The sequence below is a fragment of the Glossina fuscipes genome, unplaced genomic scaffold (assembly GCF_014805625.2).
Source record: "Glossina fuscipes isolate IAEA_lab_2018 unplaced genomic scaffold, Yale_Gfus_2 60, whole genome shotgun sequence".
In the NCBI taxonomy this organism is placed as follows: Eukaryota; Metazoa; Arthropoda; class Insecta; order Diptera; family Glossinidae; genus Glossina; species Glossina fuscipes.
Genome location: NW_023998432.1, coordinates 3,625,286 through 3,697,374, shown reverse-complemented (window position 1 = coordinate 3,697,374; position 72,089 = coordinate 3,625,286). Strand labels below are relative to the sequence as shown.

Below are 72,089 nucleotides of genomic sequence, written 5' to 3'. Positions count from 1 at the left end.
CATTCAAAATAACAAAAAAATAAAAATAAATAAAAAAAAATAAAATATAAACAGAAACATTTCTGCTTTTTTTACCTATGCATCATAGCAATAAAATTGACACGAATGTTTTATACGCGAAAATTAACAGGTAAGTTGGCTTGGTCGTGAACAAAAATTAACTATTAGACACGTGATCCCCCTGCAGGTGTTCGTTAACGGGCGACGGCAGAACTTTGTGCCGCTCATTCCCTTTCAAAAAAAAAAGAAAGAATTTCGTAAAACAGAACTACCAAATAAATGCTTGATTGTGGATGAAATTTCCCGAATAGTGTTATATAACTATGGTAAAATTTTAGACCCGTGGGTCAGAGCAATGCTACCGCTTATTATTCTGGGAACGAGCACATAGGGTGATGTGTTTTGGATAAAACATGTACTCAAATTATCGAAACTCGTACAAACGAGTACAAGGAATACTTCAGTGTAACCTTAACTACATACCAAACTCTATTCCTTCTTTTCTACCTCCGTCACACATCATCCTTCCTAATCGCTACCCTACTCACATCATAAATGGCCCTTTATCTTGAGCTAAGAAATATAAATATTAACGCAGCAAAATTCTGGAGGTGAACAAAATCTTATTTTACATGCAAATAGTTTATAGATAATCGTATTGCAATCGACAGAGCTGTGGCACAATGTGGCCGCATCTCAAATTTTAAAAATTTTTTAATTGTGTTTGCCCAGACCTGGAAATATAAGGTCGCCCCATGGATAATCGTAATATAAAGTTGGAAATAAGCATTGGCAACCCAGTCTTATGAATTCGCTGTAATTTTGACATTTATAAATAATAGAATTTCGTTTAATAAATTTTGGTATATCGCGGCTGGCCATCAGTTAGATCATTAGCTTGAACCGCTCCGCATCAATTTGGGTCTACTTATAAACTCACACTTTTATTTTATGAATTATATTTAATAAGCAATTGGTCTTCAACATAATTAAATAAAAATAAAAGCGATAATGTCTAAAGCTTCATATAAAGTTGGTAAGAATTCAATGATTTTTTTCGCTTTGTGTAGTATTGGGAGAAAAAGCACGTTTTTATTTTTTACATTATAACAGCTGATATCAAATTGGCTGATTGGGGACGGAAGGCTATTCTTATTGCGGAAAATGAAATGCCTGGTTTAATGGCTTGTCGTAAGAAATATGGTCCTTTAAAAGTTTTGAGTGGAGCTAGGATAGCTGGTTGCTTACATATGACTGTACAAACTGCTGTCCTTATCGAGACATTAGTTGAGTTAGGTGCTGAGGTAAGTACTGCAACTAATAAATGAAAAACCGACCATATACTCTATCCCGGCATAAATATATATTGTTAAGAATTTAGTCTTTACACGTTTATTCACTTATCTGTGATTGCAGCCAATGCTAATGACGATTTTTTTTTTTTTTTTTATTGAAGTAAACAAGATGATAATCTTATGAAAGAGGTCAAACGTTATTGAATAGTATTAAGTTTTCAATGTTACGCAAATTGCTCTTTTCTTGCTTCTGTAAAGGTTCAGTGGTCCAGTTGCAATATATTTAGTACTCAGGATCATGCTGCAGCTGCAATTGCAGCTGGCGGAGTTCCCGTCTACGCCTGGAAAGGCGAAACGGAGGAAGAATATAACTGGTGCATTGAACAGACCATACTTTTCCGGGATGGCAAACCATTAAATATGATATTGGATGACGGCGGCGATTTAACAAATTTGGTTCATGAAAAATTTCCACAGTACTTGCCTGGAATCAAGGGCATATCTGAAGAGACTACGACGGGTGTTCACAATCTGTATAGAATGTTTAGAGAAGGGAAGTTAGCTGTGCCTGCTATTAATGTCAATGATTCCGTAACTAAGGTATGTTTTGAATGCACACAGGCGGGTCCTAATAGCTTGAAAACCCATATAATAGATCAACTTTAACAGATGTTTTTGCCATTACTTTAGAGCAAATTCGATAATTTATATGGTTGCCGGGAATCTTTAATCGATGGCATTAAACGCGCTACAGACGTTATGATTGCTGGCAAGGTATGTGTGGTCGCCGGCTATGGGGACGTGGGCAAAGGCTGTGCTCAAGCGCTAAAAGGTTTTGGTGGACGCGTTGTTATAACAGAAATCGATCCAATCAATGCTTTGCAGGCAGCCATGGAAGGCTATGAAGTAACGACTATGGAAGAAGCTAGCAAAGAAGGCACTATTTTCGTTACCGCCACTGGCTGTGTCGATGTTATTACCGGCGAGCACTTCAAAAACATGAAGGACGATGCTGTTGTTTGCAATATAGGCCACTTCGATTGCGAGATCGATGTAAATTGGTTAAACGTTAATGCCATTGAAAAGGTAAACATTAAGCCGCAGGTTGATCGTTATACCCTACCTAATGCGCGTCATATAATTGTGTTGGCTGAAGGTCGTCTGGTCAATTTGGGTTGCGCTCATGGTCATTCCAGTTTTGTGATGTCCAATTCTTTCACAAATCAAGTAATGGCGCAAATCGAACTTTTCACTAAAGTGGGTCAATATGCAATCGGTGTTCATATGTTGCCTAAAATATTGGATGAAGAAGTTGCCCAATTGCATTTGGAGAAATTGGATGTAAAGCTCACCAAGTTGACTGAAAAGCAATCAAAATATTTGGGAATACCACAAAATGGGCCGTTTAAACCAGACCATTATAGATACTAAATGTATTTTTAAATTTTTTTCGAATTTTGCATTGAACATTTTACCTTATACTGCTTTTAATAAGGAATTAGGGAAAGCTACCGAAATAAAATTTATATTTTTCTTAACTTGGCCAATGGCAACACAATTTGTTCTTTCTGTTATGGAACAACTTTGATAACCAGCATGTAAAAACATTTTTTTCCATTTTACACAAGCTTTGCAATTTCATTTGAAGTGCTATAAACATATGTATACGCGGAAAAAAAATATTTCAGAGATATATGGAAACGTACTGACGTCTAATGAATACATTGCTTTGAAAATTTCGAAAATGCCCTTTATGTACGCGATTCCCGACCTGAAATAAGAGATAGAAGTTCTAAAATAGAAATAACCTATTGCTGAATACTTCTGAATGTTGAAGACTAGGTTTAGTATAGTATATTTTGCCATATGTACGAAATAGAAAATTTGATCAGATTCCCTTCAGAGTACTTCCTCAGTATGTAAATCTGAAAACGAGCGTAAAGCACAACAAAAACCTAAAAGCATCTCAACTCGATCGTCATAGCAACCGCGTTTGTTCCGCTGACTATTTTTTTTTTTTTGATAAAAACTTCAATTTATTTTCTCTTGCTATCATTTGTTTGTGAGATATTTTGCTTACAATTTGTTACCGTTGTTCCTAATCAATTTGTTTAGGCGTAAGTTATGTGAGTAGAAAAAGCAAAGGAAAACGATAATAAGTTGCAAAATCGCATCCACTTTTTATTATGCCGACCGATTCGGGATTATTTTCTGAATTGATGTAACCTTGTCTGTTCTAATGGCCCTTTATGTATACTTGCGTTGAATCCATAGGGCGTTATTTTCGAGATAATTTCATGAAATTTGGTAGATCGATGTGTTTTGGCTCAAAGGTAAAAGTTAATGGAAATGGTTCGAGTCGAACCACTTTTTCGATCACTCCCATATTTTGATAAGTCGTTATAGGAAAAAAAAGGTGTAATTTTCACAACTTCATGAAAAAAATCGCTTAGTAGTGTTTCGGTGTCCCTTGGATCGGCGTAGTTTTTTGGACCACTTGCGATACCAAAGTTCTTGTAGAAACGAACTCTTTATATAATAAAAAGATTTTCAATACTTCTTAAAGAGAATTCGACCATAGTAATAATTTGGAATTAAAGTTAATTTTACCCAATTTGGAAAACGTAGATGTATTTCTTGAATGCTAACCCATATAAGAACTCTAATGAAATATGAGATTTTACATGTCAAATTTTTATTATTTAATGATGAAAATTTGTCGTTAATAAATTAACCATACAGAGTTTAAGACCACACTATAAATAAGGTCTCTCATGAAAGCAAATCCTTTTATGGCAACAAAGTCTACTTTGTGATTTGTTATTACGGCAGCAACTGGAAAATAAATTAAGTTTCTCCCGTTTGCACCACGTTAACGTTTGAATATCCTCCAAATGAAAGTTGTGCATTTATATAAAAATAGTGTATAATTTTTGGTGCATTATTAAGGAAATGAGTAAATGACTATATTAGGCGGTCTCTTATAGTAATCCCTGAACAACCATAAGATTCTTATATGCGTAAATAAAAAAAATTATTTACATTCACTCGTGCCTCCATATATTTAATAAGTTGGTACACAGAATTGTCCAAGACTGTGATTGATCGCCCTTGACTTCTATTGGTGAAAATGACGGTTAAATTCGATGATTTTGATCTTTCTCTATATAAAATGACGGTTTTCCATTTTGGGCTATTGAGTTATTCAGTGCACACAGACGCTAATCATGGAACACTCAAAATTGCATCTTCGACATTCGTCACTTTTCCTATTTGATGTGAAGAAATGAGAAGTCCTGCCGCATCCAGCGTACTCACCAGTCGTAGCACCTTGTGATTGCCACTTGTTCAGGGCGGCATAACCAGTAATGATACGAATAAAATGTTCTGACTGGAAAGTAAACAAGGTTTAAACAGCTGAAAAAATAAAAATTTCATGTAACTTTGAAAATATTGACAAAAACTACTAAAAAATATAAGCTTCCATATAGCTGAAACCAAGAATATGGTGAGATTGTTCAAATGGTAGTTGTCTTGATTGCAGCATTTGTGAGATTAAATAAAATTTGCTTTTGTTTTCTGAAATAATGTCGTTTTTCCTTTGTTATTAAAAATAAATTTGCGCTTCAATGAATATATACCTGAAAGCTTTTATTCAAATAATTTATATTTCAAATATCTATACACTTTTTTCTATTTTGCCTTTTAATAAATTCAAGAAACAATTGTGTGCTTAAAATATGGAAATTAAAACCAGGTATGTATTTTTATGATCGGGTTGAATTGTTTTCTTTTTTAGTATTTGATTATCTAAGCAGAATCCAACTTCAACTGGTTCGGCTAAGTTAAACAATATTTAACAATAAAGGCTAATACTATGGTTATTATAAAGCAGCATACGTAACAACGACGAAAGTCAACTGTAGGATAAATTGTTCGCTATATTTTAGAGTTAAACTACTAAAAATCGAATTAATTCTAAGTAACTATACATTCAACTTGTATAGTTCCCACTTCAACATCTGATCCAGCCAGTGCGTTAACGGCGGACTCTTTACTTCGTCAATTTTCCTTTAGTTATAGTTCATTATTTACTTGAGGATCTGTCTCACTCAGCACTTTGTTTATCTTTTCATAGCAAACAATATGGGTTGTTGAATCATTTCAGCATGTTAAATTTCTCACTTGCAACTTGCTCACATACACATAATTTAACAAAGCCAATATTTTATTGTTTAAAACGCGTCCTTGGTGCATAACGCCTTAATTTTTTTGTTGTGAATATTGAAACCCTAATCACCGCGTACTACTACCGTAATTATGATGTTAAACCTAGCAATTTCCGCATTCGTTTTTATTTTACAACCTTTCTTTGGAACCACTTGCCTACGGTGTTCCAACAAAACAGTTAACCGCTGTAAAAGAACGAAAGAACGAAAACATATATAGAAAGTGTTCTTATGTAAGGCCATTCCAACGGCCCGGTGCTTCTGGCCATACATTTAATTACCCGAACTCCCAAACTTATTGCACATAACTACTAATAATAATATCTTTACTTCTTGTTAATGCCAAGTGTTTTAATAAATTTTTAAACTATTCGAAGAAGAATCTATATATGTCCCTTGACGCTATTTGGCGAATACTTCCAACGAAATTTTCGTGCCGCTGGCTCCTGTTGAACTGATAGTAAAGAATAAATTTTATTTTCATTCCGAATTTGGTCATTTCTGAAAATAATAGGTTTTAAAATCAATAAAATTTATACTCAAATCATGCTTTTATGAACATGACAAATATTTTTAATCCTTCTCTGAAAACAGGTGTTCCCTCTTCGTATTGGAAAAGTAGCTTCCGTATTCACTTTCTAAGTGTGGAGGGAGATATCGTTTGGAGAACTATGGAGGCCTTGCCAAGCTATGTATTTTACCTAAACTGCTTGAAAGAATCGACACTCAACAATTAGCTTTCACTACCATATCTTCTAGTTCTCCATTTTGGCACGGCGTTCTAAAAGGGAGACTTGTTGCAAACTTTTTTTGTGGCTCACAAACCGATGTTGTATATAAAGACTTTAGTAAAGCATTGCGACTACGTTAATTACACCTTGCTGATTTTTAAACTTTTGTCTTCCGGTTTCGCTTCGTACTTGTTGAAATGGATAAACTCTTGTCTTCATAATGTCATTGAGACTTGTTTTCAACACGATTACTTCTGATGAATACCACGTGATATCAGGTGTCTCTCAAGGTAACCGATTGAGACCCTTGTTATTTCTCTTGTACATCAATCATCTCCCTTTGGTGCTACCTTATGCCTTAATGCACTTTGATGATGTTCGACTCCCTTTACTTCAAGATCTTCTTCAATGTGATCTAAATAGTTAGGTTACATTGTACTTATATAATTTTTGACATTAAACACAAAAAATGCAAGAAATTCTTGTTCTCAAGGAAGAATTCATTTGTCACGGAATGTTTCACCGATTTAGAGATGTTATTTGTCCAAAGATTACACTTTCATCTGCAATCCCAATAAATAAAGCTGGGTCAGCTTTAACTGACTTTATTAAACTCTGGAGAGTTCGACGACATATATGTACGTGTATATGTCCTTGGTAAGACCTATACTTATATACTTATATAGATTGCTGTTGCTAACCCTTTCGTTTACTAGATATTTATATTTAATATATTCTAACGAGCGTATCTGATTGAACCATTGCTTTACTTTCTTTCGGGGTCTCGCGTTAGACGCCGTTTTTATATAACAAACCCAAATCGCACATGTCTTTGATAAGGTAACTAGTTCGGGAGATATGCAGACTTCAAATTGAATCCCATAGACGCATCACAAACGGTTACACCGAAGAAATATCCCATATGAGAACAAACGGACGGATGAAACTTACTTACCAGGCGGGTTAATCTTATGCCTCGGTCTAATTTATGTCCTATGGTCTTCACCGGTCCATGATTTTATATGGGACAAGTTCGGTCATGACGGCCCGTCCAATGCACTTTTCTTTAAGAAAAGGCAAATTTAATTCATTTTTTTTTGTTTACATTAACAAAACCATTCCTAAAAGAGTATTGAATAATAAACAAAGGGAGAACCTACTGAACATTCAGAAACGAAAAATTATGACATATAAATTTAAAATGGTATGTGTATTATAATGTTTCTTTTATATCATTTATAATGTTAATACTTTCCATTATTTTTCTTATTTAATAACAATATGGTGCGCTAATACGTAAGAAATAAATAATAAAGAAAAACCTGGAGAAAAGGTGAAGAGGAGATAGCGATGGCGGTTTTGTTTATGATATCAGTAACAGTAACTACAGTTGATTTTCTTATATATATTATTATTATTATTAATTATTAATTTCGCCAGGGAAATAAATTCTAAGAATAAACTCTTAAAAGCACTAGCATCTAAGGCTATCGCCTTTTATTAAAAACTCTACCGCACTTGAGATTCGAACCCACGACCATTGATTTGCTAGTCGAGACTCCTCGCCTTCGGCTACTCGGCGGATCTGATTTTCTTATAATACAGGCTGCTATTATTACTATAACTTTATGAAGACCATATGATCGCGTAATATGATGATGTATTATTAATTCGCATAGCTACTACACGCGCTCCAATATTTTGTAGTTTAAGTTAGCGACGAAATGTTTAGTAATATCATTGCCGGTATGCACACGATCATGTATAATTACTATTGATTTTTTTTAGACTGTGCGCGGTATTTTACAAACACGAGTAATGAAAATTTTCCAATAATGTATGAAGTGCTATCAAAGTTTATAAACATTTCATTTGGAGGACACATGTTGCGTACGAATTCTTCAATATGCTTCCAATCATGGTGATTGAGCATAGGAAATTCTAAGGCAACTATAATTTATTTAATCGTTTTTATGTAGTTTGTTCCGGCTGTGAACAATTCGCTAATCTCATAAATCTTTTGATTAATAGATGGCGCTTGTAATATAATTAAGTACGTTTTATACATAATTACATTTTGATAAAACTATTTAAATTGTGACACCATGCACATAGCTTGCATTATATTGCTACTGACAAATTCATTCTTATAAATTTTCTTTTATACGTATCCGAGTATGTGGGAGTTATGGATTTTTTTTCAGATATTTCTTTTATCATTTTATATATTTAGTTGTATCACATAAACAATTTTTTTAAAATATACACTCATTTCGACATATATCTTCATGTTCCATGCATCGAAACTTATCTAGAATAGTAAACTTTACATCGAAGGGAGTCTTTGTGTTATAAATAGTAATTTGTACATGTTTTTGTTAACGTTTATATTTTATTCTCATTGACTGGCATCTCGTTTTTATAAAGCAGTGGTTAATAATTTCTTTTTCTTTTTTATTATTCGCAAATATTATGTTGGCAAAATATTTCTTTAACCATGAACGTTAAAAATGGTGTCTCTAAAAGTTTTTTTTATTTTTTTGCATAATCGGCAAATAAAATACACACCGACTTTGTAGAGGTGTTTTCATCTCAAGCACGTTGACATTTCTCCCAGAACTCCACTTTTCTCTTTTTATCTTTCTGCTATGCCTTCCATATTTACAGCTTGTCATTCCTCTTCGTTGAATTTAACAATCCTACATGCTATAATGCTGCATTTGTAACAAATGTTAAAACCAAAAAGTGAAATGTTGCAGTATCCTTTGTAACGTCCACGAACAAAGCCAGGGAGGGGGTCTGTCGGTCTGCTTTTGCCACGAGTGTAGTAATAACGGCATCCAGTTATGCAAAATCGTGTGATCACAAGAATAGCGGCTTGCCGCTATGCGAGAAGAAGAAAAAAAAGGAGAAAAAAGAAGGAAAGAAGAGTTTGGCATTCAGTCAGTTTATGATCTTGAGGAGAGAAAGTCGAGTGGTAGCTGCCGAAGTAAATTTGTTTTAGAAGGGGATTTTGCTAAGGAATACTAATTCGTTAACATTGCAAAATAAAAAGAAATCAAGGCCTGCTAGTTAAACATACACAAATATTGCTATGGATATGAACAAATTTTTATATAAATAATCGCGTTAAATACCAAAATATTGATAAGGAAAATCTAACTAAAAAGTAGAATCAACAACGATCAGAAGGCTAAAGAAACGCGTTAAGGTGACGTTAAAAAGTAGTGGCGTGCACTAAAGAAAACTTTTAAAAACAAAGAAAAATTTAAAGATTTCCTATCTTTTTTTGTTTGAATAAAAAAATAAACGAATGAAAACTAGTAAATGTTAGGATTGTGAATCTAACATGGTGCGTTTAGTTTCGCAATCGATAAGCGGTTGGCACGCATACCAGTTCAGTTGAAAATACCGTTTTTGGTTGGAATATTTTGTAAGAAGTATAAAAACAAAACGATATGTGTAGATGTGTGGATGTAATTGCAAATATTAGATGGCCTTTGTACCATTAATCAGCCATCAAAAGGATTACCTGTGTACGTGATGAAAGAAGTAAATAATACATATATATATATATATATATATATAGGCATATAAATAAGTTAAATATACATACACTTATGTACAACTAACAGCAATAAGTGAATCTTTTGTTCTACATATAGAGGCTCTTACAGCATTAACGAGAAACAAAACAAAATTGTAACAAAACAAACACCAAATAAATGCAAAGACAGTAATTTTATTTCTCTAAATAAATGAAAGAGGTTTTCTTAGCACCTAATGTTGGGAAATGTGAAAAAGTTGCTTTGTAAAATTGCCAAAATTTATAATAAACCAAAAAACAGTGAAAGTAAAATATTTGCAGTTTTTATTACTACGGTTTGCCAGAAGTACGTATATAAAAAGGAAAACAAACGTATCAGTAAAACTGCCTATGAAGTACATCAAGAAATGCCGAAGTGAAAGATTCCCGAGACATTAATCTACTTAACGTGATGTAGACTAGAAAATTTACGACGTTTGAGCAAACTGTTATTGAATTAATTTTTGAGCAAACGTGTAAAGAAAAAAAAAACAATTCGGTTCAACTAAACAGTAGCTTTAAAGGAAAGGTTGGAAAACGTTGTTAAGAGATTTAATGAAACAATTGCTTACGACCACACCATTTGTCGTCACTATCACTGTAAAAATTGCTGATCGGAGAGAGGATAAGGAAGGTGTGGCGTTTCTTTGCGTTAGGATAAAAGGCGTTAAGGGCTGGGGTTGCTACAAAATAAGGAAAGCTCAATTGGCGTCTGCATCTCATCATGGGACAGCCAATGGGCTGGACCTGCTGCTTCACACAACGGTCAGGTATTTATTTTGTTTTGTTTTCTATTTATAGATGAGCCGCGATGAGGTGAACGTGTCACCGCAGTAGCTTGAATGCTATGAGGGTGAGCGCGTGAGGAAAAGTAGGGGGATACTAGACAGATACATATGGACGAAGAAAAGACCGACGGATGACATACAGGACAGACGACATAATTGTATACTGTGAGTAGAAGACCTTTTTCATTTATTTTTTATCAGTATTTTAGTTTTATTAGTAGTTAATGTTTTTTTTTTGCGATGCGGAATCACGGGTCGAGTGCAACCGCTCTACCGATCAAGAGCTAGGTCGCGTACACAAAGAAATTCATTACACCTTTTTAGTCAAGTAAATAAAAGGTAGAATTGACTTGCCGGTATTTTTCGTAAGATAATCTACAATGTTTCTAAATGCTCTTCTAGAAACTTTATTTTCATAAAACTTAGCCAATGCAAATACAACTGCGGGCTTCCTAACCCATTTACTGTCCTTTGCAAAAATCCAAATAATATCTATAATATAACCTCTATATCGTATTCTTATTGCACGCGTTTTGTTTAGATCGCGCGTAGATCCTCCGTATGATTTGCCAATTGAACTAAATATGTTCACTATTATCGGTTGTCAAACTATACTAGCTCCGCTTCTGTGGGTTCCCTTCTTCTTGTTTTCTTTCTCTTCTTTATTTGTACACGAATTTACTTCTTTTTATTTTCCTTCATTGTTGTTTTCTTTGTTTTTCGTTATATGTTTTGTAATTGTCTAGTCGTAATATTTAGCATAGACTTAAATCGTTGAAGGGGCCCAATTCATCTTTTTTAAATAAAGAGAAACTTGTTATACTTTTGATATTTTTATTCCCAACGATTACTATGATAACGGTACAAATTAGAATAGTTATGTCGCTGATGTTGGTTGTAAACCAACTAAATAATGTTTTATGTACACTTAATTCTAATAAAATATGCTTACATAAATTTTTCATAAAATAAGAGCACTAGTTATGTATCTTTTAGTTAACTAGCTCTCATTTGAAAACCGTACTTCGAGAACTATTTGATTGATGAGCACTTTTTTTGTTTTAACTTGAAACAAAAGAATTTTTTTTTTTAAACAAAATGCAAATTAGTGAAATTTTTTCACGTTTCTGTTATTAATAACAGAAGTAGCGTTGTACACTGTATCAACCATTTGCAACGCAAAAGCATAGATTTTTGTATTTTTAAGTGAATATGCGTTATTGTGTACAACATATGCTTCTAGGTTTCCTACGAAATATTGGAGCAACATCAGAAGCTAGACTTAATTTTGTTATTATGTCTATGGAAATGATACGGCAGGACTGTGCACGTTACCACAAATATAAAAAAGGATTCTGAAGTACAAGGCGAGCGAAGAAGTCGATTGTATGCACAGATTATAGAGCACCATGTAATAGGCGCTGTAGTATAAAAAAAATTAATAAATAAATAAAAAACAAACTGTACCTATTTGTCAGAGGAAAAAAAAAAGAAAACTTGAGTTTTCCTGGGGGATAGAGAAAGAAAAGTTAGGAGTTGAGGGATTGTGTTTTTCGAACGAAGAGCTATGTTCTCACTTGAAGTGATTATAAACTCAGTTTTGATTTGTCAGATTTTGGTGACTTTGAAATTTGGTTTTTCCTTACATTTTTTAAGAGAACTATCATTTTATTGACATTTTTTTCAAAAGGAAAAATAACAGAAACTTCTTGCTAAAAAAACTACAAAATGTGAAAATTCATATAGCTATATTGTGAATAAATCTATATTACGAATTTCGACCCTAACAACATGCAAGTTATAATTCAAAAGCAGAAAATACACAAAAAATTCCAATTCTGTCCAGCTGGTCCACTCACACGTTAGTAATTGAAATAATTGCGTGGCTCTAAGGACCAATTTTTTACCAATCATCCCTAAGGCGTTGAAAATATCCATCTTCCAAGCGGTTACGTGTCTCATCGAATCAATAAACGACAATTTTTTTTTATTATTAATCAAAATTCTTTAAAATTTATAGTCTGATGAAAAATCATTTAGCTGCGGACATACGTATCGACGTGGTTTTTCGATCTGGTAAGTTTTCTTTTGATTTGTTAAATTAAATTAATCTAAATTTGCGAATAACCTTTTCTATTATAAATCTGAGTAAACTTAATTAAAAATAATTTTTATATTCTATAAATTGTAAATGATTTACTTTTTCTAAAAAAAAGAAAAAAAATATAGGAGTCCTTGAATTGTGATACTTTTTTTTAGATTTTAAATTAGTTTAATTATATTTAACTTAAATAATTTCATTTTGTTATTTTTTCTTTTATTTCTTTTTTTGGAAAAGTAGAAAAAATATATTATTATTAAAAGTATTGAATAGCTGGTGAGTCTTCCTGGGGGTGACTGAGGGGTGAGGGAAAGGCAGTATTGATAAGGCATAGCATTGTATTTATGCGGGAAAAAATTTCAAATTAAAAGTAAGCATGTTTTTTTGAAATAATGAAACATTTGTAGCCTAACAAATAAATTATCATGAAACTAATTACATTTTTTTAACCATTCCATCCGACGAGCCAGGTCGGAAAACATGCGATAGGTTCATGATATAAATAAAAACTACTTACATCCTTGCAAAGCTAAAATAAAAGAGACGTTACAACCACTACGGAAAATAAGAAGGTTTGTAAATGTTTATTTATTTATTTATTTAACGTTTGCTACAAATAAAATATTCCAAGCAACATTAGTTTATAAAGAAAGTGAGCGAACACTAATACAAAGTTAACAACAATATACCCCCAATACTTTAAATTTTAAATATAATCTGATTAACTAACCAACAATTTAACCCAGATACAATGAATCTCAGTATAAAAGCTGAAAATAAGATATTAGTGTCTTAAAGTGATTTTTACTACGTCAAAAGAATCTATGGTAGCATCAAGCAAAACACAGTTATCAGTGTATATTCAGTATAGCGTCCGAAATGGATTATGGAGCTCATAATTCGCCCTGCAATGCGATAATCGGATGGCCACGTAATGCCGAGTATACCTTCTAAGCACATTGAAGGCAATAGTACTTAACAATTCCCCTTATTAACTGTATAATGAAAAGAATACCAAGAAAATCACTTCTTATCCCTAACATGGGAAGGGTAATTAATTTTAAACTGTTTTCAGCAGCCCATCGCACCACGAACTTTTCACAATTTTGATGTTTTAATAACATCCCCTTGTAGCAACACCAAGAAGTGATGCCATTCAGATCAGACTATAATTTGCACGTCTGCACTGGAATTTATTGCCTTAAGTCATTTGGTGTTACAGTGGTAGTTCTGGCTGTTTGATTCCTACCTCAACATCTGATAGAGCCGTTGTGTTCTTTAATGAATTATTTGACTATTATTTAGTTCAATATAATGGTACCCCTAATTGCAATGGTAGATTGCTTGACCCTTGCTTTGTCAATTTGAGATTTGCGTTAATCGTCTTCCGTTTAGTTTATCTGAGGATCCATATCATCCAGCATTGGGTATTTCCTTTCATTACAAGCATGTTGGTTCGTTGAATTTTTATAACGTTCCAAATTCAAATTTTTCATATAAATTTTATGATTTCCATAAAATCAATGTTTCCATGCTAAAATCACATCTTTCTCATATTGTGCTTGATTTCTCAGTAGGAAGTATTGATAGCTTACTATCGTCGTTCTACAATATATTAAATCAAGCTATTTCTGCATCCGTTCCGATCAAGCAGTCCCGTCCTCGAAGCAAGTGCCCCCCGTGGTTTAATAAAACAATTAAATATTACAAGAATAGGAAAAACAAGCTTTTCAAAAAATTTTCGAAAAGCGGTTCTTCTATCGACTATTTCGCTTACTCAGTGGCAAGGCATAAATTTAATTCCCTCAACCGTCAATACTATTGCAGATACCTTCAGTTTGTTAAATCCTTCTTGTTTGCTAATCCTAAATACTTTTTTTAAGTTTGTTAAATCCAAAAGAAAAATCTCCATAAATCCCTCGCATGTGTCTTTTAATGGCTTCGAGTCCTCGGATGAAAAGTTATTATGAGTCGAAAGTTAATTGTTGTTAACTATTATCGGTTGCCAAGCTTTGCGATGGCTTAGATGTTTACTTGCAATTTGGTCCTGTACCGGTTGTGGGTGTGGCTCTATGCTAGTTGTGTACATGCTTTTTTTCTCTTTTTTTCCATCTTATTTATTTTATTGTACTAAATTTTAATATTAATTAATTTAAGATTTACTTTAAAAGTCAATTGAACTCGACTGCCATATTGTTTTAGTTGAGTTTCTTGTATAAGTGGAATAAATAAATAAATAAATAAATAAGTTAGAAGTCAAACATTACGAACTAGGAAGGTCATTTATAAATAAAACAAACAAAGTGCCAAGGTGACCCTCATGGGGAAACCTCGACGTTCGGATAATGTCACGCAAAAACTTTGAGTTAAATAACACTTTTTGCTTTCGCTTATATAGATGAACCATGGCACCATGTTTTCTAAGAAACCTATGGATTTCAATTTATAGGTTAATAAGCTCTGACCGTCTTTAGCGAATGTTTGGAAAAAGGTTTAGATAAATCACATCCACTTGTTTCCGTTGAGAAAAAGTATGATGTCAATTCTAATAAATAGTGAACGTCGATCGCCCACTTGAAAAGCCATACTAACAATAAGACAAAACAGATTTGATTACTCAGCATAGTCTCTTAGTCAATAACGATTCATACAGCATCGCCAAAAAACTTAGTTGAGCAATTCCCCTTTAGTTTTCGATATCCTCTCTATGGCAACTTGTATACAATCGTCGAAGAAGCGAAGACGGTATATCATCAGGTCCAGTAACAAACGAGAATTTGCATCGCAAAGGAGCAGAAAAAACTTCTTCAGAAGGAATCGATCGGATACGGATGATTATTCGGCAAAAAGTCATCTTTAGAATAGGATATTTCAAAGAACGATGCTAACAAACTACTTGTTTTGGACGCGTTCGAAGATTCATATTTGTCGTAGTACATGAACGATGGGTAGCAATTAATTTCACGCTTCGAATTTATAAACTTGCAAAATTTCTTTAGATCACTAAGCAATTGACCTTTAATATTACGAAAATAGCAGGCGAAACTTTTGTTTTTTAATGAATTAAATTCACGCCCCTTTTTGGAGTATGCTATGCAATTATCTGTCGATTCAATGAGTTGCTATTTTTGAAATAGTCTATTTTTTTTTATTTCTTATCGACCGTGACTGTGTAGTAAACCAAGTCGGACAATCATGTGGCCCAAATTCGGAAACAATAGGCACAGATGCAGAAATAGTCAAAAAGAGAGCGGCGCACAAACGATCCACTACATCGTCAAGCTTTTTATTTTCAAAGTCCCATTGCGTCAAGGATAGCATTTCTTTCAGTATGACATTATCAGTAAATACTCCATATACCTGTACCAAACTAAGATTGCAAATTGTGTCAAAGAACTCATTAAATATACGAGAGTAAAAGGATGGAATAAAATATCAAAGTTTCTCACTGAAACTTCAAGAGACTTGGAAAGGTTAAATCACCTAGGACAAAAATTCTGTCACTCGATCTCAAATAACTGACAGCCAGCTAGATTAGTTCCACATGCAATTTATCAACCGAGATATCTGAAGCTAGAGAAACATATGCGCATGTTGTATAAACCGATAAACCCTTTAGATATACATGTACACAAATAAACTCAATATCACTACTAATCGGTAGAAACAACCGGGACGACGCTAAGGAATACTTAGCAGCTATTAAAAAACCACCACGCGGTTTAAATACACTATCATTTGTGAATATTCGCTATTCAAGATATAAAATTTCACAGTCATTAACATAAGACTTTAGCCATGTCACGGTAAATACAAGAACTCAAAGCAAGTTCCATCAAAGTTCAAAAAGGTCTTACACAATTTGGGACGGTATTGATTTTTTTGCTTTACCAGAGGACGAGTTTTTACGTAACGCTGACAAAAAACATATTCTTTTACGAACACACCAGGCGGAAAAATTCTTTACTCAAGATATGATTAAATAATCGTGAAGGGACAGAGATTTTAAAGGAAGTTATAACTCTGGGCATAGGCGCTGTAAATTTCAACAGCCTTATATTGGCAAGATTATCATCATGCAGCTTACTCTGGATGAAAGTTTTTATGTTGTCGATGGTTGTATTGGTAGCAAGAAGAAATAAAAAAGATTGTCTTGTGAGAAGGAATAACCACTATAGCCAGTCGAAATATTCTAAATACTCTGAGGTGGCGTCTTATCAAGTGCACCTATATTAAAATTATTGATAACATTACTGTTCATCACATTGCCAGCTTCCAGTTTATGCGCCCCAAGATTCTTATGCTTTCCACTAGAAGTGCCTTCCTTTGATGACGTTACCTCTAAGCCCTTCACTTGCAATACCGTCTGCGTGAAGCCAGAAAGGTTAGTACTTGGCTTGAGAGAATGTCCTGTACCTGATAGCATCTCGACACTCAGCTTGCAAAACGGGCTCGAGCTTGTTTTACTATCATGACCCACTCTTTTCAAAGTTTCCGTCCTATGGTGGAGATGGCGTGATATCATCCGTAACGTAACGGATATTGGAAACGCCTTTATCATGGACCCCAGAAGAATAACTCCTTCGCCCTTTTAAGACAGAGCAGAAACAGAAGATGATTATAGAGACATTGAATTCGAATCACGGACATTTGGCAACAAATATCCTCCCGGGATCATTCAGTGTATTAAATTTGTTCACCATGCCCGTGAGGTCTCTGTCTAAATTTATGAACCCTTCCGGGTTGGCTTTAATAATTTGTATAAGTCCAGGTCTAACTGTGTGCGCTGTAAACACGACTGACGGGGGCCATAACTCAATGACAAACTAATAGTCAGCAAAAATATAGCACCGAATATATTGTTATGAAATTCGCTTTTTACTAAGATACAGTCCGTATCACTAGATCGTGAATATTTTGATCAAGAGAAATACACTTCAAAGTTTTTTTATTTTACTACTTTGTCTTTCACAACAATAGGAATATTTATTTACAATTTATTTTGGCCGTACTCTCACCTTCTACGTTCTTGCCAGACTCACTCTACTTTTCACAAATATTCGATTTGTATACAATTTTACAAGAATGTTACTATACCTAAATTTATGGTTATGGTCTAATCCCAGCCTGGTTTTTCCTCTAATCGTTTCCATCGGCCTGCACCTGCATGACAAGCCTGCGAATATGCACTTAGCTTTTACCTGTTTGCTTTTCCACTAATCGTTTTCATTGGCCTGCAGCTGCATGAGGCGCCTGCGAATGTTCATTTGGTTTTCCCTTCTTTAGGGAATTTATTCTTACGAAAATTACTTAGCTGACATTTAACTGAATTTGGGATTTTCGTAACAATATGTTTCCAGTCACTTAACTAAAAATACAACTAACACCGGTAAAAAAAGTACAAAGAAATTGAGACAATTTCGCAAAAAAGCAACAAGGAAATTTTTAAGGAAACAAAAAGCATGCAAAAGTGCTTCCAACTGTGTGATATTATAAAAAATTATAATATTATGTCTACAGGAGTTTGGAGGATTGCGCACGCCCACATACACATGCACAGTTTTTGACTTGATCGTCATCCTACTTTTCTTCCAATTCAATTGTTTTTTCATTATATCGTACATTTAATATTACTTCGAAACATTCCTTTTCTTCAACCTTTCGTTTGGAAAAGTCAGATCTCCTTCTAGAATTAGCTGCGCTACTTTCAGAAAAGTCCTCCATAGGAAGTGTTGGACTTTTTACCAATTCGACTATCAATTCAAAGTCAAAATTTATTTCATTTCTATAAAGCACGAAGTCTTTATAATGCCGCGAGGCTATAAAATCTAAACAAGGGTGTAAAGTTATACAGTAAAAGCTCCTTATTCGCGCTTCCTTTATTCGCGATTTCACTATTCGCGGACTAAAAAAATGCGACCGAATTCCCATATTCGCGGTTATAAATTACCATTACGTATTCACGGTTTCTTTTTTTATTTTGTCACCTAGGAACGTATCCCCTATAATTCCATATAAATTACCATTACGCATTCACGGTTTACCCGGCGAGTAAGGAGCTTTTACTGTATTTAACTATAAGTAGCAAAGACACAACCCATTTTTTTTTTGCACAGTTTTGTTAAGCCGTCACAGAATTTTGTTAAACGAAGTCTCGGAGGGATTTAACCCAAAATACAATTAAAATAAAACTTTTCGAGAATTTTTTACAAAATATTATAAACAAAACCTGACTTTATGTAAATTAATTAATATTCGAAAGGACAACATTTTTACACTATGTCATAAATGAGGTTGATAAAGCGAAAGTTTGCGTAGGTACTATGGCCAAACCATGCCCTGTAAAAAAAAAAAACTAGTACGTTCTATTAATAGCATTTCCAACGATGTGCGGGATTTATTAAGTTTTGCTCGGAAAATTTTTTTATGGGACTTTGAAAATGATGTAGTCTAACATATAAGCAAATTTTGAAAGGTCACTGTGGACCACTCTGTCCTATGAAAAATGAAACTAACACATAGTGAATCCTCTATTAATAGCCTTTCCAACGATGTGCAGGCTATATTAAGTTTTGCTAGGAGAATTTTTTATTAGACTTTGAAAATTGCTTTTCGCAACATAGGTTGCTGTAGAAGTAATGGTCACCATTTAAGTCGAGAATTTCGACATGTTTCTCTCTCATTGCTCAGTGCCATGTACTCATACATGAATTTCTGCGTAAACGAATGTAAACAGCAGGATTTATTGCTCTTGCTGAATCTAAGCAACCATTTTATAGTTCGAACCCACATGACTTTTGTTTTCAGAAATATATCTTTCTTTTCAGAAACGGCGCACGCAGAAATTTCAAATATTTTGCTAAAAATTTGCGTCAACGCAAAGTGCAACGCCAACTACATGTTCAATTGCACATAAAAATACACATAATCAATTTTATTGCGACAATTCGTGCGTCGCGGGCAACTTATAACACAATTAATGTGTAGCGGGTTAATTATACCACCACAGCAGCAATGAGGTAGTCGACAGTTCATAACCAGCAGTAATGTAACTGAAATGTTTATTTGATAGTCAACAACAGCCAAGCACAAAGGTGGGCTTCGAGATATTACCCTAGCATTCCATCCTTTCCCCTTCCTATCACTTCTGCATGATTGACGATAAGGCGTTAAAAAGCTTATTATCCATTTTGAAGAAGTGATATATATAGTTCCTGCAGGATGATTGATGAGATGGCATTGGAAATCTACAACTGGTGCGTATTTGATCTTTAACCGGTCTCGAGGAAGACCTCGTTCTGTTCCTTTTTGATGAACTGTCCGAATATACTGCTAAAGGTCGACAGTCTTGAATTCACGCGACAACTACTTTCTTTTCGGCCACCTTTTCACCTGTGGTTGTCTTTGCGAGTAAGTCTGTCAGTCACAAACAAGTTTTTTCTTACGAGCTCTTTTTGTTACATCGCTCATTATCTGGTAAAATTGCTAATTTCGTAACAGTAAAGGTTATACATGAATCAAATTTAATTTTTCTTACAAATATGTTAGAACGAGGCTGCCCTGAATCTGAAGCATCGCTATAAACTTAGCAACAACATTTCAGCGTTACAATAATAAAATAATAAGGATATAAATTAATTGCGGTGCTAAACTTCTTGATAAATCTTAAAGGAACATCAATGCGTACGGAGCTGAAACTGAAGAGCTTGATGGTGCATATATGATCTATATACGAACACGGTATATGGTGTAAACATAACAATATGTCAATTAGCTTGAAAATAATGCAAAAAATTAACTTTCGTGGGGGAATTCCTATTGCTGTTGGCTAGTTTATTAATTTGTACGGCGGTCTAGTGGTGGATCAAATTGAGTTGGTGTCGGAATGCATATAAAGCTAAGATTTAAGCGGGTTATTATTTGTTGTTTAACTGTCCTTTGTCTTATGCATTTATGTTATAATTAGTCGTAATACTATGTAATGTAACTAATTTACTTTGTTTTAATAAATAATAATAATAATAATAAAAAAACAAGTAAAGAGCTTATATTTGCTCACGACCGAGTTTTTTATACACATCACCATTATCCGAAAAAAGTAAAAGATTTAATTTTTATGCTCTACAATATGGAGCGGGCGCGGCTGATTTTTTCTATTTTCAAAAAAAAGTTTTTGTCGCATAGGCCTATGGGCGTTGTAGGTATGTTCTGAGAAAAGTGTAGGTCAACTCCAACGGGAGAATGTTTACCACAAATACTACACAATTGCGCGGGCAGACAGATGGGCAGACGAACTGGCGAAGAATTTATATACGTTACGGGGTTTTTGAAGTTTGTTTCTTTGCGTTGCGAAGGTATAAAAAAAAATTATATTTTGATACACTATAATATTGTATAGGCGTGATCAATTTTTAAAATTTTTTTGTAGGTACAGCACAATCGCCCATAAAAAATGCGTTTACAATTTCGTACATTCATCCGCCCTAGTTTATAAGCACGGATAAAAAAACAATTTTTTTACTGCTTTTGAAAAACAGAGGTCCCCTCAGTTTACGTAGTATTGTAGGGGTGTCCTCCAACCGAGTTAGCCCATTTTCAATTCCAACCTGCTATAGTGGCTCACAATCTAGCCTCCATATTGCGAACAGTAAGAAGTACAGATGTACGGATTCTACAGACTCGAAGCGTACCTTGTTACAAGGGGACCATATGACACAGCTATGTTTAGATGCAGGACGAACCAGACCATTTTAAAGCCGTTTAAAAATATACGGATCATCAAACTCTTTGGCTTACCTTTTCAGGAATCTCAATAGCGCTTTTGCTTAATCAATACACGTGTAAAAGTGAAGATGAAATTGTTATTTTGAATTCAGTAAAACACCTAGGTCAAGGAACGAAACGACGTTTTCGACTTCAAATTTATCAACGTAGAAATAGTTGGTTATCGGAGTAATTTCACACAGACTTAGTGTTTAAATTTGCCAATGTTGGAAACAATCAAATTTAGCCTACCACACTTATTAATATCATAAATCAGGTTGAAGAGTAGCACCAGAATTATTGAATTTTAACGATGAAAATAGTCTAACTACATCTGCGTACAACAAAAGTTTTGAAGTGAAACAGTTTGGCAAGGCTAATAATATACAGTACGAATAACAGAGCATCATGACTAACACTATCAAACGTCTCACTAAGGTCCATATAGATTACGTCAGCATGCAGACCAATGGAAATCGCAAAACCCACAAAAATTTGAGGCTGTCCATAGGAATAGTAGTAAGTAGCGTAGTAGTAATAGTAAGAAGCAATAGACCTAGCTAATTGTTCTGCCATCAAACTTAAAACTACTTTGGGAAGCTTCGCAATGTCTCTATAATTTTCAAACCGTCGATTATCACTTTTAAATATTGGAACAATAAGTCTTTGCTTCCACTTAAGAAGAAAACGTCTATTCTTCCATGAAATATTGAATAATTTAGTTAAAGGCTTACAAAATACTTTTGCACAACTCCTAATGATAATATACAAATGGATATTCTATCAGAATGTAGAAATACAAAGCACTTTAAAAACTCTAACGTGTTAAGTACATCTAACTTGTGTAAGCCCGGTGATGTTTGCTTCAAAAGAAGTCATTGAGCTAGGCTGGCCAAGCTGACGTGTTACAACAAAAAGTAATATATGTAAAAAGAAAATATAACTTATGTCAATGATGCTATGTCCGCCCTGTCTGTCTGTTCACTTGTCGTATTGATTGTGTCCGTTCGTCCAAATTTATGTACCAGTTTCTCCGGTATTGTTATGTTCCCTAGTATTTGTTTAATGCACACACACACACACACACACACACGTGCGCACACTCTCTCAAAAAAAAAAAAAAAACACTCTACATTTCCGTCAAGAAATCACCGCACTTGCCTGTTTAATATATTATTTTTATTTTATAATATAATAAAGGAGTACTTACGGCCCTGATGACCTTTCTTTTACACTGTCTGTAATAAGTTGCCGTTATCCTCCATTCTACACCACCTTCCTCCACTACCCGGCTACCGCCGAAAAAGCTCTATCCAATGTTGTTTCATCTTCATAAGTTTAAAACGTAGGTACCAGGCGACCATTATCATCCTATTGTAAACCACATCCTCCATATTATAAATAAATTTGTTCATTTCATTGTATTTTTCAATTCATTGTAAATTTAATAACAAAACAATAAATGATACAGTTTCCACATAAAGCAATGATGCACATATAGTTTCATATTTTTAAGTTTTTTTTTTCATAATTCTTTTTTTGGCATTAATTTTTGGATCATTTTCACCATAGAGTTAACATAACTTTTTCTAAAAATTTCACCAAACAGGTTATAAATTAATGCAGTGTTTTAAGAGATATGCTTTTAACGAAGGTAGTTTTAAAGAAAGGCGTATTTACAATTAGGTTTATTTTTGTGTGTATTCCAACACAAATTTGCACAGATGTTATTGATTAGCGTTAATATAATAACATAGTTTTGGTCCGATTTTTAACACATTTTTAGCCACATTTTTATAATTTATCGCGGTATTAGCTACTTTTGTTGCCGGTAGAGTATATATATTTTCCTGACAAAGAATAAAAAAACGAAAAGGTCCCGTCGGTTGTCTACCGTCCGTCTATCCACCGTAAGTCAGTCTGTAACCGTCTGGCATCTGCCCTACATATGCACACCCCCTTTTCTTCCCCCAGCTACAGCGGTGGCAGCTGTAACGCTTAGCCACTCATCGTGAACAAAACAACAAAAAGATTACATGAATGAAGATACCTGATACTGCTGGTGCTGGTGTAGAGCCTGCGGTGGTGACTGTTTCCTCCGGCGGTCCCTGTTCCCAGCAAAGGGGATGCTGCCTGCCTCAAATCCTCACACCGTACGAAAGGGAACTGGGGCTTATTTATTCATGCCAAACACTAGCACACGATCAAGCGGCCACCATCGATGCGAGCGAAAGAAATCTCGTAACCTTGATTAGCTTATGTTTTTCAACGTAAATAATTTAGTACACCAACATGGAGAAATTTACTCCCCTTTTTTTTTTCTCTGTGCCTTCTGCTTTAATTAAAAACTGAAACATTCGTGTTTGATATTAGTTCGCGATTTCAATTTATTTTGCTTGATCCGCACATGTCTTGGTTTACAATTTTCAAGTCTAGTACTTTTTGTACTTCATTTTTATTACAAAATACACAATAAGCTGATTTCTTAAATTGCTGTTTTTTTTTTTCTGGTTTACAGTCTCCAGGTTTAGTAATTTTTGTACTTCATTTTTGTTACAAAATACACAATAAACTGATTTCTTAAATTGCTGCGACGAACATATTATCAGCAGGATTACAACATACAGATTTGGAATTTAGTTCACCAAGTTTACAAGAAAGAACTATTCGCACTTTTATTAGCTCTAGGCTTTACCAATCTTTCTCCTCACTCTATCCTTTTTGTTTCACTACTGTTTGCTAGTTTGATTCTCTGCTGGGTTGTCTTCGTAATTTAATTTTAGTTAATTTCAACTTAGTTTATGTTAGTCCTTTTTATTACCCTTGAAGGATAATCTTAAAAATTATTTTTACTTTTCCGTTTTATATTAAGCTCGGAAACTCGTCCGAACTTCACCAGATGCCAAATAGTTCTCCCCTCTAACTTGAAATTAAAACGCAGACAGACTTCTCGTTCTTAGTCAATTTCTTCTTCCTGTTGCTCTCTCTATAGCGGCAAACCGCAAAATCATACGATTCTGCCTGTACTTGCAAAAACAAGCAAAAACACCGCAAAATCATACGATGTCTTGCCTATGCTTGCAAGAGCAAAAGGAAAAAAAAGGAGTACCGCAAAATCATACGATTCTGCCTGTACTTGCAAACATGGAAATCAGAAAAGAATAAAACAAACATATCCCGCAAGATCACGTGTTATATAAGCAGTAGCAAAAAATCGCATGATTTTGTCTAACGGCATGCCGTTATTCCGCTGCTTGCGGTTGATACAGACCGACAGACACCCTACCCGAGGTTTGTTCGCGGCCGTTACGCTGGTCTTAGCATAACTTTAAAGAGAGAGTTTTTCTTAAGGAAATGTCCGTTTAGTGCTATCAAAAAACTTTTTTTTATATCTTCTCATTTATCTGAAAAGGTCTTTATTTAATTGGAGTTAAATAACAATTGAAATCAGTGCACTGTACTAAGCGAGTGCTTAAAGAAGAGTGAGTTTCTTATTCATTTCTGAACATCTTACTAGAAACGTTCAGTTTCCAAAATGAAATATATTTTGGATATCGATTTAGGGATTGTATCAATAGGTTTATCAGTAGATTCATTAAACCGCCCATAGGCAACGTATGTAAGGTGAGGGATAGAAACCTAACAATCAGACACGGATGGGATAAATGGAATTAGATAATCACAACCGACCGACTTTTGTAGAATTTTGAAATTCTTTAAAAGAGTCTCAAATGCCGAATTATTATTTACAACGTTTTTTTTTTTAATAATACTTTCGATAGTATTTGTAGCATTCAGGAAAAACGTTATGAATGGAATATAATAAGTTACCATTGTTCGACTTTTTAGAAATGAAAAATTCTTAAGGAAAGCACAGGGTGTGGTAAAAGTCGAAGCAAATGTCGAAGAAAATTAAGAATCGCTTAGATTCTGAATTACTGTATTTTTACAATCAACCACGACCAGATTTGAATTATACGTATTTCTTTTTTTAACAAACTCCAAATAATCAAGCTTATTAATGGAAATGCGAAACCTCTTTTATTCTGAAACTTTCTTTAGTCTGTTTGAATGGCTTATAAAGATCAATATCCAAGTTTCTGCAACTGCGGCTTAGTCCTTAAAACCTACCACTTATGATATCATTAACTTTTCACTTTTCAATACATAATTCACGTTTTTGTTTGTTGTTGATACTATTTTTGTAGTTGCTGTAGCTTTTATTCTTGTTACTGTTTTTTATTGTTTTTGCTTCTTTTATATAAATTAACAAAGTCTAAATATTGCTTTCAATGAGTTATTCTTAACGAACTTAAATCTATAGCTTAAAAACCACCTCAACGTATTCGTCAGCCCAGCATTACCTGCATTTATGTCGCAGCATCTGCTAGCTTTTTAAGCTAGTTAGTGTTAACTTCAATTTAAATCTGTTAAGGGTGTGCCCGCATACATCCATATGATTAAATGATTTTTCATAACAAAAACAAAATTAAAATAAAAAATTTGCTACAACAATCAGAACAACATGCAATACTGACAATGCCAGTCTACAAATAAAATATCGCTATTTTAAAAAGATTTTGTGCGGCATACATACAAAAAATACAAACAATTCCATCCCCTCAGGCAAATATTACGTCATTATTTGCGAACCCGATTTCACAAATTGTAACGTCCGCGAGTAAAATTCAGAGGAGGGGGATGGTCAGTCTATTTTTACCGCAAGAGTCACAATAACGGCATGCCGTTATATGACATCGCGTGATTTTGGGGTTTGTTCCTTTTTTTTTTTTGCAAGGATAGCGGCTAGCCGCTAGGTAGTAACACAAAAGAAAAAGAAAAAAAAAGAAAAAATAAATCATACGAAGAGATTAGGCTTTGCCTTGATTGATTTGTCTGCTAAGGAGAGTCGCGTAAGAACAGCCAAACGCGCAGCATCGTCGCTGATCTTTCTCAAATCGCGTCTCAAGTTATAACTCTAAAGTAAAAACTTTGTAAAGAATATGTTTAATCAAAATATAAAAAGAAAAAATATACAGTATATTGTAAGTTATAGACGGTTTTACACATAACAAAAACAAAGTTAGTGGCACCTAAGAAGTGTTGTGTCGTAAACGCGCATACGAACAAAAATGTTTTGATACAATACATACATGAACAGTTTGTTTTATTTTCAATATGAGGCATTGAGCGAGATAAGAGCTGAGAAAATTTCGAAATAAAATATTAAAGAAAAGCTTGCAAGGAAAAAAATGTTTTAAATAACTCAGCTGAAAAGAGTAAGGATGTACTTTTGTAATGTAAGGAAGCATTTTGCTTCCTTCCGGAATACAGGTCCGTCCGCTTAAATGTCTATCCTTAGACCCTAGTAACATTCAGTCCGGTTTCTCCGTCGCGCGAAAAACTAAATAGTTCTGAGTAGGGCACACGATCATTTACGTCTGACCCTCACGTAATGTAAGTAACCATTGTAACTGAATAAACCTCACACAAATGTATTACAGACACATGTAACATAAACCTCACACAATATATTACAAACACTTGTAGCATAAACCTTATAGCAATATATTGCAAATACATGTAGTAAAGACCTCACACAATTATATTACAAACACCTAAGCACATTGTGCACATGCACCTAACGGTAACCAAATCATACGATTTGGTACCTGGGTTAACATTGTACATATGCATGCTGAGCAGAGCAATCGAATAAGCAGAAGGTTAGGCATGGGAACAAGCAGAGCATTAGGAAAAAAAAAGCAAAATAGCGGTAGACATCATGCGTAAGCACATGAAGTCATAATCAACACAATAGAAGCATGGCCATAGGATAGACATAAGTTGGCACGTAAAATAGTATTAGTGCTAAGATATGTATAAGTAATTTCATACGAGTCGGAGCTGAAGTTGCGGCAGAAAGTCTGTCAAACACGTCGGAGCCATCCTAAGCCAAGCTTACGTATAAGCACATTATCTCAATACAATTGTGTCATAGCCGCCTGAGGCAAGTGTTCACGGACTACTTGACAAGCTGACTTTTATTAATAGTTTTTTTCCGACTTTACCGATAGAGGATGAGCTGGCTTAGCTGTTAGTCGCCATCCCTGAAGGACTTATAGGACCACTGACTTTACGGATAGGGGATGAGCTGGCTTAGCTGTTAGTCGCCATCCATGAAGGACTTATAGGACTACTTACTTTACGGATAGGGGATGAGCTGGCTTAGGTGTTAGTCGTCATCCCTGAAGGACTTATAAGACTACTGACTTTACGGATAGGGGATGAGGTGGCTTAGCTTTTAGTCGCCATCCCTGAAAGACTGAGGAATATATATTTTTTTTTAGACATCAGCCAACTAGGGACAAACCGGTGGCCCAGAGGGGCGAGGCTGCTATGACACTTGCAACGTATCCGTTTTGTTTTTTTTGTAGTAATCCGCGATATCGGAAGGGAAAAATCTCTAACCACGTGTGCGGAAAATCGTTAATAAAAACTACAACAGAAAGTCGGGTCACTTCGCTGGTTTCCTCCTATCCCTCTACAAATCGCTTCTAATCTCTTATACAAAAATAAAAGCAAAATAAGGTCACACCCGAAGGTCCGAAACATTTTGTTTTGTTAAATCATAAACTGTCTTGGAAAGAGTCCTGGAGTGGCTGAGTATACCCTGCCCAAGAAGACTCGTTACAGTAAAAAGAAAAAATGTATAAGAAAAAATGCATAAGAAAAAAGGTACACGGAATTGGTGGTATTACAAAACTACAACGAAAAAGATAAGCATAATACGGCATTGAGTATTTGTTAATAACATTCTTGAAAAGAAAAAGGAAAAAAGAAACTTTTAAGAGAAGAAAATTTCAAAATTTTTCTAATGCTTTACTTTTCTTTCTCTTATGGTTTAAACGACGAAATAAACAAATGAAATCTAACAAATATTAAGATTAGCACTTTGTAAGAAATATAAAAAGAAACGATATGTGTATATGTGAATATAATTGCAAATATTAGATGACCTTTTTACCATTATTCAGTCATTAAATAAACCACTTGTACATGTTGAAAGAAATAAATAACATATATATTTATATAGGTATATAAATGAATTAAATACACATACCCTTAGTTACAACTGACAGCATTAAGTGATCAATTTGTTTTACACGTATTAATGCCTTCATATCATTAACGAGAAACAAAACGATTCAGAAACGAAACAGAAGAAAACACAAATAATAAATTTTGTTCTACTAGAGAAATGAAAGAGTTTTTAAGCACCTAATGTTCAGACATGTGAAAAAGTTGCTTTGCAAAATTGTCAAAATTTGTAATAAACCAACAAACAATGAAAATAAAATACTTGCAGTTTTATTACTACGGTTTGCATAGAAGCACGTTTGCGAAACGGAAAACAAACCTATCAGTGAAATCGCTTATGAAATGAATGAAGATATGAAGAAGTAAAACATTCCAAAGAAGCTAACTTACTTAAGATGAAAAGCTAGAAACATTCGCAACGTTTAAGAAGAATTGCTAATGAATTGATTCTCGAGCAAACGTTTAAAAACTCGGTTTAACCAAAGAATAGTTGTAAGAGGAAAGCTAGAGGGTGTTTTAAAAATATTTGATAAAACCACTGCTCATGACCACACCATGTGCCGATGCTTCCACTGAAGAAGGTGCTTACTGGAGGAAGGGTAAGGAAGCGCAGCAGTTCTTTTCGTTTGGACAAAATGCGGTAAGGGCCGGGGCTGCTACTGAATAAGGAAAGCGCAGGTATTTACCCCCTTTTTGTTTGTTTTGTTTATGAACCGCGATGAGCGGCTAAAGTGAGCGTGCTACCGCAGTGGCTGGAATGCGTTGAGGGAGAGCGCGTGAGAAAAGATAGGGGGACATTAGACGGATGCAGACGGACGAAGAAAAGACCAACAGATGACGCACCGGACAGACGACTTAAATGTATAATGGGAGTAGAAGACCTTTTGTTTTATTTTTTTTATTTATTTTTACCAGTTATTTTGGTTTTATTAGTAGTTAATGTTTCTTTTTGTGATGCGGAATTACGGGCCGGGTGCAGCTGCACTACCGATCAAGAGTTAGGTCGCGCTACCAAATAAATTGCGTTACAAATGGCGACCAACGTGGGACCAGTTAAACGGTTTTTTTTTCCAAACTATACCATACAGCTGCACACGTCTGCACCGCCCGCGTTCCCAAAAATTAAAACATTACAAAATACAGAAGAAAGTGACGATTGATAGGCATAGGAAAAGTTGTACAACAAAAATAAACTATACCAACAAAGAAAATGAATGTTAATGTCGACTGCATTTGACATTGAAAGTTTTCAGATGCGGCCCGACAAATAATTATATGTGCAAATATAGTTTTGTTTATTCCGATCAAAAATCAATTTTAGTTAATGTTAAGAAGATTGGCGGGAGAGCAGTTGCGATAAATTGGCGCCGCAATACTGTCTCAAATTATTTAAAGGAGCCTCATAATTGTCATTGCATTAAGCGTGACCACATGCCAACCGTAGATCAGAGGACGAAACGGCTTACGCGGCAATTAGCAACTAACGAAGATGTTGTTACGGCTAAGTAATAAAATCCCTAAAGAGGGAAAAACTAAATGCACATTCGCAGCATGCAGTTGCCGGCCGAGTAATATGATGGTAAAAATGTATATAAATAGAATATTTGTGGAAGGGAGAATGAGTAGAAAAAGAATATTTAAGTTGAGCAGTTGAAAGAATTGCAAAAAAAATTGTGAATAATCCTGCATTTAAGGAATATGATAAAGAATAAAGGAACTTTGAAATATCCGCGGTTCAGTGATACGTACTGTATCTTAAAAAAGCGAATTTTATAACAATATAAATTGCATGGAAATAAATGTAGAATTAGGCCTAAATGTAACGAGATAGCATAACATCTTCTTAAGGACGATATAGGTCTTAGATATGAACACCAAACAAACCATGGTTAGCCCAACGTCACGAAAATGAACGAATTGCGTATGCTGACAAATACAAATTTTGAAGGGAAGAAGTTGGACATATTATACTTAATGCTGAGGAAGAGTTCAATTTGGACGGATCTGTTGCTCACCATAAATATTGGGTGGATGTATGACGTCCTCGAATAACATATTCTAAACATAATCATGGCGGTGGATCGGCTATATGGGCTGCGTTTGACGCACTAGGCAAATTAAAAATATGCTCTGTATACAACAAAATGAGAGCGAAGGCATATATTAACTTGATAGAGAACAATTTAATAGATTCTGCTTGAAAGTTATATAATTGGATGTTCCGGAAAGACAACGCTCTCATTCACGTCGCACGGTTTACGAAGGGAATTTACCGTCCCTGTAGTAGCCAGCCACCAGGCCCGATCTGAACCCTCTTTACGACCTCTGCGCCCACATTCCACCAAAATATTCTCCAAGTCTATGCAGTATTCTACACTTAATGGACTTAAACTTGAAATATTGTCGAAATGGGAGAGGATTAATGTGACCACTGTGACAAACTTAGCGGGTTCTATGCCATCCAGACTACAACAAATCCTTAATCATAAGGGGAGCACAATATCATAATTAGACAATAGTATTGTTTAACAATATTATCGAGTTAATATTAAGTTAAATTTTTGCACACATTCACATTTCATTCAAACTTTATACGACACGTCATCTCTGCAAACGGCAGCTGGATAATTTTTGTGTTTTACCAGTGTTAGTAGGAAAAAAAAAAGAGAATTTAAATATTTGAAAAAAGGAAAAGAGGTTTAATAAAGTAATAAAATAACCAAAGAAAACAATTTTAAAGGAAGAAAAGGAGGGAAGAAAGAGGAATCTCTCGGGAGAGAAAAATGAAGACGCAATACATATATTAAATTTTTATCTTTTTTCGTTGTGATTTTTTTTTTTTGTTTTGTGTTCCACGTGGTAACAACCAAAAGAACATCAGCCCGTCTCCCTACGGAGGCTGGGTCTGATATTATAACTACTGATAGAGACTGTTTTGAAGATTTTTACATGAACGCCACTGGGCACACCAAGAGATAGAGAATGGGTGAAAATAATATTCTTTTATCTGCTAACGGAGAAGCTAACACAAACGTTTTTATTGCGCCTAGTAAACAGGCTACCGACAAGCCCTCTGATTTGGGTGCCACAGCCGCCCAAATCTTGAGATCAATTTTTACGGTTGCCTTTCGAAATGCAATTTCGTCGTTTTTGTCGAAATGTGCGCAGATGCAGAAGGAAATCGCATCAATATTAACTCCAATCTCTATTTTTGTGATTAGTTGAAGGATTTCAATATGTACGGCTTACAAGAATTAAAAGTTGTCAGCAGAGGCAGAGCCAAACTGCTTTTCAGCTCTGCTGCCAATGCCAACAATTTTGTTACGAATAATGAACTTACTAAAAAGAATTTAAAGGCGTACACACCGAGGTCTTTCACTGCGGGATTTGGATATAAAGAGGTAAAAAAAAATTTTTCCGCAAATTATTTCGAATGTCTCGATGAGATCACTTACGACGACAATTTTCCTCCACTGGGGAACACGTCTGCATCATCAACTATTTTATCTTTCAACTCGAACACGCCCAACGTTTCCATTAGCAAAAGTCAGCACTCTCCCATTTTATTCCACATTTGTAACAATTCCGTTAAGAAAATAGAAAATTTCATTTCACGCAACTTCCTTATGAACCGTTTGTCTAAAGTTGACCTTCCTTCTGATTTATCATCAATTCAAAGCGCCTTTCAGTCTGTGATCAGGTCTGCTAGAACCAACTTTCCTGACATTGAGTCCTTCTCACCTAAACCTTGGTGGAACTCTTCCCTGTCAACACTTTTTCGCAAATACCAAGCTGCAAGGAAAAAAATAAGTAAATATGCCAATCCAGCCAACTACATTGAATACATGAAAACGCTAAAAGAATGGAGGTCTGCAGTTAGAAAGGCCACATAGAGCTATCGCGATTCAAGACTTATGTGGTAACGGCAACCCTCGTTCTTTCTGGAATTATATCAATATTCATCGGCATCCTAGTCGTAAATTAAGCGGTTGTGCTGCATGGAATGACCATAATAATAAAAAATACTTGGATATGCTTAAGAGCTACATTCCAAGTGTCAATCCGATTACAATACCTTCAATTCCTTTTAGTAGTCTCAGCAACACACCCTTTTCATTGCATGAGCTAACGTATGTTTTACATTCCAGAAAGATTGCTACTGCTGCAGGTTGTGATGGAGTCAAGTATGACATGCTCAGAGCGTTGTCTGGAGGAAGCCTTAGCATTCTCTTGCATGCGATTAACAACTGTTGGTCCATCAACTTTATACCCTTAGATTTGCGATGCATCAAAATAGTTCCCATTCCTAAGGCAGGTAAAGCCTTAAATGATTTAAGTAGCTTCAGACCAATTTCACTGATATCTGTATTCATAAAGACTATCAACCTCATGGTTAAGGAGAGACTAACTGATTCCCTGAAAACTGAGAACATTATTCCAGCTTGTTCTTACGCCTATCAAAAAAGGAAATCTACGAATATGTGCGTTAATAAACTATGTTTTTTCATAGCTAGCTTAAAAAAAGAAGGGAAAATGGTTGTCATGCTTTCCCTGGACATCAGCAAAGCCTACGACTGTGTCAACTTGATTAAGCTTGGTAGAATTCTCTTAAACTTTTCGATTCCTCTTCAAATTCGGCTGTGGATACTTAATTTTTTATCCAAGCGTGTGTTGGTGATGGGTACTGAAAAAGGTGAAATACACGGTGGTATCCCACAAGGCAGTTGTTTAAGCCCCACACTCTTCAATCTATACACAGCTGCTTTGCATGATGTTCAAGATGACAAAACTCATATTTTTCAATATGCAGATGATTTCCTAACTGTATCTGCGGACTTATGAAAAGGCATTCAAAGTCTGTCAATCTGGATGCAACATCATCAAACTCATGACAAACAATCAGGCAGGCTTGCCTCCCAAAAATGCTTTGACCGTTTACAAATCTCTAGTCAGGTCCAAAATTGAATTTGGACATTCCACATGTTGCAATTTTCCAAAATATATTGAGAAACGTATGCAAGCATTTGAAAACCGAATGTTGAAGCGGTGTGCTGCACTGACCCCCTCAACTCCTCAACATACTCTCAATGTCATATCCGCTGAGTGGCCCGTTTCCGAAAGAGCCCTTTTTTGCACTGCCAAGGAGGTGATTAAAGTCAAGATCATAAATCCTTCCTTTTTTCAGGAAATTATGTCTCTCAGTGATACTGTCACTTGCAGCTATACTTTTTCAAAAACTTCGTCATATTTTTGATAAATTAGATTCAATTCCTCCCTTGAATTTCATTACCAGCAAATGCAAAATCTTCATGAACATTCTCGAATCGATCTCTACCTCAAAACAAAATGCCAACTTCTCTTGTATGAGGATGTTATGCCAAGAAAAGTCGTTTTTTATTACAACAATGGCTACGATCTATATGCCACCGACGGTTCCGTCGCACGTAATGTATCTGGCTTCTCGGTTGTGAAACATCTATCTAAAATAGCACATCGAGTCAAAGTGGCGGAGGAACTTTCCTCAACTTTTATTGAGTTGCTCGCCATACGACATGCTATTAAAGTTGCTATCTCCTATGGTATCAGAAGGTTTGTTATTTTTTCTGACAGCAGGTCAGCTCTCCTTCTAATAAATAGAAGAGATGCAAAGAATCAATATGTGTTTAATATTCATAAGATGTTGCATGAATCTCAAGTGGATGCCTGTCACCTCGTTTGGGTACCCGGCCACTGCGGCTTTTTTTTTAATGTAAAAGCCGATCTTCATGCAGGGAGAGCTCGTGTTGAAGGGACAATTTTATCCATCAAATACACTCCCAATGAAGCAATTCGCAGCCACATCCTTCAACAACTAAACGACGAATTTAAAGAGATCGCGCGCGTTAAATCCAATCGTCTTTTCTATAAATTAAATCCCACATTTCAATTCAAACCCTTTTCTGTATCCTCTTTTAATTCCTGGGAAATGAAAATTCTTTATAGACTCATGAGTGGTCATACTTATGACAAAGTTTATTTAAAAATGATTCGTGCTAAACCATGTGATGGTTGTGAAGTTTGCAATGTTGTTGAGTCTGCTGAGCATCTAATCTTCAGATGTCACAGGCTTGATGGCATTACAGATTCCTTTAGCTTCTTCAAGTTATATGGCTGTCTCCTCGATCTCTTTACAGCAAAAAATGTACGTCATCTCGGGGAACTAATTTGTTTTATTAGAAAAGCTAATTTATCTTTTTAGATAAGCTAATTTATCCTTTTAGAATTTTTTTTTTCTCCTCTTCTTCCTTTTTTTTTCTTTTGTTTTTGCTTTCAATCATCTTCTATTACCATAGCATTCCTTTTTCGCTTTCAGCCAAAGTTTGCAACACTGTTTGACTTTCAAGAACGCAACAAGCACAATTACACACAGGCACACAATTACACTTAACATGCTGGCTCCAGTTATTACGGCCGCTCTCTTTTTTGTTACGTTATAACGTCCGCAAACGAACTTAGGGTAGGATGTCAGTCGGTCTATTTTTGCCGAAAATGTAGCAATAACGGCATCCCGTTAAGCAAAATCGCGTGATTTTGCGGTTTGGTCCTTTTTTTTGCAAGAATAGCGGCTAGCCGCTAGGTAGCAACGCAAAGAAAAAGGTAAAAAAAAGGATAAAGAAGAAATCATGCGAAAAGGGTAGGTTTTGGGTTTTTTTTGATTCGTGAGCAAAAAAAGTCTGTTTTCGGCAGTGCAACCGAAAGGTTCTGGTTCATCGTGAAAAATTTATAGTTGATAGAAATCAAAATAAATATGTGTCATGATGTTGTGTTAGTAAAACAGATTAGTTTCAAAACAGAACAGTAGAATATGCATTAAAGCATTGGGGTGCAAACGAAAAGAAAAAAAAGCAGAAAAACAAAAATTGTGCAGTAAATATTTTAAAGAAAAATTTGTAAAATTCTTGTAAGATGGATTTTCTGAATAAAATAGTCCAACTTGAAAAAAAAAAGACAAAAGGAGAAAAATTAAATGTATCAACAAACTTGGAAAAGAGAAAAAACTAGTTACGGTTCAAGCCAAAGTGTAGCTTAAACTTTTTTACGAATATTAAGAAGAAAAAAAAAAAGGAATCAAGGTCTGCTAGTTACACATACACAAATATTACTATGGATAGGAACAAATTTTTATATAAATAATCGCGTTAAATACCAAAATATTGATAAGGAAAATCTAACTAAAAAGTAGAATCAACAACGATCAGAAGGCTAAAGAAACGCGTTAAGGTGACGTTAAAAGGTAGTGGCGTGTATTAAAGAAAACTTTCAAAAAGAAAGAAAAACTTAAAGATTTCCTACCTTTTTTTTCCAAATAAATTACCGATGTACATGATGGTAGAAATAAATAACTAATATATGTGTGTCGATATTCGTTCTACTAAGTAAAATAAGAGAGGTTTCCTAAGGTCTAATGTCGAGAATTCTGAGAAAGTTGCTTTGTAAAATTGTCAAAAATTTATAATAAAACAATGAACAACATGAAATTTATAATAAGTCAATAAACAGTGAAAATAAAATATTTGTAGTTTTTATTGCTACGGTTCGCTAGAAACACGTGTGCAAAACGGAAGTCAAAGCTACCTGTGAAATTGCCCATGAACCGAATCGAGATATGAAGCAGTGAAACATCTCAAAGAAGCTAACTTGCTCCAGGTGAAAACTAGGAACATAAAACTCGGTTTAACCAAAGGATAGTCTTAAAAGCAGGTGCTTATTGGAGAAAGGAGGAAAGCGCAGCGGTTCTTTTCATTGGGACGAAAATGCGGTGAGGGCTGGCGCTGCCACGAGATAAGAAGGATCGTTTTGCTACTCCATCCTGCCTCAGGTATTCTTAGGTAAGAAGTAGGTTAAGTCCAAATGTGCGGCTAGGCGGCACCCGCTACTGCGGGAGCAGGAGTGCGATGAGGGGGTGTACGTGAGAGAAACTGTAGGGAGACATGGGACAGATACCGACGGATAAGGAGAGAACAACGGACGACGTACAGGACCGACGACGTAATTAGCTAGCGTAAGTGCAAGTTTTTTCTAGTTATTACCTTATTACAGCTAATGTTTCTTTCTGTGGTGCGCAATGGCGGGCCAAGAGTAACCGCTCTACCTTAGAAGAGCTAGGGCGCATCACCGTAGAAACATTAAAACGTTTTGTACATAATTGTGACCAAAAATTACGATAGTTTATTGTTTGGACATGTAAGCCACAAATTTATTGGCTTGGTCCAACTCCATTCAACATACCAAAAAAAAAAAAAAAATTTTTTTGCACACATAATTATTGTCTATGAAGTACATATAGAATGTTTTTTTTTGGTATAAAAGATAAATCAAGAATATGTAATTTTTGTATTCTTAAAACACACATAAATACAAAACAAATATTAAAAAAAAAAATTTTTTTTATTATTTCTTCTAGTTAATACTCAGAATAATGCATTGCGTATATAAGTATTTGACGGGAGTATGCTTTTGGGTGTACAGGGATGTGAGAAAAATAAAGTTCAAAAAGTCAAGTCTCCTCAAATGAAAATATTCGCATATTTTACAAAAATTAAAAATAAGATGAAACGATTACTAAAGTTCCCTAAATAAAGAAATAACGACAGAATAATAAAAGTGAACTTCATCTAGAAAGAGCTATAGAAAGTGTTTCATCAAAACCTGCAGAAAAATTAGCAAGCCACCTTGCAGATGCTCTTCAGGGGTGGTGTGGAAAATTGGACAATAACAATGTAAACGCGTATTCAACAATAAAGGCATCAAAAGACTTCTCCGCGCTCGCGTGTTTAAGGAGAGAGATAAAGAGAGAGAGAGAGAGTAATCTATAACCATTTTGTGCAAATGCATTCTCTGTCTTGTTCGTTTCGAAAATAACGTGGATTACGTTAATATAAATCTCACAAAAATACATGTTTTGTTGCTTTGTCCCTAAAAAAATTATCTATTCTAGCAAATGCTATAAATGTATTTAATTGATTATTAAAATTAAGAGATAAAGTGACACCAGAATAATATCGCTGAACAAATGGATTGAAGCATAATACAGTACAAAATTATGCATCGACGAACGGTGTTTCCAATAGCGCTGTTGCGCGTAGTAGCGGCGGTGGGTGCAAATGCAATTATTGGCAATTTGCAACAAGTGATCGCCGTTAAATCTGAAAACTTTGTGTGTAGCACGGTATTTTCACCAAATGAATCTACGGTTCCTATGGACACTGTTCTAAAACAACTAGTAAAAGTAGAAAGTAAGCAAAAGTATTAAATAGATACACGTAGGTTTAAATCATTTAAAAGAGTATGACTAAGTGTTCACATATAAGGGAGAGAAAATTGTGTTGTACTTTTCTTACCGCAACAGGTTTATAATAGAAGTAAATTGATCGTTCAATATTTTCTAAAATATGAGCGAGTCAACGATTTTGTTATATTATATTCTGACGAATACATTTTAAAAGGTTGGAGGGTAAGTTCTGTCGTATTTTAAATAAAATTTTTGCGATATATGTCGGTAAATAATCCTCATTTTACAAGTCGAGAAATTGCAGAAGAATCAGACATTCATCATACAACGGTTGGAGATCACATTAAATCTCTTGGGTTTGTGTTAAAGCAAAGTGTTTAGGTTCCACATGAATTAACGGAAAAGAATTTGTCTGATCGTATAAGAGTGTGTTCATCACATCTGATTAGACACAATGTAGAGCCGTTTTTGGACAAGCTGGCTACTGGAGGTGAAAAGTGGATTCTTTACGAGACTATTGCGAGAAAAAAATCTTGCCGCATCAGCAACAGTTCTAAAACCAAGTATTCATCAACGAAAAGTACTGCTTTGTTTGTGGTGGGACGGGAAACGTCCAGTGTACTACGAATTGCTGAAACGGGGAAAAACCATTGACGCGTATCTGTACTGCAATCAGTTGGATTAATTGAATGCAGCTATCAGAGAAAAAAGACATGCATTAACATGTAGAAAAGGAATAGTATTATACCACGATAATGCTCGACCGCATACTGCAATGGTGACACAAAAAAAAACTGAAAGCGTTAGGATGGGCAGTCCTCAGTCACACACCGTATTCACCCGCCATTGCACCATCTGATTATTACCTGTTCAGATCTGTGCAAAATGGGAAGAAAAACTCAAGTCTTTTGAAAGTGTCTTTAACGCAGTTGCTGACAATTTTAACTCCAAGGACGAGAGCTTCTACAAAACAGGAATTCACAGGTTACCTGAAAGATGGCAACAGGTTGCAACAAATAACGGAGCATATATAATTGATTGATATAAAACACCTACTTTTATAAATAAATTCAAATATTTTCTTTAAAATACGACAGAAATTTCCCTCCAACCTATTATTCTTGGATCGTAGGCAGCGGCTTACCTGAAGCGTATAGATAGCGAGCTGCTATTGCTATATTTAAGGTATGCAGGAACGTAAAAAATTATAAAGTTAATAGAGAATAAGTAAGAAAATTGTATTCGGGCGGGGCGGAATCTTTTATGTCGACCACGTTTGTCTAAAAAAGAGCAAAAAAAAAAAATAAAATGTGCGCAGTTTATATTATTAAATGTCTGCGGTCATTGCTCCAATTTGTGTACACCAATGGGCGTTTAATTTTAAATTAATATAAAATGGTTTCTATTTAATTTTGAAGTTTGTAATCACTCTATTTAAATGTTAGCCTTTTGCGTTGAAATGATTCGGTAAATACAGGTTAGCAATCGAAACTTTAGGTAGTCGAGGAAGGCAATTTAAGAAAAGTATGAACGAAGTAGGAAATGTATTTTCCGAAATTATAAGCAAGGAGTGTAAGACAGTTAACTATAAGTTAAAGCTGATCCAATAATGGATTTAGTGTATGGGAATCTGTCGAATACTTTTGTTAACTCAAAATAGACAAGCACACAACTGCTGCTATCATTCAGATATCTAATCGCCGTTGTGAAAGAAACCAAAACTTTCGAGGTACTACATCCTAAGCCGAAGCCAAACTGGACACCATATAAGGCATTACCGTTATTAAAACATGGATCAACTTGTTCCATAATTATCCGCTCATTTATATTGGAAAGCCAGAGTAAAATGCTAATCGGTCGAATATTGTTATGTGTAAAGAACGAGTTCCGTTTAAAATAGCTTTTATTCGAGCTATTTTCCACTTCTCAGAAAATGTAGAGATCATTACTATAGCGTTAACAAGAAGTGGTTTGATATGTAAGGAAGGAATAAAATGACAAGTTTGATTGGTATTCCGTCAATACCAATCGAAACAGGTGGTACTTTGCGAACGACAGCATAGAGGATGTCTTTGTCCACATTTTAAAATAAAAAATGCGCTCCATTCCTGAAATTTTTGAAAATTGATTGTTAATATCGGACAATAGACTGATTTAGGATAAAGAGTACGTTTACGTCTACCTCGCTATCCTATTCACTACCAATTTAAAGTAGACTAAATTCTTTTATTTCCTCACCAAATATTTCTCTCAAGCTCTTGGAAGTACCTAATAAATACGTTAGTGATAGTATTCTTAAAGTTTGTATAATAAATTCATCTGTTCAAGCCTAATAACATTGACAAAAAGTGATTGAAAAATTCACGGATGACATGAAATTCCAGGAGCAACGGCTTGACTATATTGTCCCGGCGTAAGATTCGCGCTTATGAGATAAGCGAAATAGATTGTTTGAACATTAAAATGTGTCAGTAAGCAACTGTGTTTGCAACAGGGGCTTAAATACATGGCACGTACATTAAAAAATTTACTGTGTGGAAATACATCGCACACAATTGAAAGATTCTATTATCATTATAGCTTTGTGACACATAAAAAGTAAGTCGGCGTATGTTATTTCAAAAGAAGACATGTTATCTTCAGGCAAGCGGACTACGTCGACACGCGGTTTGTTATGGGAGCTCAGTTCAACACAGAGAGATTTACATATCCCTTCTTTCATGAGTCGAAAAACCATCCTCTAATAAGGTTTAGAGGAAATGTCCTTTCGACACTGGTTGATAATTTTTAGACGATCTGTACCATGGATGCAAAACAGCAGAATTAGAATTAATAATATGATGTATTGTATTGTAATATTATGCGCGATCCACGAGGGAGATCTAAAAATTTTGTTGTACTCCAATATCTGAATGTAAAGTAGGTGAATATTTAAATTTTATTACACCTGTTACGAACGTATCATAATCATATGAAACAACAGCACCCTCGTCGACCGTGAGATTCACTCCCTTCACCATCAATGATGTCCTAAAGAATCACCGCACATACGTATCCCTAATCAGCAGTACTGTTACGTTACACCAAAATGTTATCACTGTTATTTAATCGGGTGCCATCCATTTTCGATAGATTTACCTTATAGTAAAGATGGACTTTAATCACATGCTCCGATTGATATGCGAATTTCTCGATTGATATGATGACATTCGTACGATTATAATGCCGAACAAGTTTGTTATCAATTCCAATGAATGGTTTTTCTTTACTATGTCACCCTCCATTACACTCATGGCAGCTTGCACATCATTAATACGTGAGCTACATTTTGCCGCAAATTTGGTTTCTATGTTTTAAGTTTTTTCCTCAATAGTATCACGGAGCACTTGAAATTTAAGGTTACGGTCTGGATAATTTTATTGACAACGTCTTGAAGTTGCTGAAGTAGAATAGTTTCGTGCGGTATTTTTATGGAATCAGAGGAGTTACAGAAGTATTTCCGATTCCCAATTAACATTGCATACTCATCATGTGAAATCTTGACACAATCGATACGAGATCATTTACTACATTAGAGGAGATAGACGGTTGCGCTTTTCTAAATGCCCTTTTACACAAACCAAAATACATGATAAGTAAATCTGGAGCAATACTCGAATATAACCAAAACAAATAGCTGGAGCAAAAAAAAAGCGAATCAAGCAGGAGCAACGCAAATTTGTGTATGCGATTACTTGAAAGGCTAAAAATGCTACACCGAAATAACAGCTAGTTTCAAGAATTCTTTAAAGTGGGATTATCCGAGTGCAAAGTTAGGAAAAAAATAAGACTATCTTCCATACAGTATCTCCAGTATTTTTTTCACAGGTTTCTTTATGAAGCGCTCCCCTCGCTGGGTTTCATAAGATCCGATACTTTCGGTGTTGACAGGCGTCGTCTTTTTCAAAAAGGGTTATTAGTTTCTATAAAATTTGAAAACCATATAGTTCAGAGACTTCCAGACTTTACGCAAAATACGCCGCTGGCAAAGTTGACTTGAGCGTGCAACGCCCAATTTAAGTCAGCAATAGCAATTTACAATGCCGCCACATTCTATTCGCTCCTAGCAATTAATATAAAATTGACAAAAGGATTCTAATATTTTCACCAAACGTTCAGTTGATTATTAATCCGAAGGATCATGGCGACCGTAAAGTTAACGTTTAGCGAATTTTGTATTTACTTGATGTTGTTTTCAAGACGTAATGTTTAGGTTATATAAGGCGAGTGGTAAAAGTACTGGACCAATCTTACATTTATATTATAATTATAATCCCTGTACTACGATTTTCTTCAATATTCTCCACTTGTTTAAAATATTGAAAACCCCATAGAATTTTTTTTCCTGGCAAAGAGATATATTTCAGGATTTTTTAATATCCCTTTTCGAGGCACCAGACAATAGAATGTCTAAGAGAATTTATCACTTTTTATGCGCCAAACTTCCATACTGGCATGTAGTGAATTTTTTAGAAGAGGTATTGCAATTTTTGGTAGCAATGGGTATAGCTGCATGATACTATATTGCATATTGACGTGGTTTCCTGGAAGAACGAAAGGCTTGTAACCTTGACAGTAACCAATTTTCCGGTCATCAAAAGGAGGTTCCTTTTTCAAGATAGGCGTTTGACACGAATAGGTATCGGAGCTAAGGGTGTTAATAGCATATTTTATTTTTGAGCGGACTAGACCTGTGGTAGACCTGTTCGGTTATTTATCAAGAACTTGATTAGATTGCGTCTCAATTTACAGTCTTTGAAAGCATTTTCATAATGACCTGGTAAAACTTGGCTAGCATTAATAATTATTCACAGAAAATGAAATGCTCTTTTTTTCTCCAACTCTGATCACATTAATAGATAGATTCATGATTTTCTTCTGATCCTTTCGCAAAATACATAGCCCTAGTTTTGCCAGAATTGAAGTGTACCTTGACGTCAGCAGCAGTATATATAGAAAACATTGGGCTGTAGCAGAAAAGTATTCACGGTTGTATCAAATCCAATTAAAACAATTTAAAAATGATCAGCGTACTGAAAAATGTGAATTTTGTCATGTTGAATTTTATGTAACTTAGCAGTTTACAGGTTAAAAAGGATTGGACTTCAATAACTACCCTGGGATAAACTTCCAAACTCTCCCGCTGCAGCACTGCCAATGACCAGGACATGACAAGGCAGTTCTAGGAGTAGTAATTTTGGACTGAACGGTTTCTCATAGAGGCACGACATCTAAATTTGATTTAATTTTACGCAGTTTGTTCAACAATCGTTTGCGGGAGATAAAATTATCAAAAACTATGTTGGCAACCAAGACTTACTTCGAAAATAATAGGAGTATTGCAGCTTTTGCCTGGCGGGGTATTTAAAGTTTTCCATTAAAAACATAAGGTAGTGGAATTGGTAAAAGTAAGGCCAAAAACACTGTTACAAACAATACCCCGTCTTTTACAATTAACGGTTAGATTATCCTTGTTCAGTTTATCGAACCTTGTGCACGTCATAATATTCGCAAAAACTTTTATTCTGCTGGAAAAGACGAAGTCACCCTACAAGCGGCGTCTAGCGTCCCAATTGCCTGCTAAGTAAGATCACGTTACGTATGTTAAGACCTTATTAACTTCCTCCATTGGGTTCTTAGAAAAAGTAGTGGATACCGGCTTTGATAATGGCGGAAGCGCACTATTAATGCTATCGTTGTTAAGACACTCAGAACGATTTATTCCTTGTAGGAGACATTTTCAGTACAAGATGTCTGGGCCGCAGTTTCACCTTTGTCCTTCCAAAATTTCGCAAATGCCCAAATATACAATACTTGAAACATTGTTCAATGTTAGAAATCAAAAGCGAACTATTATGCTTGTAGTTGGAATACACTCCTCCTTATCCGTTAAATCTCTTTGATTGGGTCTGATAGCCGATCTGATTGTGATATCAGACTTGGGGAACATAATAATATCGTTCATTTGCTAAGGGAAATTTCGATATTGCCTAATTGATCAACAAAACTTTCAAGAATATAAGCTTCCATCTTCTTACCGCTGAAATTATTGTTTTTCACAAATTTGTTAGCATTTGACGCTATGTCGAAAAGTAGTTTAGCTATCCCGTCACAGATCTTTAAACAGCTTAAGGTTATCTAACTTAAAAGTCTGTAAATAATCGCTGACTCGCTGACCATTTTCGTTCCCACATGTTTTTATAAAGACGAAATATTTAATGGAAATATCATGATCGTAATTGGCTGGTGCTATTTTCCCTGCCTTGTTATCATCACTTGAGCCAACATTTATTTTCTCGAGATTAAAACATTTCTAAATCAGAGTGCAAAATTTCTTCTTCATTATTAGCATTAAAGCTTTTGAAGTTTTATTCCTCCACAAGAATTTTTGTATTACTTATTAAATGGCTGCTAATTGACAACGACTGCCACAGTCTTCTTTTGGACGCATGCCGGGTTGTTTTGTGTTTCAATGAACACCGCACAAGGAATTAACTTAGTGCAGAGAACTTGTTAACAAGGAATTTGATAACGTATTTCAAAATTTTTTTTCTAAAAAAAAAAATTGACAGATATACTTTTTTTTTTTGGGTGTTGCGTTAGGATGGACCAAACGGCCGTAAAGGCAAGAGGTTTACTTTGAATAAAAGTTTTTATTAAAAACGAAAGCCCCTTTTTTTACTTTTTTTCACTATTTGAAAAAAGAAGGAAAAAAACATTTTGTTTTTAAATATGGGAAAATCGTCTGCCGTCATTCAGGGTTGCTCGAGTTTGAAATATGATATTTCGTTATAATATTATACAAATATACGAAATCCGAACAAGAATATTCGTAATCATTTTTGTTTCAAGATGCTGTATGCCAGTTAAAATTAAACAAATAAATCCAAAACAATTTTTTGCTTTGAACTGCTAAAGGGATAATTAATTCCTCTTTGAAAGAGTAGCTCAATGCATAGCATAAATCTGTTTGCCAGTTAAAATTAAACAAATAAATCAAAAACAATTTTTTGCTTTGAACTACTAAAGGGATAATTAATTCCTCTCTGAAAGAGTAGCTCAATGCATAGCATAAATCTTACTTTATAAAAGTAAAGTAAATTGGATTGTATTCCTCAGGAGGAAATCGCTGGAACACATTAAATGGCTGTCGTTCTGGGCAACCAATTCAATATATAGAATTTATTTAATATTTCCTTTAGTTTCAGATATCGATGATAATCCATTGGAATTCACCAGCGTACATTTCATGAGTGATAATTCACGTTTGGCGACTGTGTATGATGCCATTGATGGGCATGAATTCGACTCAGACCGTAAATGGCAAGGTAACATTACCATCAATTTGCGATTCATGGGTGAAGCTCATATACGTACCGAATTGCTTAACTCCTTAACGAATATTACAAAAACTTGTCGCAATATTTTAAAACTAACGATTATTCGAAAACCACATGCAATAGACTATGTCTTTACCGGGTCAGTGGCATTGTTAGTGTCTTTGCTGTACATAATTTTTGGAGCAGCACTTGACTTGACCATACTAAGAACTTTGCTGCGACGCCCTGTGGTAATGCTAACTAATCTCGTATTTTCTTTGCAATTTTACGAAATTTAATAATTCAAGGGTCCCACGATTGGCTTCTTGAGTCAATTTTTATTCATGCCTTTACTTAGTTACGGCATTGGTTATCTCATGTTTCCGAACTCTGTGGATATGCAATTGGGTTTATTTTTTACTGGTGTTTCTCCTAGCGGTGGAGCGTCAAACATGTGGGCTGTCATATTGGGTGGTAACATTAACCTATCGATATTAATGACGACGCTTAGTAATTTTGCCGCTTTCGGAATGATGCCTTTGTGGATTTTCACACTGGGTAGCATGATATTTGCAAGAGGCAATATGCGTGTACCGTATGAGAATATTACGATGTTTGCCATTTCCTTGATAGTACCCTTAGCCATTGGTCTAGCTATCCAAAAATATTCACCTCGTACCACACGAATCTTAATGCGCCTACTTAAGCCAGCTTCGTCTTGCTTAATTTTATTTATCGTAATTTTCGCTATAATAACAAATTTGTATTTATTTGAATTGTTTTCTTGGCAAGTAAGTAGAACTAATTACTATACACCTTAAATTTTATTTGATTTATATATTTCTCTGAAGATAGTTTTAGGCGGCTTATTGCTACCCTGGTTGGGTTACATATTGGCTTGGTTATTGGCAAAGCTGTTGCATCAAAATGCTGTCGACTCTCTAACTATAGCCATTGAAACTGGCATCCAAAATACGGGTATAGCTATATTCTTACTACGCTTTAGTTTGTCACCACCGCAGGATGATCTAACGACTGTTATACCGGTATCGGTGGCAATTATGACACCTTTTCCTTTGCTAGGTATATATCTCTACAAAAAGTTCGCCACACGTTCTTTTAAAGGTAATCTATCTGATGATATAAATCCTAGTATCCAGGATGCGTCCGGTTAAGTTGTAATTATTTAAACAAAATAAAGTATTTTTGTTCATATTTGAATTTTATTTGCCAGTGCTTCAAACTACGACTAAGATCGTTAATAGTTTCATAAGGTTTGCAAAATTTTTAATAAGCAGTAAGCCGTAGCAGGTTCTAAATTAAGTTTTCGCAACTCTTGTATGTAACGCAAACACTTTATTGGTGTTGTTTGAAGCAGCACGGAGTTTAATAAATTCGGACTCAAGTCATAGTAAGCGATGAGGCCAGCTAAAATGGGTGCGTGTTGGGCGCTTAAACCTCTTATAATATTTGGCTGAAAGTCGCTAGTTGCTATAAACTGTTGTAACGGCAATTGGAATAATTTTAAATAAGACTCCATACTCCTTTGAAATTGTTCGAGAACGGCTGTCACCAACTCCTTAGAGAATAGCATATGTTGTTGAGGACCGTGCTTTAGATAATTATTTATTAATTTTATTTGCCAGACATCGTCAAACGAAAGCTGTTGAGTTTTAGTATGTAGTACATGCTGAGAAAAAAATATTTTTCAATAAGTTAGCTTTCTTTTGTAAAAAAAAAAAAATATTTTTGAAAATTTACATTATATAAAGCCAAATATATTGCCAAAACATGCATTTTATCCTTTACCACAGCATTATAGAACAACATCGTCAGAAATTGCTTCAAAAATAATTCATTTACTGCGGTCTGGTCATCGTCCATATGGAGAAAGCGGTCGGTAAAAGCTATAACATAAGGTTCATTAGAGAATCTTTCCAATGTCTTCGAATCAACTTCCCAGCATAAATATTGCTCTGTGGTTAATGTCTGAGAAAAGAGGCTTTTCAGACGATCTGGATCTTCCAAATATGATAAACAGCCTGAACGTTTTTTAATGTCAATACAAGCAATGTTCGCCAATGCATTACTTAGAATTGAGAAAATGCCTTTAAATTTGAAAAACGATCGTAAAAATCTTGAAACCTACACTAACTGTTCCCAATTGCGATTTTTATCAAATGATACCGGCCAATAATTGGGATCATCCACTATGACTTTTTGTAAAGAATCCAAATCGGGTAAGAGGCATGGAGCAATTGGCAAACGTTTTAGCTCTGTTGCACCCACTTCCAAAACTGATATATTACATAAACATAACTTTTTGGTATCAATATCACGCGGTAAAAATAATCGTGCTTCTACTGCCAGGACATACAAATGTCGAAAGGCTTGTAAATGATAACTAAAAAATAAATTATTTTCCTTTATAATGTGTAAGTCTGAAAATTACAAAAATCTTTTTATACCGATTATCATTACTGTGGTTGGGAAATTTTGGGAACAGGGCGCATACTAGAGCCGCCACTGCTTCGGGAGTTTTGGCTATAGTAAAACGACCCGCTCCCAAAAAAAGAAAGCCCAAGGACATGTGTATCGCCATATGTGAGCCGTAAGTAACATGAGGATATTGTGGGCCGATACGGGATCGAAGATAGCGTACTATACGTAAAATCTCCAAGTCTCCTGAGCCGGCGAACACCAACGAAATGGCCAACAAAATCACCATTAAACTAGTTTCTACTGTCGTGCGACCAGCAAATTCTCCCACATATTTACCAGGAAAATTCAAAAACAATTTAATACAGCGTCTCAATGTTTTAAAAGCTATCGGATTCTTCGTGCCAGCAAATTTCAGTCCGATACAAAAAGCTGCGCCGGCTATTATATTGCAATAGGCTTGGCTGCAACAAAAATGTAGTAATAAAAATTTGTTATATCGGCATGCGAGCTTACGTTATAGCCTCATGATCTGTGTCTTCTTCGTCATTAACCGTTGCTCCTTTTTCCACATCAAAACGTAAATTTTCAGGAAATTGATTATGTAACCATTCCTCATCAGGTTGTACTTTAGACCACATAATCAAGCCATGGGCTATAGTACGCAATAGCAACAAATCTGGGCGTACCAAATCTAGAAGATATCTCGTGTTAGGAGAATCCATCCACTCAGCTACCGCTTTATTGTCAGTATTAAAAAACATTAAACCCAATGCTAAAGTCGCCCCGGGAGCGGTAACATCTATATTAACATGGTCTCCGTCTCGCACTTGAAACGATGGCAGTTTGTATTTCTCTTTTTGCGATCCCGTTAGTACACGTTTATTCCCACCCACCATGTAATAGTGCAATGTATCCGGTAATTGTAGGTCTCTTAATCCAGCTGATGATTCACCTTGACCCAATGTGACTAAACCTAAAGCTAAACCAGCTGTTAAAGCATATGATTCCCTTTCCACACTATTTTCCATTTCGGGGCCGGGAGGACGACCCACTTCTTGTAATAGTACCTCAGCGATGTGACGCTTAGCGGTTCCTTGATATAGCAAACCAATACCCATGAGAGAAGCTACTTGACAATTTTGGGGTATATCCAATTCCAAAGCGGTAGCAGGCAACAGAGCTTCTAAATGAACGCTTAGCATTTTAGTCGTGGTGGTATGCATAGTACCACGATGAGTGGCTGAAATTCCTAGAAGCAAGCCAACTGTTGTCATTTCGTCGCATTTTATCAAGTAATCGTAGATACTCATGAATGTTAAAGTTTTCAAATGGCCGTTTAATCCCAAAGCCATCAAAAAGCCAGCGTGTTCAGTAGATGTCTCAGTTTGCCCCTTGGGTTTGTTGTATACAATCCAAGTAGAATCCACATCACGAGCGTCGGGTGATATTTTTAAACCTGCTGCTACTCCATTGTGGAAAGTTGGCCAGAGACTCATATTAGCTGGAAATTCAATTTGTTGCATTTCTACGGTGGCTCCCTTAGTAGGCTCTCTACCTGTTAGACATAGCTTAGGTATGGGCATCGATTCTGTTGGATTAGGTAAAGAAGTTCTCAAAGTAAATATACCTCGGCCCATTGGCAAAGTCATCGTACGTGTACACAGTGTAAATAATTGTTTTTCCTGTTCTTCGATAAATTCGTGATCTGAAGTACCCGGCGATTGAGTAATATCAATAGTAACGGGTTCCGAGGATATCAAAAGTCGATGAACTTCCGTTATGCGTATATCATCAGGGAAGCATAAACTTAATAATTTCGTATCAATATTATCCATTCCATCATCCAAAGTTGCTCCCATTTGAGAAATTCCTATCTTTGAAGGAGAGCAGCGAGCTGAAAGAGAATTTTCGGCTTCAAAATTGCTCCATTGTTCTACACCTGAACTATCGTGTACATAAAAATTTTGATTTTGCAACATGGAATGTGACACTAACTCGGAACGTAAAACCAATTCGTAAGTAGATGAAGAACTGCCAAGCGGTGGTTGTAAACGAGCATTTTCTAAGCATTCTGCAATCATTAAATGCAAAGCGACCGGTAAACGTTCAATATGTTTGCGAGTCATTTCTGAATTGAAGTGAGAAGATAAGAAAAACCCATTTTTAAAGTGCATTTTAATAATATTGTTTATCACGTACCCATATTAATTAACATTTGTATAACTTGTTCAGAGCGGGGAACGGATAAAGACATATAGCGTTTTTTCCTTTTAGGAAAAAATGATTGTACGGAATCAGTAAATTCCAAAGGTTTAATCCAATGTTTGATTTTCAAATGACCATGCATTATTAAAGTTATAATCTAAAAGTTAACCATTACAAACCAATGTTGTATTAAATAAAATAAAATGGACGACCTGCAAGACATTACGACTAAGATCGTTAATAGTTTCCACATAAACATAAGGCTCGGCATCAATATTTTGCAAAACCCTCTCCAATTGTTTGTAAACACTTGGTGCAGGTACTTGCAGTAATTCTTTTAGTAACATTTGTGCGCCATGTTGCTCAGTTAAAATGTATTTCTTTGAAACATTGTTCGCCAAAAATGGAAAATCAAGTGTGTAAAGAAGGATATAGGATTGCAATTGCATATCAACCGCCAATTGATGTAAAAGCTATGATTAACAATGAAAAAATTTTTAAAGATTACCTTTTATAATGAAAAACATTGCTTTACCTTTGCCAAAGGCTTTAAATTTTTTCTGAGAGTATCATCAAGCTTGCAGTCCTCATAAAATAAATGTAGACAATAAAATATGGCAGGTATTGTATTAAATAAGCACGCTGATGTGTCAATACTACAATACTGATTACTATTATGATCAGTAGACGAACTTTTAGGAATTTCCCCTATAGTAGTCAACATAAACTTCCAATCTTCTTCGGTACCAGCATGGATTTCATTATTTTTTTTCCGTTTCTTTGGTTCTTCAGCACTAAATGAACTTGCTACTGCACTAGTACTCAAATCGTGTAAAGCAGTTGGAAAACCCATTAAACCCAAGAGGACATTGCGAAACACATTCCATTCCTTTTTAATGCAATAATCTCGCGAGCCTGGTGGATTTCGAGCACTGTACCATTTAATTATCATTTGTATATATTGATCACGTTTTAATATTTGCCTTAAGCCCACAATACAACGACCTACAAGTTTTGTTTCATTGATTAAAGGTAAAGTAATGCGCAGCATTTTACCCGTCGCATACACTAAAGTCAAACGGTTGCCTGCTGGGTCCCGCAAACTTATGCATACATTCGAAGATCTATTTAAAACACAGTTAGCAAAGGAACAATCCTATGATATAATAAAACTAATTTACCTATTCGATAATTTTGTTGGTAAAGGTTGTACTGGTGACAGCATATGAAGTTCTTCTTCAAGAGTGTTATTCATCGATTTTTGTGTAGATGGCAAGAGGCTACTTCGTTTCGGAAACGAAGTGTAAAGAGATTTATCCAGTGTATGTGGCATAACCGCAACGTTAGCAGCAACGCTTACAGGCGTTATAGGAGTATTACATAATGTATTGTTTGGTATATGAACTCTAGTTACCAATATTAGGCCAGTATACAACAACAAGCTGCCAGATGGATCCAAAACAGCCATCATATTCATGCGCTATTGAAGGATTTTATACTAATGAATAAATGTTAAAAACTATTCCAATGTACCTCCAAAGTTGTGGCATCTTTGGCTGACACACTCGTAGATACCGTAGATATTTGTAAATCCTTAGTATTGTAATTGCTTAACCGCACCATTTGTAATTTGCACGAGCGTGGTAACAAATAACATAAATAAATCTGTCCCACCAAATCGGTGTGTATAAAAGCTTTTGAGGCCAGTTCAATAAAGTCGCGATTGCTTAAATTAACATCAATTATGTAAACGAATGCACCATGATTCGATTTAATGTTAACTTACTTGATACACGTACTTTCAGTCCAAGTGTGTTCTAAACACAGTTCAGGTACAATTGGCTTTGAAGGTTGTGATTGACCGCATTTTCTAATATCACGTACAGATATCGAGTACTGCCCAATTGTAGATTGCAAATGACTTAAGGGTGAAGCGTTCGAAGAACGACTAAAATTTTGAAGATGGTTACATATAGGAGATCATTTGTTCATTGTGCTGACACTTACTTTAAATTGCTGAAAGCTCCACTTAAAGAATGAGCACTATTCAGAAATTTGCTAACATGGTTGGTATAATTAGAGCTCCGTCCTAAGTGAGGACTACTGCTCTTAGAACCAGCTATAGTTTCGAACAAAAAATGTAGTAGAAATCGATAGAAAAGAATAAGTGATAAAAATACGTACAACTTGACGCCAATCGTGTATATCCATCAAGTAGAGATAATAAATAACCAAAAATTTGTTGGCATCTCAAAAATATATATAATAGTCACGGCATTTTTTATAGACTTTTTTATCCATAGTTCAATGAGGGTTATTTTAAAAAAACCTTTAGATGAGAATCAAAGGACGACATACCAACATTATTAAACCGCCGTAGAACTTTGCACTTATTAAGAATTAGGTACACTTGTCGAGACATTCGACGTGTATCTCGGAAATTACGAAGATGGACTTATGTCTAGAAACAATTTTTTTAAAAACTGAGTTCTTCCGTTTTTTAACTCTTGTGAATTATTAGAACAGGATCAGTTTCAAATCATTTTAAATTTAATTTGAGCATCTTTGAAGCATATGGACATGGAAACTTTTATGACTAAATAAATTCAGAACCTCACGTTGATGAAAAAGGAATACATGTCTGCTTGTATCGATCAACATTTTAAATATTTTCCTCGTTTTATTTAAATTGAAGACTTACTTGCCGAATATTTTATTGAGTTCTGCGAGTAATTAGCCTGTCCGGCAGTTGTAACCAGGCTTGGGTTGCTACAACCGGCGGTACTAGCTTTATGGATGCTCGACAAATGCACCGTACTGGTAAAAGTCGTTTCATTTTGGGATCCTATGTATTGAATTTCATCATCAGCAGCTTTACGCAATTGTGATAAAAAATGTTTACGTATTTTCACGTCATACAATAACAGCAAATCAGAATTTTCATCCGAAAAAATTATTCTATAGTCTGGTTCAATCAAATATGATATAATACCAGCCGCAGACTTATTTAATACTGGACATATTTCATTAAGGGGATGAGTCATAGAAAATAAACGTGGCATGGAAATTGTATGATTTTGTATAGTCGTATTGGAGGCGACTTTTTCCAATAAAATACCAAAACGTGTTGGCCAAACATTTGAGACAGGAAATTCTAGACTAGCAATATAATCTTCGCCGTTGCTGCAATAAACCCGTAATGAATTTTGATCTGTAACGGAAGCAATGTTTTTTCATTCATTACATTAAATTAGACTAATATTACCTATTAAACAAATAGAAGTAGAGATTTTACAATCTGCATCATCCGCTACTATGTTTATAAAAGAATCGTTACAAAAGAAGGCGAACTTAATAGGAGTGTCGCAAGTGAAACACAAACGTGGTAAAATACTTCGTTCATTTACTAAACCTTAACATTAAAATAAGAAAAATACAAATTTCCCGTTAAAAAATGTTAATGCAATGACATTATCAACATACCCCTTGTCCACACCGCTGTGCACTTTTTTACGTAGAGTTCTTCTTCTGAGTTCACCAAATATTCACACATGTAATTATGAGGTTCAGCATTTTTGCTCTCCTTTACATTTGCTTTCATTCTAGTAAAAATTTTACTTTTCGAACCTCTAGATTTAACATTATTGGGTTTTTCATTCCATTCTGCTGATTCTTGCAGGGAATGATCTAAAAAGATCTCTCGAATACACCAGAATTCTTTATATTCCTCTTTCATCGAAATATCAACATTTTGCAAGCGATGCATTAATATTCTTTCTGACGGCAAATGAGGAGAGTATCTATCTTGGCTGGGTCCCGGGTGCTCATCGACCGCCGGCCGACCTCGTGGAATGAATTCCAATGGAGGCTCTGATACGGCGATCATTACTTCACCAGTTTCATCCAGATTTGCAAGTTTTTTCAGAACCAAACGTTACTCGCACAGAAATGTTTTTAAAATGTGTTATAAATAATCAGATATCAACGTCGATAATCAACTTTTATAATATTTCGTATTGAGAATATATTTTGAAACTATGTTAAAAAGCCAGTTTTTTATTTTACCGGCAATGACACTCTTATGTTATATATGTTTTGCTGTCTTTCATTTGTTCCACTCAAAGCGAATTAATAATGTTTTGCAAAAAAATAATGGTTGATAGACAACAGAGTTACTTTTTTAAAATTACTTTAGCGTAACGCAGGTGATAATCAGGCAAACAGGCGATTATCGAATTAGAGAGGATTGATTATCGCCAACAGACTATTTAGGTTCCATCGTCGCCATCTTTCCAATATTTTCTACACATCTCCTCAAATTTCCCATTTTAAGGTATTAATAACTAAGAAAGGTATAAAAAATTAGAGACACATTTTACGTTTAGTTGTTTTGTATAAACTAGAAAAATTATGTGTTTAAATTTGTAAGTTTTTTGTTGCAGAAAAAGTTAGTTATTATATCTTCTTTTTCACAGGTTTTCCATAAAAATGAATGTTAACACTTCTGTAGTTGTTGTATGCGAAACGTTTTCTATGCCCACATTTGAAAAATAAATAGAGGTCCAATATATAAAAAGTTTCATTTCCGGTATTTATTTCATTTTTATGTAAATTTTTGTGCGAGCTACAAGTTTAAAAATTATTTATATTTTTAAGATTGCTATGTTTATAAATTTCTTGTTTCTCCTCCTTTTTTTGTGCAGTGTCGCACAAATGTTTGGGACTCTTCCCAGCTTCTTTGGGCTGTAGTAGCTCTTTCGCTTGCCTGTAGAATGCGACTAAAAGGAAATTACGATTCATCGTGGTAATTTCATAAAAAGTTTTTTTTCTTTTCCTCACAATTCACAGCCCTAATTTCGCCGACACTTTTTTATTTTTTAAAATTGTTGAATAAGTTATTCATTTTCTAGCAGCTCTTTATATTTTTCTTTTGCAGTTGTTTTTACACGGGCAACTCTAAATTTCTTCTCAGCGACAATTTTTATTTAATTTTTTTATTTTATTGTCGCCAAATTTGACGTAATTGAGAGAGCGCATGTGAGGACCATCACCAGCAAATTTGCCAACACAATTAGATTTTCTTGGATATTGTCCGCTTCTTCATTATCACCTGCTTACGTGATTATCTTCCAGGCTTTTTTTTCTAGTGTTAAATTGGAGTGGACTATGCTAATAAGTGTGTGGCTTATATTTCCAGGTATGCTCCATATTAGAATATACTATCAGAATATAAGCGCATATACAATTCTTCCCAAAATTTCTTCCCATCTTTAAATAGAATATTACGTTAGGATTTGTGTGACAAACTAAATAAATAAAAAACAAATATACGGTCTAACAATGGATAAAAGAAATTTGCTTTGCGATAGTAAAGAAAACTGAAAATTTCAACAAAAAATAATCCTGTTAATGACAGCATAATGAATTCTAACGAAGGAAAGTGATTCAGTTGAATATATGTCTATATTTTTTAAGAAAATGTTCTCATCAATGAATAGATTTTGCTGCATAAATTAACATTCATAGAATTGTGTCTAATTTCAAATGGAACATCCAAAACATCCAGCATATATGTGCAGTTCTGATCGAAAATAATCATGTTATTTTGTATATTTCATATGTTATTTTAAATGAAAAGAGGTAGAAAACACAAGAAAGTTTTCACTACTTTCCCGACGGCTTTTCCCGATTCTTCTTCCCTTGAGTTGATCCCTTTTGTTCTTCTATCATCTCCTCTCGATGTATATATAGTGTTTTGGAAAATACGCAAACTAAACTTATTTAATTTTACAAGTTATCCGCCTGAATGGCAAGAGTCTCGACTTTCAACTCATGCATAATACCTATGGAGAGAGGTGAGTTAAAATGTATAACTAGTACACATATATTCGTACAATGTTTGCTGACTAGCCCTTCAGAGACTTTAAATGATCGTAATCCTATTTTCTTAGTCATAAATTCTCAATGTCATACATGCTTGAAAGTGTGAAGATTTTTACCTAATTGAATGTGTCAAAGGTTAATATCGAACATTTAAAATTTCTTGTGTTTTACAAGTTAGCTTAGAATTAAGCCGTCATAATTTTTAAACAAAGCCCCCGCTAAATTCCCTGTTAAAAGGCAAAGTACAGAGTTTCTTGTAAAAAATACTCTAAAAATGACAGCTTTGTTAAATGGTTAAAAGCCCAACTTAACAACTTAAATGTTAACGACAATCAGCTATGTTAAACGCGCAACTTAACAGACCAGAAGGTTCAACTCTGTAAAATAATGGAACAACATTAGGATTAACATTATCTAACGGACCAACTCTGTAAAATAACATTATCTAACGGACCAACTTAACAAAAGCCGTCGGCATAGCAAAATGAAAAATTTCCAAATTGTTCTAAATATCCTTATGTTTATTTAGGTTTATTATATGTTTCAGTTCTGTGAAGTCCACTATCTTGCCTTTTGACATTTTTATATCCGACCGCGCGATCAATGCCATATCTTTTTATGAAGACAGTATACGTCTCCCGATATTTTAACTGAGTTGAATGTCATTTAACAGAGGTTTGCTATTTAACACAGCTGAACGGCATTACCATTTAACCATTTAACAGAGCTGCCATTTTTTGACTACTTTTCTTATTTATTACAAGCAACCCTGTGCTTTGCCTTTTAACAGCGAATTTAGCGAGGACTTTGTTTAATTTGGTAATAAAAATCAAGGCGGTCTACTTTTAGGCTAACTTAACAGAAAACAAAGGTCCAACTAATCGCTTTCTATCTCTCCACTTCCTTCATCGTTTTCAACTTTTATATTCGATTTTTTCTCAGCTGCTGACTATTTGCCGCTCCATCTGTGGTAATTTCCTTCTTCTTTCCTGATTGTTAAAGATGTATTAAAAGCTTTTTTCTCCGATAGCATGCTTTGCTTTTTAAAAATAATTTTATTTTTTATACAAAGTAAGTTATCCTCATCACCATCACTTTCATGAAATTCATTTAGCAAGGCTTCCACGCTTTTTTTTCTTTCTTTCTTAGACTTTCTTGCCATTCGCTATTTGAAAACCTGCAGAAATAAAAAAAAAATTGTAAAAATAAGCATCAAAAAAGCGTGAGGAATCCATACCATGGGTTATCTGCTTATTTGCTTTAAACTTAGATATATCGGGAAAGTTATTATATTTATTATTATTGATCTTCTCGTTTTGATCTAAGATTTATTGTGTGCTAATGGACGCAAATAAGTCATCGTCATCTTCATCCCAATCATCATTTTTACTAACCCCAGTATTATACTGATTAGATAGATGGCATTAAAGCTAAAAAATTTTGGATTAACTTAAATATTGTCTCTTCACAAATTTTAAAAACAACTTACTTTCATTTACGTTGTACGTGTCGTTTTTCTAGATATCGTCGTAACAACGATCTGAAGCTTTTCCTAAGAAGAATGTGCAAAGTTAGACTTGTTAAAAAAAGCCTATAAAGAGCCACTTACTTTCTGTTTCTGGTGTAGAATCGTATGACTTTTTAGAATTCAAAAAATGCTTATTATGCAACAATGAAGATGAACATGTACTTATATTCTCATTGTCATAAATAGCGGCCTTGAATTTTTCCTCCAAATTTGATTTCGCTTTTTCTTTAAATTCACGGCTATAGTTAAGTTTCGGTTTCTCTCATAATTTACGAGTCGTCATATATTTTAAAATTCAATTCTTCTTCTTGCTCACACAATTTTTACAATTCTGGTTCTTGCGCCAAATTCATCAATAACTCCAAAATGCAATATGACTATCGGTTGTGCTATATGCCTACTAAAACGTTCAGAATTAACGAGCAGGACCAAAAAGATGATAAGTCCTGAAATCATCATCTCCCTTTTCAACATAAAATCTTCAAATCCCGAAATTGTGACATCCATCAAAGACAATATTCCTTCCGATCAGGAAATAATCGCTGATTCTAACTCTTCCTCTACCTTATCTGAAATCTCTGATCGTATTCAAATATTACACAGTATTTTCTAAATCAAGTTCTGTTATTAGCTCTGCCACACGCTTATCTCGCGACCTTCACAAGAGTATTCTTAACCAATGACTGCCTTCGGTTTTGTATTCGTATTCTCTCTCAATCAATAGCGATAATAACTCACTTTAATTGTACTAGAATCCGTAACAAATTAAAACAGCTTGAATAATACCTTCATTGTAATGACAACTTCGTGGCTTGACTTTCTGAAGCTTTTATTAAACCTCATGATTATTTTTCTATTAAGCGTTATAACTAGTTAGATTTTAGCGGATCTCAAACTATTCTCATGGTGGTGGTGTGGCGATCCTTCTATCTAAGCTTTCATTCTCTTACACTTTTAATTTTGCAAACTACTACTGAAGCTTGCAGCTGCCACTTGCTTTGGGGAACTCTAGATTATTAGTTGTTATATTTCACCTAATTGTAATGTTTATGATTCTGCAACATTTAAAAAATTTTAATCTGATGGGCTTAAAAGTGGTAAAATCGATAAGTAATGGTGAAGCCAAACATTTTTTCAACTCTTCCTCAAAAGCGAATAATTTTATTCTTAACGAAAGATTTGGAATTGTGCGTAATGTCCAGGTAGAATATAATCCAGTTTATATCAAAAGCAATGAAAATATTTCCCTCTAAGGAAAAAGAATTCCCAAAACGATTACTTTGAATTACTACATTCTCCAAGTGAATTCCTTCATTCTTACGCTGAGACAATGGTTTAAATGTGGCCGCTTCGGACACAATACCAAATTCTGTAAAACGTCTACTATTGAATGGAATAATATCCCATGTCTTCTATGTGCCTCTCTTAATGACAACACGGTAAGCAAAACATGCTCATGTAGGTAGAAAGAGAAACAGTCAAAATATCGAGAAAAATACTCTTCTAATTCAACTCTCTGGACATCGGCGAATACGATAACAACTTTCCTCCACTTCCCTCTGCGACCTTCATTGACAATATCAGAAATGTTAACCATAATAAAAGAGTACGCTACCACCTATAAAACTGCAGAGCTTGAAAAACTCCTATCGGATATTTTATAAGCTTTTAGGTCAGCGTCAATGTCATAACGAACAGGGACCTTTTTGGAAGAAATGAATCATTTTGCGAATTCGTATGATGCTCTCCATGCGGCGAACACCAATTTGTTGAACTTGCCTCAACAAACATGATTTCCTTTCTAGAGTATACCATTCAAAGTTTTAGACGTAATTTCTCATCCCTCGACTTTATTTGAACTCTAATCAAATGGACTTTTACTTGCTCAGTGAAATCTTTGGTTCCAGTGAGTTCTACTCACATCTAAAATTTACTAACGGGTATGGTGGCGTTGGTATTCTTATCAGAAACGGCATATGCTTTAAACGTATCCCTTTCGTCTCATTCTTGTATGTGGTCATAATTAGACCTTTAAACGTTCATCCAAATATCGTCATTGCTTCTGTATATTTTCCTCTTTGACGAGTTTACGAATGTTATCCTTAAAACTACGAAAAATAGAGGTAAGACCCTAATGAATTTAATTAAAGCAAGTAGCTTTTGCTGTCTAAACGACCCGTTCTCCACCTTCTATACGTCCTCTAATAATTCTTCTTCAGAAAGCATTTTGGTTCTAACTTTTACAAACTCCTTATATGAATTATTGAAAATGCCTTTTTAGGCAGAGGTTTCATAAATTCCACTGCCGCGATAGTAGAAATTGTATTCATACATTCTTGTATTGAAACTGTGTTTGAGCAAAACTTTTTACTATTTCTGCACCATAAAATTTCATATTTGCTATGATACGTTCGACTTATTTCATAACTATACATCAAATACAAAATATTATTGTTATTATACAAAATATTGCTATAATATATGTTAGTCGTTTTGATTGTATTGATGAGACAAGCAATTATCTAAAAATATTGAGAAAATATTTCTTGCATCTTAATATTTAAATATTTTTCAAAATTAGATATGTTTTAAATAAGTTTGGCCCACCACTAACGTGAAGTTTGATATTTGTTTTATTTTTTATTTGTATTTATTAATGTCTACCAAAATCCAATGAGTAAACAGTTAACTTTCTAGGTTAAATAAATTGCAATAAAAGGTTTATTGTTGCAAACAAGGATAAATCAATTAATAAAAATTTTTTAGATGAGATTAAAGATATAATTTGTAATCTCAAATAAATAATATGCAAAATGCATAAAAATTCGAAAGGTTCAATACATTACAATAAACGGACAACGTAAATTTTATGAAGATTTATTAAATATATGTATATAATTTCTAAAAATTTCTAGTGAAATGCTAGGTATAAGCAAAACTGCAATAGACGCAAATAAAACGTTAGATATTATTATTATTATTATTATAATTAATTTACCCACAGAAATAAATTCTAAAACTAAAGCAGTTGATCACTAGCATCTATGCCTGTCGGTTTTATTAAAAACTCTACTGCACTAGATATTTGAAGACACGACCATTGACTTGAAATCCGTTGCCTATTCGACCATTCATGCGAATAAAATTATATAGTGACAAAGATAATTTGTTTGTGTAATGCATTTCGAACTTGCGCGAGATGTTTTTATAGACAATTTACTTTATTTTGTGTCCTCTTTCATCTTAGGAATAGAAATCCTGCAGGTAATTTGCGATCCGTAACCCTAATGTAAAGAGTACTTGATGTTATGGATCATTCCTTGCTTCTTCTTGTCGCTCAATTAGGACAATTGTTAGGAGTTCGTTATGATAAGCTTTTAGTTTAGAACTTCCAGTTAGGTTTAGATAATTACAGGACAAATATTCGACATAACATGAATCATAAAAATACATTAACACGTTGCCAATTTATTAATTTTCGTTAGGTACTGAATAACCATTATCATCGTACTTTTATCTTTTAAGTAAGATATCTTTAAAACTATTACTCGAAATTATTTTCTTGCCGTCATGCCGAATAAAAGCAACCGGATCTTCAACAAAAATTATAAAAATCTCAAACTCATTTTCAGTTAAAACTTTACATTTGATCTAATTGTGAATTATCTAACCTATCACCTAAAATTTAGTTATTAATTTACTTTATTTAACGATATATTATTTATGTTTTATAGTGGTTTTGTTTGCAAATAGCAATCTTTGAATGATTTTTCGCGCAATTACAAACCAACGCATAATACGTTTTGTTTTACTTTTTTAGCTGGGATCTTTTTATGGCAGGGGACGCAAAAGCGCCTAAGTCTTTCCTTTGCTGATCTCATAGGAAGTGTTAAGACACAGAAGTAATGCGCTTTCTTTATCATCGCAAGCGTAAATTTGTATAACGTATTCATTCAACATTATATTTCTCACATAAGAAAATATACTTCTGAGATTTATTCATATTAAGTAAAATGAAGTACTTCATATTTACATGATAGAATAGAATTTGAAGGCCACCTATTCATCGTTGTTCCATCCGTTTTAGAATTGTTGTGAACTTTACTATATTTAGCAAGTGGCAGTTTTCAGTGCGTGGGTGCAACCATTTTTTATTTAGGTTGTGAAAAGTTTCATCAAAAATACTCCATCAAATAGAGTAAAAATAATGCCTTCACTGCATAGGGTTCAACAGGGATGGTTTGAAATATAATGAATGGTTCATGAGGAAATATAAAATTCCAGGATGTAAATGAACACTTTTTTATAACCTTTTTTCAAATTTTAACAGTAATAGGATTTATAGACAAAACTGGGCTCACAAAAGCCAAACGAAAATGACCACACGATCTATAATAGAAAGGGTTTCATATGCTAAATGTTACGATGATATTTATTATATAGAAATGTTAGTGTATGCACGCAAATATGTTCTATTTTTTTTTTAGATTTGTGATCACGACAGCCAAGTTATTGCAATCAACTTGAAATACGGAGAGGCAGCCTCTGATTCGATTTGGAAAAATTCATATAAGGGTGAGATTTGAAGAAAGAAATTTAAAAGTAACATATCCCGGAATTCTTGGTTATTAGATAATTAATGTAGGTGTATGTGCTCTAAATATTGATATTTTAGGTTGTATAACAAATATACCATTATTCTACTGTTATGAAATTCGCTTTTACTAAGATACAGTCCGTATCACTGGATCGTGGATATTTTGATCAAAAGAAATACACTTCAAAGTTTTTTCATTTTACTACTTTGTCTTTCACAACAGTAGGAATATTTATTTACAATTTATTTTGGCCGTACTCTCAACTTCTACGTTCTTGCCAGACTAACTCTACTTTTCACAAATATTCGAGTTATATACAATTTTACAAGAATGTTACTATACCTAAATTTATGGTTATGGTCTAATCCCAGCCTGGTTTTTCCTCTAATCGTTTTTATCGGCCTGCACTTAGGTTTTACCTGTCTGCTTTTCCGCTAATCGTTTTCACCAGCCGGCAGCTGCATGAGGCGCCTGCAAATGCTCATTTGGTTTTTCCTTCTTTAGGGAATTTATTATTACGAAAATTACTTAGCTGACATTAACTGAATTTGCGATTTTCGTAACACCACAAATGATTCCGGGTATCATCTGGAGCCGTGGTGCCTTGCAATTCAACGGACTAGACGAATGTTCATTTTATGGAATATATTTCAATAATAGAGTACACAATAGGCATTTTAAAGGAATGATGGAAAATATTGTGAAGTGGAACCTAGAGTCGTTATTCTTCGGTTGAAACAATACAATTTGCAAGCACTTGTATTGGCTGGTGTAATATTTGTGTTCGACATATGAAATTGAACGACACAACACAAAACAAACAAGAGTAAATTTATGTAGATAATTTTGATAACAATGTAACAACAATTTGAGAAAAAATCCGAACCGAAATAAAACATAGTGTTACGAAAATCCCAAATTCAGTTAAATGTCAGCTAAGTAATTTTCGTAAGAATAAATCCCCTAAAGAAGGGAAAACCAAATGAGCATTCGCAGGCGCCTCATACAGCTGCCGGCTGATGAAAACGATTAGCGGAAAAGCAAACAGGTAAAAGCTAAGTGCATATTCGCAGGCTCGTCATGCAGGTGCAGGCCGATGGAAACGATTAGAGGAAAAACCAGGCTGGGATTAGACCATAACCATAAATTTAGGTATAGTAACATTCTTGTAAAATTGTATATAACTCGAATATTTGTGAAAAGTAGGGTTAGTCTGGCAAGAACGTAGAAGTTGAGAGTACGGCCAAAATAAATTGTAAATAAATATTCCTACTGTTGTGAAAGACAAAGTAGTAAAATAAAAGAACTTTGAAGTGCATTTCTCTTGATCAAAATATCCACGATCTAGTGATACGGACTGTATCTTGTAAAAAGCGAATTTCATAACAATAGTTTAACAAATTAAACTCATTCTAACATTTTTTTTTTTCAAATCTCGAGCTCCTGTTATTCTTATTAGCTCCACCCTCCTTCGTCTGGATGGATTGTTTTTGAATGCTCAGCAATTGTTTCACGACTGAGCACTTGTTGACGCTATTTCAGATATATTGTTTAATAAGCTTGCAATTATTTTAATATTTTCCAACAATTTTTTTCTTAATTTCTTTTTCATAATAGTAATTTTTTGACGCTTTTTGCAACATTTTAAAATTTCCGTCATTAATTAGATTAGTTAGACTTTATTTACATTTATTAACCGTATCAAATACGTCTATTTCGTAATGATATTTTGTTTTATTCTCCCTCTCTCTCTCCCTTCAATTTTATATGATTTATGTGATGAATTTTATATATACCAAAATTGTATACATTGCCGACAGTTATAAACTCGCTACTCAATGAGTTGATTCGATTTTGGTAGTCAACAATTTAATCGCAAAAACTGCCGTCGAGCTTATTCGACTTCGTCTGTCATGAATCGACCTCTGGGTTCTGGGAGTTGTCACGTAACTAAGCAACTATAGTCGTAGTTACTGTCTTGTTCTCTTTTGGGATACAGTTCATTGTCGTCACGAGGCCAATCATGTACCATTACCGCCAATTTTTCAACGCTTACCGTCAAAGTTTCCAAGGCAATGCATTAACAACTTTGAGAGACGTAAAAAATAAGACGCGATTTGACGTTTGTTGGTTTTTCATAAAGAAACCACCAAGCAGATAGCTTCTAACTTCCTGCCACAACTGCATCAATTGAGGTGCCTCCACCTTTCCACCAAATATCAACACCATCAGCCTTATAGGTCGTTGGAGTATTCTAATAATGTTATTCGACTTACTCATCCGTCTCGTGGTGATCATTTCTTGTTCGTCGCGGCTCTTCTTCTTTCCGTTTTCAATGAACAAGCATGAAAGGAAGTTGTGAGATACCTCAATTTAACTCGATATTTAAAAACAAATTGTAGTTACTTTTAACAAATTTTTCTTTCCTCCCTCTTTCTTTTTGGTTCATTGAGTCGAGATGGACTGACCCAATAGATTTGTGGCTTATATGTCCAGATAATAAACTGTCGTAAATTTTGATAAGAAGTATATATCAACCGCGACAAAAAAAGAGCGGCCGTAATAACTGGAGCCGGTAAGTTAAGAGTAAATGTGTGTGTATTTGTCTGGTTGAGTTATTAAAAGTCAAACAGTGCCGCAAACTTTTGCTGAAAACAAAAAAAGAAATGCTAGATAGATAGTAATAGACAACGATTGAACGCAAAAAATAAATTAAAACGATAAATTCGCTTTTCTAATAAAGTAAGTTAGTTCCCCGAGATGACGTACATTTTTTGCTGCAAAGAGATCGAGGAGACCATCATATAACTTGAAGAAGCAAAAAGAACCTTCACAAACTTCATAAACATCACATGGTATATGTAAATAAACTTTATCATAAGTGTGACCAGGAGTTTCCCAGGAATTAAAACAAGCCACAGAAAAAAATTTGAATTGATATATGGGATTTATTGCGTAGGAAAGGCGATTGGATTTAACACACACAATCTTTTTAAATCCGTCATTTAGCTGTTGAAGGATGTGGTTGAGAATTGCCCAAATTGTCTGGTTGAGAGTGTATTTGATGGACAAAATTGTCCCATCAATATGAGCTCTCCCTGCATGAAAGTCGACTTTTACATTTAAAAAAAACCACAGTGGCCAGGTATCCAAACAAGGTGACAGTCATCCCTTTGAGACTCATGTAACATCCATGCATATCAAAGGCGTATTGATTCTCTGCATCTCTTTTATTTATTAGAAGTAGAGCTGACTTGCTATCAGAAAAACAACGAATATTTTGATACCGTCAGTGATAACAACCTTGATAGCATGTCTGATGGCAAACAACTCGATAAAAGTCGAGGAAAGTTCCTCCGCCACTTTGACTCGATGTACTATTTTAGATAGATGTTTCACAACCGAGAAGCGAGATACATTATGTCCGACGGAATCGTCGGTGGCATATATATCATAGCCGTTCTTGTAATAAAGAAGGAGCTTTTCTTGGCATAACGTCCTCATATAAGAGAAATATACATTTTGTTTTGAGGTAGAGATCGATTCGAAAATGTTCATGAAGACTCTCGTGTTGGTAATAAAGTTCCACAAAGGAATTGAATCTATTTTGTCAAAAATATGGTGAAGTATTTGATAGCAAAAAAAGGCAGGTGCAAGAGAGCCTCGGTAGTGCAGTTGGCAGCGCGTAAGTCTTATAATCTTTTTCCTCCTTTTTGGGTACGAGTTAATTCACAAATTTAAATTCAAAAAAGAAAAACAATTCCATTTCTAGCAGCTAGAGTAAAGGAATAACATGTTTACGTTTGTTTATATATTTCTCTTGCAGCTGTCTTACTATGAATTCAACTCCAGAGAGTTTTGTAGTAATATTCCTCGGTTTACACTCAACACTAATGCAAATTTGTTCCCATCGATGTTGTCACTAGATTGGCCAAAAACGAGAGAGACAATTACCAGCAAATTTTTTGCAGAGTATGCAGTAATTTCTGTGGCTTTGTTAGCACAATGTGAATACGACAAATTTTTAAATACTCAAATCAATTCCATTTTTGACTTCAATTCGGAAACATCCAAAGGCCGCGTTACAGAAAAAATTATATATGTTCTCCTTAGAGGCTGCTCTTCGTGATTATTGAATTTTTGGACTTCTATTTAAGCAGCAATGTGTTGGGTTCTTATATTCTTATGGAGGTGTTTGGATCGGACAATAATGATAATTTAAATATTTTGAAGTTTTCTTCTGTGACAAAGTTCAGAAACGATGGGTATGATGGCCTCTGTATACTTATTAAATCCAGTATTGATTTCAAGGAAATAGCACTCAGAACAGATTTACATATACTGATTATGAAAACAATCTATCTTAATTCTAACCTTACAATCATCGCAGCTTACCTTTGATTAAGGATTACTCAAAGAGCTGATTTCCTTTATTAAATAAGCGGATGTTGTAAATTGATGTTCTGTTTAATCTAAATTATTCATCTACCACCATATACATTTTTTACGTTTATTTCAGTGATGAAGATAGATTAGTTTTATTTTGTTTTTACATGACGGCAAAGCGTACAATGTTTAATTGTATGATCAATTGTATGATGATTGATGATCGATTTGTTTAAAAAAAATTTTTTTTTGTATTCCTTGGCACTGATTGTGCACGATGTTAATAAGGTTTTATTTTTGACCTTTTAGCTATAGCGAGAATCGCTTTCTCAAAACTGCCAATACAGCCGTAGGCAAAATTGCTTGAGCTTTACGTTAGGTTGTTTTGACCAGCATTTATAAGAAAAAAAAACTGTAAATTAAAGATGAAACAAATTCCAAACAAAATTTGTTACTTACACACAGCTGAATCAAGACAATAATTTGAAATTTGTGAAAGGTAAGTAAATTAATTCTGTTTTCTATTCTCTTTTCCACTTGTCTACTTAATAGTCTTAATTCGCCAACGCTTATAGTCGATTGCGTATAATTCGTCTTGTTATATATAAAAGTTTTTAAAAAATGTCAAGGTCGACGGCGTATTTTAATAAAAGAGCGGGAAAGCAGACACGATCCAAGGAAAATGGGGAAGCTTGAGAATGTTTGTATAGCACTTCACAACCCTTGCTTGCGCTATAAATTGCAAAGTCCGGAAATTCTATCTGATCATTTAAAAATATCGTAAACAGAAATGAACCAATATAACCACCTCATAATACTCTTTGCGCACTTTCTGACAAATAGTTCCGAAACACCTCGTGCATTAAAGTCTCTGTAGGTAAAAGTAAAGAAACTGTCCTTAAGGATGAATATAATATGTTTTGCAGTGCATGGATTAAGTTTAGTGAATTTGAGATAACTCGATAACTCTGAAAGTGAAATAAAGAATGTACCAAAATTTACGCAAGGCTTAAATTTGCCGCTAGTTGTGCGGTAGAGTGTTGGCAGCCCAGAAAAAAAAACAACTTGACAACAACTTCGTGGTTAGTAAAAATTGAGTATTACACAAAAGCAATAATTTTTCATTGTTGAATAATATTTCAAAAATATTTCCCAAGTCAGGTAAAGACTTAAATGATTTAAGTAGCTTCAGACCAATTTCACTAATATCTGTATTCATAAAGACCATCAACCTCATGGTTAAGGAGAGACTAACTGCTTTCCTGAAAACTAAGAACATTATTCCAGCTCGGTCTTACGCATATCAAAAACGCAAATCTACGAATGTGTGCGTTAATGAACTGTGTTTTCTCATAGCCAGCTTAAAAAAAGCAGGGCAAATGGTTGTCATGCTCTCCCTGGACATCAGCAAAGCCTATGACTGTGTCAACTTGATTAAGCTCGGTAGAATTCTCCTAATCTTTTCGATTCCTCTTCAAATGCGGCCGTGGATACTTAATTTTTTATCCAAGCGTGTGTTGGTGATGGTTACCGAAAAAGTTGAAATATGCGGTGGTATCCCACAAGGCAGTTGTTTAAGCCCCATACTCTTCAATTTATACGCAGCTTCTTTGCATGATCTTCAAGATGACAAAACTCACATTTTTCAATATGCAGACGATTTTCCAATCGTATCTGCGGACTCATCTTTTCCAGCAGCTGTCAATAACCTCTCGATGAAAGCGAACTTGTTTTTCGATGCATGCGCTGATTTTAATTTCTATTTTAACCCCAGCAAGACAAACACTATCTATTTTGCGAAAGGTTCTAAACGTGAAATCAGACTTCTTATCAAAGGTACCCAAGTTAATCAGGTAAAATCTCTTCGATTTCTTGGGAGAATTTTAAATGACAGCTTAACCCTTCGTGGGCATTATGAAAAGGCGTTCAAAGATTGTCAGTCTGGATGCAACATCATCAAACTCATGACAAACAATCAGGCAGACTTGCCTCCCAAAAATGCTTTGACCGTTTACAAATCTTTAGTCAGGTCCAAAATTGAATTTGGACATTCCATATGTTGCAATTTCCCAAAATATATTGAAAAACGTATACAAGCATTTGAAAACCGAATGCTGAAGCGTTGTACTGGACTGACCCCCTCAACTGCTCAACATATTCTCAATGTTATATCTGGTGAATGGCCAGTTTCCGAAAGAGCTCTTTTTTGCACTGCCAAGGAGTTAATTAAAGTCAAGATGATAAGTCCTTCCTTTTTTCAGGAAATTATATCTCTCAGTGATACTGTCACTTGCAGCTATACTTTTTGCTATCAAAAACTTCGTCATATTTTTGATAAGTTAGATTCAATTCCCCCCTTGAATTTCATTGCCAGCAAATGCAAAGTCTTCATGAACATTCTCGAACCGATCTCTACCTCAAAACAAAATGTCAACTTCTCTTGTATAAGGTTGTTATGCCAAGAAAAGCTCCTTTTTTATTACAACAACGGATATGATATATATGCCACTGACGGTTCTGTCGGACATAATGTATCTGGCTTCTCGGTCGTGAAACATCTATCTGAAACAATACTTCGAGTCAAAGTGGAAGAGGAACTTTCCTCTACTTTTATTGAGTTGCTCGCCATTCGACATGCTATCATGGTTGCTATTTCCGATGGTATCAGACGTTTTGTTATTTTTTCTGACAGCAGGTCAGCTCTACTTCTAATAAATAAAAGAGATGCAGAAAATCAATATGTGTTTGACATTCACAAGACGTTGCACGAATCTCAAGTGGATGACTGTCACCTCGTTTGGGTACCTGGCCACTGCGGCTTTTTTTTAAATCTAAAAGCCGACTTTCATGCAGGGAGAGCTCGTGTTGATGGGACAATTTTGTCCATCAAATATACTCCCAATGAAGCAATTCGGGCAATTCGCAACCACATCCTTCAACAACTAAACGACGAATTTAAAGTAATCGCGCGCGTTAAATCCAATCGTCTTTTCTATAAATTAAATCCCACATTTCAATTCAAACCCTTCTCTGTATCTTCTTTTAATTCCTGGGAAATCAAAATCCTTTATAGACTCATGAGTGGTCACACTTATGACAAAGTTTATTTAAAAATGATTCGCGCTATACCATGTGAAGTTTGCAATGTTGTTGAGTCTACTGAGCATCTAATCTTCAGATGTCACAGGCTTGATGGCATTAGAGATTCCTTTAGCTTCTTCAAGTTATATGCCTGTCTCCTTGATCTCTTTGCAGCAAAAAATGTACGTCATCTCGGGGAACTAACTTGCTTTATTAGAAAAGCCAATTTATCCTTTTAGAATTTTTCTTTCTCCTCCTCTTTCCTTTTTTTTTTTTTTTGCGTTCAATCATTTTCAATTACCATAACATTCCTTTTCGTTTTCAGCCAAAGTTTGCAACACTGTCTGACTTTCAAGAACTCAACAAGCACACTTACACACACACACACAATTACATTTAACATGCTTACTCCAGTTATTACGGCCGCTCTTTTTTTTTTTGTTACGTTTTATACGTAATCGTGACTAAAAATTACAACAGTTTATTATTTGGACATATAAGCCACAAATCTATTGGCTTAGTCCATCTCTGTTCAACATACCAAAAAAAAAAAAGATATTTCAAAAATAATAAAAGTTTGGCTATATATCTTCGAAAATGACACTGGTCAAGAAATGACTGTTATGACCTTTTAAAAATGGTCTTACTCAATATGCGCTCATTCTAAGGTTACAACTTTGGAAATCACATAGCATAGGCGGATGGCAAATGCGAAACAAAGCTAACTGAGAAAACTATTGCGAAGTTTCTCGTTCTTCTGCACTGATCAACCAACACTGGTGCCCAGTGGCAGCGATAAACTAGTGCGGCGCTGCATGCCAAAATATGTGATGAGAATTTGCGATTAGCGCTTTATTAAACAAGTTTTGATAATATGGTGGGATGTTGACTATCAAAATCCAACGTGCAGTTCTGAAGTCTCCCACCAACATGAATTAGATCTGATGAATCAACAACTGTTCCTAGTGAACGAAGCTTGCATCAAGATGCAGTGTCTTTGTCTGCCCTTAAAGCTTTTTAAATCAATAGCCTTGTATTTTTATGGTAATTCTACACGGTTCATTGGTGCATATTTTTCTTTTTGTTCAAATTCACTTCAAGTACAGTAAAAGCTCCTTATTCGCGTTTCCTTTATTCGCGGACTAAAAAAATGCGACCCAATTCCCATATTCGCGATTATAAATTTCTTTATTCGCGAATTTTTTGTGACTGGTTCCCGAATTGTTTCGTTCTGAAGTTGAAACTTATTTAAAAAAGCAGAATTTAGACTTTGAAGCACTTCTTGTTTGGGACAATGCACCAGAACATCCTCGCAAACTGGAAACTATGTATCCAAACATAAAAGTGACATTCTTACCTCCTAATACGGCGGCTTTGCTTCAACCTACAGGCCAAGGAATAATCCAGGCCTTTAAGCTCTCCATAACCACAATAGAGAAAATAGATAACGATCAGTGTCCAAAAAGTTTCCCAGCACTAATTTTCTTAGACTTTCCAACCATGTTCTGAACGTAATTAGAATCAGAAATGTTTATAGAACCGAGAGTCAAATATTCAAGTTTTTGAACGTATTTTCGGATAAAGGTTGCAAGTAAATTGCTGCATAAGAAACGCAACATCATTCCATCATTTGAGTATCAAGATGGTATACTTTCTCTTCGCAGTAATAAAGGTCAAGATCTTGCAGAAAGATTTCTAAAAAATCAACGAGCTTCCTGTAGCTTAACCTCTCGTGCGTGGTTAATTCTACGGTAGCAAGATTGAAATCAATTATAGTTCATGCCTTGGAAGAAGGCTATACAATGATCACTTGCTTAAATGTTTAGTGCGTGACATATGCCCAAGATAGTCTCCAGCTATGGATGGCATCCAAAATACAGTTTTACAAACTACACCTCATGAAGGAATTCGAAGTTTTGTATGCATAATTAGCTCTTGCAACAATCTCCAATATTTTCCCAATTAGCAAATCAACCAAAGTTTGCCATCTCCCATTTCTAAACTAGACGAACTATCAAACGATGTTAACAGTTATCGGCCTATTAGTCTCTTGAGATTTCGAACCAAAATCTTTGAGAGGGTTATTAAAAGCAAAATATTAAGAAAACTTCCTGAAAAAATATTGTTCTAATGAACAGCTTGATTTCAGCAATCAGCATAATACTGGCATCCACATGCCGTCTTGTTAAAGCAAATTTGTGGTGAAGCAATCCACTGGCATAGGTCTTTTTGGCGTTGAAAAAGCCTTTGATCCTGTTTAGAATAATGATTTAACTTTCTATATGATATCTCTTGGTTTTCCGCTTCTTGAAATTAAATTAATCTGAAGCTTTCTACCTGAAATATATAGCCGTGTTTGCCTTTTAGTTTTTCTGATTTATGGTGCTCCGCAAGAGTCCCTTCTGGCTCCAATTTTGTATTCGGTTTACTGTTCTGACTCTCTTCTCAAAATTTAGTGATTGTCACGTAGGACGATAGGATACTAATAATGACATATATTCATCACTTGAATTTGGTTGCGAAATAGTAAACAAGTTGCAAAATGCGATGAGTATAATATTCAATTATCTAAATAAGTGGAAAGGAAAATTAACTGCAGATACGACGCTTGCTACCTTTTTATTCGAAAAACAAATTCTTGCTTTCTTCGTTCATCTGGTTTGATAATGCAACATCATGTAGCTCCCTTCTTCGGTTAACCTTGACAACTCGGCTTGATCGTTTGAGCACCATGTTCGAATTA

General features: G+C 34.7%; 3 protein-coding genes and 1 long non-coding RNA gene across 5 annotated transcripts; 3 read left to right on the top strand and 1 right to left on the bottom strand.

The window, feature by feature from the left end:
• Positions 1–870: 870 nt before the first annotated feature.
• On the top strand, positions 871–2,833 carry LOC119637564 (adenosylhomocysteinase-like). Its single transcript, XM_038033669.1, has 4 exons — positions 871–1,036; positions 1,114–1,304; positions 1,554–1,895; positions 1,986–2,833. The coding sequence occupies exons 1-4, from the start codon at positions 1,012–1,014 to the stop codon at positions 2,724–2,726; spliced, it is 1,299 nt and encodes a 432-aa protein (XP_037889597.1). The 5' UTR covers positions 871–1,011; the 3' UTR covers positions 2,727–2,833.
• A 34,407-nt stretch (positions 2,834–37,240) lies between these two features.
• Positions 37,241–47,106, top strand: LOC119637549 (ileal sodium/bile acid cotransporter). 2 transcript variants are annotated; one of them, XM_038033628.1, is made up of 5 exons: positions 37,241–37,869; positions 45,107–45,474; positions 45,532–46,014; positions 46,075–46,348; positions 47,038–47,106. In XM_038033628.1, exons 1-5 carry the CDS (start codon positions 37,677–37,679, stop codon positions 47,043–47,045), a joined length of 1,326 nt encoding a protein of 441 aa, XP_037889556.1. In that variant the 5' UTR covers positions 37,241–37,676; the 3' UTR covers positions 47,046–47,106. The 2 variants fall into 2 exon arrangements, with proteins under 2 accessions (XP_037889556.1, XP_037889557.1); XM_038033629.1 differs by having other exon boundaries at positions 37,242–37,869; positions 46,075–46,306; positions 47,038–47,060.
• Positions 46,373–53,930, bottom strand: LOC119637548 (anaphase-promoting complex subunit 1). Its single transcript, XM_038033627.1, has 15 exons — positions 53,354–53,930; positions 53,136–53,282; positions 52,572–53,081; positions 51,878–51,989; positions 51,657–51,818; positions 51,404–51,596; positions 51,052–51,350; positions 50,406–50,994; positions 50,083–50,343; positions 49,865–50,027; positions 48,179–49,793; positions 47,692–48,126; positions 47,373–47,627; positions 46,985–47,312; positions 46,373–46,913 (listed from the first exon to the last, which is right to left on the bottom strand). The coding sequence occupies exons 1-15, from the start codon at positions 53,754–53,756 to the stop codon at positions 46,491–46,493; spliced, it is 5,895 nt and encodes a 1,964-aa protein (XP_037889555.1). The 5' UTR covers positions 53,757–53,930; the 3' UTR covers positions 46,373–46,490.
• Positions 53,931–54,972: 1,042 nt separating this feature from the next.
• LOC119637542 lies at positions 54,973–61,856 on the top strand. The gene is made up of 2 exons (XR_005247277.1): positions 54,973–55,067; positions 61,769–61,856. It is a non-coding gene; the product is annotated as an uncharacterized LOC119637542 (long non-coding RNA).
• The last annotated feature ends 10,233 nt before the right edge of the window (positions 61,857–72,089 follow it).

Bases quoted from the DNA above. Each gene is read 5' to 3' on its own strand.
- LOC119637564 (XM_038033669.1), top strand. From the start codon at position 1,012: ATGTCTAAAGCTTCATATAAAGTTG. The intron at 1,305-1,553 runs GTAAGTACTGCA...GCTTCTGTAAAG, and splicing joins TAGTTGAGTTAGGTGCTGAG to GTTCAGTGGTCCAGTTGCAA. The intron at 1,896-1,985 runs GTATGTTTTGAA...CCATTACTTTAG, and splicing joins TCAATGATTCCGTAACTAAG to AGCAAATTCGATAATTTATA.
- LOC119637549 (XM_038033628.1), top strand. From the start codon at position 37,677: ATGCATCGACGAACGGTGTTTCCAATAGCGCTGTTGCGCGTAGTAGCG. The intron at 45,475-45,531 runs GTAATGCTAACT...TAATAATTCAAG, and splicing joins CTTTGCTGCGACGCCCTGTG to GGTCCCACGATTGGCTTCTT. The intron at 46,015-46,074 runs GTAAGTAGAACT...ATTTCTCTGAAG, and splicing joins TTGAATTGTTTTCTTGGCAA to ATAGTTTTAGGCGGCTTATT.
- LOC119637548 (XM_038033627.1), bottom strand. From the start codon at position 53,756: ATGATCGCCGTATCAGAGCCTCCATTGGAATTCATTCCACGAGGTCGG. The intron at 48,127-48,178 runs GTAAGCTCGCAT...TTTTTGTTGCAG, and splicing joins ACAGATCATGAGGCTATAAC to CCAAGCCTATTGCAATATAA. The intron at 47,313-47,372 runs GTAGGTTTCAAG...CTCAATTCTAAG, and splicing joins CGCAATTGGGAACAGTTAGT to TAATGCATTGGCGAACATTG.